General features: G+C 34.2%; 1 protein-coding gene across 9 annotated transcripts; it reads right to left on the bottom strand.

Moving 5' to 3' along the window:
- Nucleotides 1–2352: 2352 nt before the first annotated feature.
- On the bottom strand, nucleotides 2353–56507 carry LOC143230701 (uncharacterized). Of its 9 annotated transcripts, XM_076464710.1 has the most exons (7): nucleotides 56287–56507; nucleotides 36971–37120; nucleotides 22697–22800; nucleotides 21757–21838; nucleotides 20198–20382; nucleotides 11622–11737; nucleotides 2353–5312 (listed from the first exon to the last, which is right to left on the bottom strand). In XM_076464710.1, exon 7 carries the CDS (start codon nucleotides 4783–4785, stop codon nucleotides 3814–3816), a length of 972 nt encoding a protein of 323 aa, XP_076320825.1. In that variant the 5' UTR covers nucleotides 4786–5312; nucleotides 11622–11737; nucleotides 20198–20382; nucleotides 21757–21838; nucleotides 22697–22800; nucleotides 36971–37120; nucleotides 56287–56507; the 3' UTR covers nucleotides 2353–3813. The 9 variants fall into 9 exon arrangements, 7 of the variants coding, with proteins under 7 accessions (XP_076320825.1, XP_076320820.1, XP_076320821.1 ...); XM_076464705.1 differs by lacking the exon at nucleotides 21757–21838; XM_076464706.1 differs by lacking the exon at nucleotides 21757–21838 and having other exon boundaries at nucleotides 11622–11691.
- Nucleotides 56508–60948: the final 4441 nt, after the last annotated feature.

Here is a 60948-nt window from a genome sequence, read left to right as displayed (position 1 = left end):
AAATGGACAGGAACAAGTAAAATATCACACTCTGCTTTGCAGTGGAGGCATAATAAATATACATTCAAAATAAATTAAAATTATAACAAAGCAACATAGAGGTGTATTAAATGGAGAACAAATAAAATGTAGAACTACATGTATATAAATTTAAACACTTAATACAAATTTAAATTTGGATTGCTCCACATTATAAGAAAGAATTAAAACCACTGACAACACCAAACTTACAAATGGTAAAGTAATAATAACAGAATACAAATAAAGAGTATACTTGTAAGTGTATTATTTCCCAACTGACACTAAAGTTTTCCAGGTAAAATAAACAATGTTAGAATGCACTGTAAACATAAATGTATTGCATAATGTACTGTGTCAATAGCTTTACTCCTGACATTTCACTTATAGAATTACAAGTACATCTATAAAACAATATTTAGGGCCAAAGATAAAATCAAACAACCCAAACTTCATTCTAATTTGTTTCACACCTTACACTGTAAGACTAGGGATATTCACTTGTGATTTCTGGCATTAAATTGCATCAAAAGTCAACTGTATAATTTCATTTTGCATATTTTCATGCTGGTATAAAATCAATTTTATAATCAGCTAAACAGAAATATCTGAAGATGGCAAAATCTTGTTGAAAAGTTGTATAGTTATAATAAAGTTTATACATTACCCAGTTAAGCCACTTCAAAACTTTTAAATAGAAGTGTTATTAAAAAATTCCTTTACTTTCACAATGACATTGCCAGTATAAGCTCAAATATCCTAAACTAAAAATACAACAACAACAAAAAACGTGATGTTTTGGCAATTTGCCCTTACATATTCTATTCCTACACTATCTTATACCCATACATTTGTGTGTTAGTATTTTCAAATGAGCACCTTATATTAAGTTCATATACTCTTCAAAAAAAAGAAATGCAAAAGGGATATTTTTGTTATTTTAAAGAGAAATATATGTAATAATGTTACAAGCTCAGAGTATGTGATGTTACACGTGTTAAGGCACTGATTGTCAGACCAAAATAACAATAAAAGTTGTGCACTTTGAAAACGGAGGAAAACATCGAATTTTTCGCCAAAACGCATTTGTATCAAATAAATTTGTTTGAGAGATCTGCATGTTCTGCAAGTGCAACATGTGCAAAATACCTATAAAAGTGATGGGTTCTCGGTTTCCATAGCTCAGTATTAAGCCACCGACACGCAATACAGTTACGCCAAGACTGACTGAAGCACAACGCAACAATGCCATTGGTCGCTTGGAAGCAGGCGAATCTCGATCAGATGTTGCCAGAGCTGTGAATGTCCACCCAAGCACCATCACAAGGCTATGGAATCGTCACCAACAACATGGATCAACTTGTGACCGTCCACGATCTGGCAGACCTCATGTGACCACGCCCGCACAAGATCGCTACATCCGGTTACGTCACCTTCAGGATAGGACCACCACTGCGACGTCTACTGCCTCAACTATACCATGGCTGCGTAGGATTTCCGATCAGACCATACGCAACCGTCGACGAGATTCTTAGGCTCCATGTGCAACCCATCAATGTAAACGTCAACGACGTTTTTCAACATGACAACGCCCGTCCTCACACAGCCCGACTCACCACTGTCTTCTTGAGACACCACAACATCAACGTTCTTCCCTGGCCCTCCAGATCACCAGATTTAAACCCCATCGAACATCTTCGGGATGAGTTGGACTGATGTCTGTGACGGCGACAACCTCAACCGCAGACTCTACCTCAGCTTGCAGCAGCTTTGCAGGCTGAGTGGACAGCCATTCCACAGGATGTGATTTGTCATCTCATCGCTTCCATGGGCAGGAGATGCCAAGCAGTTATTGATGCTCATGGGGGCATACTTGTTATTGACGTTGAGTGACATTAAACTTCAACTAGTGAGTGTGGACTTCACCTTTGCAGACTTTGGATGTTCAGCAGTGAATGTGCAAAGTTTCACACGTCATATAGAACTACCCGGAATAAACATGTTAACAATTTGTCTCATATTTTGCCTTTTGCATTTCTTTTTTTGAAGAGTACATTATTAGCACTATTTTTTTTAAATTACTTAACTGATACTAATTTACACATAAATAAATCATCACCAGCAAATGTCTTTCTCCTGTTTGCACTAGTGGTGGTGTTTTCCATGGAGTTGTGTTGTTGGATTTTATTAGGTAATATATCACATTTATACTAGGTAAATGATCAGCTGTTAAACCAGTAGACTTAACCATGACCTATTTACATATATTCCTACTTAAGAGATATTATTCTCTAAATTTATTCTTAACATTCAATTCTTAAATGTACAGCAAGCTTTATTGATAATTACTTTTTATTTATTCACTGTTATTACATATCATACAATGAAAAAAAGCACAGATTAATTACAGGCTGTTGGATTGAAGCAGTACCCCATATCTTGAATGGTTAAGACATGGAAACAAGATTGAACTAGGTGACTACATTAATTCTGAGCTTAAGGAAAAATTGGGAATTTTAATGAATGCTAAGGTTCCTAGACAGGTAGTATTTACACAAAGGTTTTGAAGGAGTTTAAAGATTTGGATATGTGAGCTATTTGCTATTATTTTTTTCTCAGTCATTGAGTGGTGGGCAGGTAACATAGGGCTGGAAGTTAGCTGTTGGAAAGAGTTCAGAAAAGGGTTACTAGAATGGTGCTTGGGATGAAGGGATTGTCATCAGTGGAGAGGTTTAAATCTCCCAAATTGTTTCCTCTTGAAAAAAAAGAAAGTAAAAGGGGATCTGATTGAGGTGTTTAAAAATGTATAGGAAACTGACAGTGATAATGTATCATTTCTTTTTTTCACACTTAACAGTGAGAACAGTAGGACAAGGGAATAACAATTATAAATTTTGGCAGGTTGAGAGTCACTTTTAACTAAGACAGTTTTATTTAACAGGGTGGCTAGTCTTTGGATGTTGTGAAAGGAATAAATTTAAGAGAGTCTAAGAGAAAGCTTAATAATTATATAAATGATAAGACATGGTTTTAAGATTTAAAAAAAAAAATTTATTGATAGTTTTAGTTTAGAGGATGGGACAGCAGCTAAGATTGAGCAACAGATCCTATGTTGTCGTAAAACATTGTTACACTATACAGAATTCATAGGAGTTTAAATTTACTTTAAAAGACACTCAAAAAGCAAGAAGTCTGAGAAAAATTTAAGTACAGATGAAAAGAAAATAAACATTAAAAAAATAGGCACACTACATGAACTATAAAACCAAATGTCCACAAGATCATTGTTTTACCTTTTAATGGGTTACATTATAAAAAATAACAGCATCCTTCAGTCAGGTTATGACAATACTGAATTTAACTGTATGTAACAAGTGGAATGATATTGAAATAAATACACACTTTTCTGTATAAAGATAATAGTTTTCCCCATTCTCTTAATAATATTATAAGACATTATAGGCCAATAATAAAAACTAAATATATTAACTTTGTTAAAAGAAAAGTAATCATAATTTAACAAATAAAGCATTAACTGAATCTGATCAATAAATTACCTGTAAGGTTGTCTGTATAATTTCACTACACATTTTCTTACTAATATAAATTAATTTTTATAAATAGCTAAAACGTAAGTGTTCATAAATTGTTTCTCACAAATTATGAACTAATTTTTATGCTCAGTAGGTGTACTCTACATTTTTAGGTAACTGCTTCTTCCAAGCTTTTTACTACAAAAATCACAGCCACATGTGGTTTATGTTACTTAAAGAGCAAATTCATCCAGTTTCTGTCTTATATATCTTTAAGGTTACTATTTTTTTCAAACTCTTTTTCAAACAACAGACAACTGGATTGTTTCTCTCCTGTATGCGTCTTTTTATGTTTTTTCAGTAAAGTACTAGTTCTAAAATCTTTACCACAAATAAGGCAAATGTATGGTTTCTCTCCAGTGTGTATACGCTGATGAGTTTTCAGATGACTATTTCCTCCAAATTCTTTGCCACACACAATACAGGTGTATGGTTTCTCACCAGTATGTGTCCTTTCATGTTTTTTTAAGTTACTATTACTTACAAACTCTTTGCTACACACTACACACTTGTAAGGTTTCTCACCAGTATGTATTCTTAAATGTTCTTTCAAGCTACTATTTGTTCCAAAACCTTTACCACATACGATACAACTGTATGGTTTCTCTCCAGTGTGTATACGTTGATGTATTTTTAGATAACTACTACTACTAAATTCTTTATCACAAAAAACACAACTATACGGTTTTTCTCCAGTGTGTATCCTCTGATGCATTTTTAGATGAGTGTTTCCTCCAAATTCTTTGCCACACACTACACAAGTGTATGGTTTCTCTCCAGTGTGTGTCCTCAAATGTTTATCCAGCTGACTACTTGTTCCAAATTCTTTGCCACATACTACACAAGTGAATGGCTTCTCTCCAGTATGTATTTTTTCATGTGATTTTAAGTTGCTTGTACTTCTAAACTCTTTATCACATAATACACATCTGTAGGGCTTTTCTCCAGTGTGTATTCTCATATGTTTTTCTAGCTGACTATTTGTTGCAAATTCTTTGCCACATACAATACAACTGTACGGTTTATCTCCGGTGTGTATCTTCTCATGTGATTTTAGGTTACTACTACATCTAAATTTTTTTCCACACACTACACATTTGTATGGTTTCTCCCCAGTGTGTATCCTTACATGAATTTTTAAATGGCCATTTGTTCCAAATTCTTTTCCACACATTATACAGCTGTATGGTTTCTCCAGTGTGTGACACCTTTTATGTTTTTTTAGATCATTATTTCTTCTAAACTCTTTGCCACACACAATACAACTGTATGGTTTCACTCCAGTGTGTATCTTCTCATGTAATTTTAAGCTACTGTTACTTCCAAATCGCTTACCACACACAACACACTTGTATGGCTTCTCTCCTGTGTGTATCCTTTTATGTATTTTAAGTTGACTATTCCTTCCAAATGCTTTGCCACACACATCACAACTGTAGGGTTTCTCTCCAGTGTGTATTCTTTTATGTATCTCAATCTGACCTTTACTTTGATATTCTTTACCACAAAAATCACATCTGTATGGCTTTTCTCCAATGTAAGGAACCTGACATTTTTTTAGATTACTTTCTTTTGAAGGTATTTTCTCATGCACATCATCACTCCCTGGCTTCTGAGATTTGATGTTTTTTTTATTAGGAGCTTGTTGTATCAAATCTTCATAAGCAGTTCCATATTGGTTGCTGATGCATGTCTTTGGATCTACAATTAAAAGACATAGGTAAACAATTACAAGTATCAAATAGCATTATACATAATTTATTTCATCTTTCTTAATATATTTTTTGCTTTAATAAACGAGTTTTTTAAAACGTAATAATTCAAATATACAAGATTGACACTAGGCATCAAGGTTTTATATCATATCATTCCTGCAGCATGAAACTTGGAAAAGACCATACATTGATAGAAAAACATGATATTTAAAGAACAAGTAATTATGTGATACAGAACATGGGTTCTCAATTACTTTAACTAGAACACCCCTCCAAGACCTTATATATCATGGAAAAAAAAGCCCACCTAATGGTTTAACAAAAATGTTAAATAATAACTGCTCTTAAGTACCTTATTTTCATCACAACTGTTCTTTGAAGTAAAATATCAGGCAAAACAATTTAGTGCAGTCAAATTTATTGAAATACATTTCTCACCAAAAATACTGCTTTGTTAAGTCTTATTGAACTTTTAAGATTTCTACATGAGACTCATTCATTGACTACAGTTTGGGAACAACTAATACCAAACTTAAGACTCAATCAACCAACTACCATGAATATCTTGTCAGCTAAGCAATAAAATTTAAAGAATGGTAATCCAATACTAACACTGTAACAATACATGTAAAGAACAAAACAACACTTCTGACCAACATGATAAGGTAAGATTTAGATTGCCCTGAAAGTTTTTCATAATATCATAATAATGTTTAAACCCAATATTCAACAACATTTTGGTCCAGTTAAAAGAAACAAACAAAAAACAAAGAATTAATTTGTTTTATTTTTGAATTTTGCTCAAAGCTACATGAGGGCTATCTGCACAAGCCATCCCTAATTTAGCAGTGTAACAGTGTAAGACCAGAAGGAAGGCAGCTAGTCATCACCACCTACTGCCAACTCTTGGGCTACTCTTTTACTAATAAATAGTAGGATTGACTGTTACATTATAATGCCCCCATGGCAGAAAGGGCAAACATGTTTGGTGTGATGGGGATTCAAACCAGCGACCCTCAGATTACGAGTCGAACACCTTAACCTCATCAATAAATAATGATGTTCAATAATTCATTATTAATATTTAGTTTAATTTAAAATGATGAAAGCACAGATAGAGCTACTTAAAAACTATCTGTCTAATGAATTATTATTCAATGCAATGCATGTATGTTACACTAACTAGTTAAATGGAGGGTCTTAACCATCTCAGACAGAATTCTCTATAGGACAACTAATGAAGTTGGAATGTAACTGGAAAAACAAATGACTGATAACAGTTCATCATTGTTCACCAGAACAGCTATATCCATCTACTATTACCACAGTTAATACACCAACTTGTTGTTAAAATTGCTACATAGTGACCACTCAGTAAAAGAACTTAGCATCTCAGAAAAGGTCTATAAATATAGTAGATATACGATTCATGTTTTATTTATCCTGAATTACTTTGCAAAAAAATATTACCTCAGAAGAGAAAATCAAGCTGTAGCAACTTGCCAGTGTACATTTCTTAATTTTTTTAAATCAATTTATCTGTATTTAATTGAAGTCATTTAAAGATCTCATAATACCACTGTTATTCCTATTTTTCTTTGAATGCTAAAAACAGTTTAGCCCACAACCAAAACATAAGAAACAGATCAACCCAAAACATCACCAATATTTTACATAAATCCTCAAGGTTTTACCTCTATCATCAATAAGCTAACATTATTAACCCTGTCCGAGATGGCAGAGTGACAACATATCACCCATTTGTTTTGCTCTCACACTTAAGAACCTAACTGCATAATTTAGTACACAGTTTTCACACTTTATGTACTTCAAGGCTGAAGTAAATTATATAACTCAATTTACTGTTTCTATAAAATTTTAGTTATGAATTTTGAGAAATGTTATTGTAAAATATAATGTAAAAAAACAATTATCAATATTTTATCTTGCTTTCACTTTGTGTATTTTTGTATGCATTAAACTGTAAACTACAGGGAATTCTCATACTTTAAGTACAGAGCATATTTACCATTTGAATAGACACAAGTTTAATGTATGAAATGGCAAATATAGTTCTATGTATAGAAGTCATTAAATGTAAAATTATATAGGATATATCTAATAGAAATTAATAAAAACCTACAACCTGAGTACTTTTGAAAGGTCCACCTTTTAAAAGCCCTTGGGTTATTGGGTTTTTATTCATTTCTATTGAGACTTCTTGAACCTGTGTGTTTCTCTAACATTAGGAAACATCTACTTACTACAAAAATACATATTTGTACACAACATTTTTTCTATACATACACTATCTTTCAAGATTTACTTCGTTTTACTAACATCTTCACAAACTTACATATAAGTATAGTTGTTCCTAAATTTAGAGTTGAGATGTATCAATATTTGTTTAGTTTAACAGACATCCCATATCAAGTATTACCCACAAAGAAAGTGAAACATCAAATTTTGGAAAAATATTAACTGAAATGTTGGATCTTAAATTTTCTTTTGACACAAGTTTATTTTAACATTTGTTTTAAACAGCAACAAAACAAACAAACAAAGGATAATTTATTCATAATTGTCAATTTTTAGCCACCTCTTGGAAGTTCTTTTAAAATAGTGGAAATAAGACAATTTCTCACCAATGCAGTGAATTGTTAAAATCATGGTAGCAAAAAATACAAAAGCAATTGTCTCTCTTTCCATCTCTCTCTCTTTTGTAAGTTTCTGGTTTCTAAAGGTGTCTTAAATTGTACATGTAACATTTGAAAACTGAAACTATTTTTTTTGTATAATGTACAGTTTTTTCCTACCTTAAGTACAGAAAATTGGGAAATTTGTGAAGTTGTGACACTGGTAGAGACTACTAAGGCTAAGTTTATCTTTTAGTTTTCATTAGTTAATCATATAATTGTATTCTCTTTGTTACAAATAATAGAAACGTAATGAATTACCTTAATGCAATTTCTTACTTTATTTATTTTAAAGATAATGTTTTATATACAATATATTTAGTTTTGTAGTTTAATATATGCTAAACACTGTACCTTTATACTCATATAGAAATAACTTTGCCATCTCCATTATATTTTTCCACAAATGCTAGATATACTAATATGCACATCATCAATATACTTTACATACAAGATAATTTATATTAGTTTTAACATGTTAAAAAAGTTTTATACACTTTCATCATCTTTGTAAGATCTATGTACCAGCAACATGAAGTTAATTAAGTCTAATGTAAATTACAGTTTTTCCTTAGTACACATAAAGAATGGCAGAGAATGCTACTTTCATAATCTAGATATATCCCACAGTTGTTCTTACAATAAAAATATTTTTGATGAAACCTTGTAGAATAGATGGCAGTTGCCTGTTGTGGAGACACAAGTGTAGAGGACAACGTTTCAAAAGTCTTCCACTTTTCATTTTCAGGTCAGTGTGTGTGTGAGAGAGAGTAAAGTGTTGTTTGCCTTTTATTATATCCTGGTGGAATGTGGAGAGCATGTTATGATTAGTTGGATTATCACTGTTTCTGATTTGAGGAGAGATTTCCTGTAGATTCAACCAATGGTAGCAAAAGGTTACTCACTTCTAATCTGGAATCTTTGTTTAGTGATGGTTTAATAGTGTTAATATAAAATGATTCTTTGATTTTTCTTGTCTTCCAGAATTTGTTTGTGTCAATGATCCTAGTTCTCTCCCAGTTTATTCTGTGTCCAGTTGACATGGTTTGCTCTACAATGGCTGAATTTTATGTTTTCATGAGTCTTGTACTATTTTTATGTTATTTTATTCTATTCTTGTCACAAGTTTTCTTCCATTTCTCCAATGAATGTATTGTTGCAGGAACATGGAATTTCATAGATGTTGTTTTTGAGATTTTCTTTGGTAGGTCGCTGTTTTTTTGTGTGTTTTTTAACAGAATGGACCTTAAGGTACATTACAATTTCCACCAGACTTCTATGTTGAATTTCTTGGCTGTGCATTTGAGTTTTTCACTGAAATGTTGCAGGTGTGGTAGGTAAATGGTTGTGTAGTGGTGGTAGTGACTTTCTGATCTTTTCTTTCAGTCTTTGTCTTCAAGAAGTTTTTGGTGAAGGGAGAGGAAGTGTAACCATTCTGTTTAAAACTCTGTATGATCTTTTGATGTTCTGCTTTGATGGATGTCTTATTGCAAATGCTTTCTGCTCTCTTGTTTAGGCATTGGATTATACCATGTTTTATCAAGGTTGGATGACAGGACTGGAAGTGCAGGTATCTGTTCATGTAGGTGGGTTTTCTGTATACAGTTGTGGTGATTTGTCTTGCTTGTTTATTTGCTGATAAGTATGTCAAAAATGGTACTATTTTGTTCCTTTCTCTTTCTATAGTGAAGTGTATTCTTTTGTCTATGGATTTGAGATGTTCTAAGAAGGCTGGCAAGTTTTCATGACCATGGGGTCAAATAACAAAGGTTTGATTGATATAACGTCTGTAGAAACTTGGTTTTATAGATGTGGATGAAAGGACTCCTTTTTTCAAAGTCTTCTATGAAAATATCTGCTAGGATTGGAGAGAGTGGTGATTCCATGGCTAGACCATCTGTTTGTTCATAGAATTCCTCATTGTATTGGAAATAGGTTGATTGTAGGCAAATAGTTGTTAGTTCCATTATGGCATATATTTTCATATCTGTTCTGTATGGCAGGGAGTTGTCATTCAGCAGTCGTTGTCTGGTAATGTGAAGGATTTCGGAGGTTGGTAAATGTTCCAACATGACAGAAAGAAAAGATCAGAAAGTCACTACCATGACCACCATTTACCTTACTATACCTGCAACATTTCAGTGTAAAACTCAAATGCATAGCCAAGAAATTCAAAGAAGACCAGTGGAAATTCTACAATATTTTAAAGTCCATTCTAGTGAAAAAAAACAAACAGTGATCTACTAAAGAGAATCTCAAAAACATCATCTATGAAATTCCATGTTCCTCCAATGATACATACATTAGAGAAATGGGAAGAAAACTCATGACAAGAATAAAAGAACATAAAAATAGTACAAGACTCATGAAAATAGAAAATTCAGCTACTGCAGAGCATGTCATGTCAACTGGACACAGAATAAACTGGGAGAAAACTAGAATCATTGACACAGACAAATTCTGGAAGACAAGAAAATCAAAGAATCATTAAACAATTAAACCTTCACTAAACAGAGATACAGGATTAGAGGTGAGCAACCTGTGGCTGCCATTGGTTGAATTTACAGGAAATCTCTCCTCCAATCAGAAACAGTGACAATCCAACCAATCATAACATACTGTCCACAATCCATTAGAACCCTATAAAAGACAGACAACACCTTATACACACACACTGACCTGAAGAGGAAAGGCTTGTTCTGAAAACAGCACTCTTATTTTTCATCTACTCATACAAGCCCTTAAGTACAAAAAACATAACTATTAAAAGTACGAAAGAAAGAAAACTTAATTTTTTAAATGGTGTCAACTTTCTTACAATGGGCATGGTCAAATCAGCTGAGTTTGTGATCCCAAATTGGTCTTTATAGTTTACATACTATAATCTTTAATATGTTTTGAGCATCTCCAAGAAATTTTGAGAGCTTTCAATAATGCTTAATTAATTTGTTTTCAAAATATCAGAATTCTTAATGAAGAATTTTCACTAAAAATTTCTTCATGAACAGATGGTATCAGTGTTGCTTGCTCCGAGTACAAATTGATTTTCATGTTAAGATTAAAAATAATTTTCTTGGTCTGAGAAATCTCAAATTTCTTTTGCTTAATTTTTAAAACTTCCTAAAAAATATTTCAAACATTTTTTTTCAGCAAAACATTATATTTTATCTGTTATATTCTCTTTCCTACCTTTATGTGAGGTTGTTCAGTTTACTGTCCTCATAACCATAAAAAATTTAAATAAATCTAAATTACCATTTTCTTCTTTTTAGAACGACTTCATATTGTAACATGAAACTACATCTGTTTATCTTAAATAGCTTTAATCTGGTAACAGTATAAATTTGTTTATACCCGAGTTTTATTGCCCTTTGAAGTGTGTCTAACTGATACAAATTGTAATTTACTTGACAAATATGTAGCTCATGTTATCCTATAAAATTACATAATACACAGCCTATTTGCAAGCATAACTTTTGAAGATTTATTATTATTATTATTTATTTTATCTAATCTGACCTAAACAGTTTTTCAATTTAGTTACTTTTATAATATTAAGTAAAGAATACACATGAAAAACAAAAAAATAAAGTACTTACTTCAACATGGAAGCCCAGTGGAAATCCTACAATACTTTAAGGTCCATTCTGGTAAAAAACAAACAGCGACCTACCAAAGAGAATCTCAAAAACGTCATCTATGAAATTCCATGTTCCTGCAATGACACATACATTGGAGAAATGGGAAAAAAACTCGTGACAAGAATAAAAGTACATAAAGATAGTACAAGACTCACGAAAACACAAAATTCAGCCATTGCAGAGCATGCCACATCAACCAGACAGAGAATAAACTGGGAGAAAACTAGAATCATTGACACAGACGAATTCTGGAAGACAAGAAAAATCAAAGAATCATTTAACACTATTAAGCCTTCACTAAACAGAGATTCCAGTTTAGAGGTGAGCAACATGTGGCTGCCATTAGTTGAATCTACAGGAAATCTCTCCTCCAATCAGAAACAGTGATAATCCAACCAATCATAGCACTCTCTCTACAATCCACCAGGACACTATAAAAGACTAACAACACCTACACACACCTGACTTGAAGATGAAAGGCGGAAGACTTTCAAAATGTCGTCCTCTACACTTGTGTCTCCACAATATACAGGTGCCGTCCATTCTACAAAGTTTCATCATGAATACTCTGTTGTTCTTTTTATTTTACTGTCAACTGTTGATTACACTTAAGCCACAGGTGTAAAGGTAATGAAATAACTTGAATTGAGTACAGTATTTGAGTTCCTTTTTCATTATTCACCTTTTAAAAATATTTCTATTTTCAAATACTGTCACTCCAACTTAAGTAATTTTTAGGAGTATTAATTGTATTTTTATTCTACTACCTTTCATTTTATACATTTCATTACTATTTTCAAAACTCAAATTTGTGCAAGTGGTAAAAACACAGGGCATGCATGGGAATGTAAATAGCAACCAATCTCATGAATTATTTACATCACAGGGCTTGCAATCCCCCTAGTAGCTGGTCAAGTCCTAACCATCACTCTTTTCCTGGGGTAGCTCATGTGTGCAGGATGTCCAATCCAACATTACTGATTAAGAAATTTTTTATACAGTATAGTTGGTTGAATCCATATAGTTTTTTTTTTAAATTCCTTGTGTAGTTTATTCTGAAAAAATAAAATTTGTGCAGTATTCACTATTGGCATTACTGTTGTACCAAGTTTATACACAGTTGCCTGCATGTGTACTTGTGAATAACATAGTAATCAATTACATACAACAAACATGTTCTAGACAACTAAAAGAATAACAAATCTTACAGCACTGTTTGGCAAATCTTTCCCATGTAAGGATTTGTTTCTAGACTTCATAGCCTACAACACACATGTAGTTTGAGAGAACTGGAAGAATAAATTGCAAAAAGCAAATAACCCTATATCTATTGTAACTTTTTTGGCTTTCTCACTATGCAAGAAGAGCTGTTAAGAATTCATAAAAACTTTCTGATGTGTTTACTGATGGAATAAAGTTTGGTTGATTGTTAGTGTTTATTGGCACAAAGTAACCAGGTTATCTGCATGAAAGAGCCAATAAAAATATAAAAAGTAAAATCAATAAAATATGTAAAAAGGAATCATACTAAAACAGAACACAGTCCAATTTTCAAATTAAAATCTCAAAGTTAAAAAGACCAATGGCCCTTAAAAATTTGAAAACACAACTGAGTTGGACATTATCATCCTCACCAATATCAAGGGTGAACCCACTGTAAAAATATGTTTAAAATGGTGCCGTTGCTCTCAGTCGTAATGATGGCATGAAAGTAAGATGTGTGCTATTGTGACTTGAGTGTCACACAGACAACACTAGGTGCTTCAGTACCAAATAACATAAAGCAGTGAGTAAAAATATAGCCAAAGAGCAATAGAAGGTTTGATTTGGAAAAGCTTATTATCATGTTGCTCACTTCAAGTTGACTGCCAACTGGCATGAAGCTGAGCCATGAATACAGGACCATACATCATGTATGGAACAGGCATGGCAGTGATAATACCAGAGCAGACTGACATAGCTGCAATGTCAGCGAGCTCATTCTTGTGGATACTGTCGTGGCCTGGTATCCAGAAAAACTGAACAGAAGTCAAAGATAGAGAGAAATGGGCCAGTCAGTTTTGAATATCAATGAGAATAGGGTGAGGACTGATGTGAAGCAATTCCAGGACTAACAGAGAGCTAAGTGAATTGGTATAAATAGTGCAGTTTGTGTATTGCATAGCATCTATGTGATCCAGGGCAAGAGAAATGGTGTACAATTCAGAAGTGAACACGGAAACTGTAGAGGGGATTCTGTGTGCAATAACTAAATCATGGCAAACCATGGTAGAGCTCACAGAGTCACCTGATTCTGAACCATCCTTCCATTTTCATTTACATGGCAAATAGAAGGTGATACTTCCAATCAGGAGTATCTGCCTTCTTCAGAAGACTGAAAGAAATGTCACATTTGGGGATAATAATTAGCCATGGTGGGATGGGCTGACCAGTGGATACAGCAGTGTTATTCAAGGACAAACCCAATTCATCCAACTGCACCTGAATACAAAGGCTAAAAGGAGCAATGGCAGACCATCTATTATGAAAAAGTGTAGCCCACTGAGGAAGGAAAACACAACCCCATATGAGATGCTGTGGTAAAGATCTAAGTTTTGAAGCAAACATTAAAGATAGTTGCAAACAACAAAGGTATAGAGGGGGGTTCATGGAATTCAGTGTACAAACTCTGGACTAGAGAAGCGCTGAATATCCCTGTGCAGAACCAAAGCCACTGACAGTGAAGGCCTGGCAAAGCCATAATCAGAGACCAGTTTTGATTAAATAAGTGCATGATAGATTTTTAGAGTGGAACATTGAGCTGCCCCCCAAGAGGTGGAAGAGAAGACACAGAGGATGTTCAATGCCCTAGTACCACTTGACACATAGCTGCTTGATGTGTGGAATAAAGGTCAGCTTACAGTCAAAGATAAGCCCCAAGAACTTTGTCTCAGGGACCACAGGAAGCACAACTTCTCTGAGATGGAGCTTGGGATTGGAGTGAATACTCTATTGGTGGCAGAAGTGCATGCAAACAGTTTTAGAGCGAGAAAAGATAACACTGTTTGGTGTGGTCCACTTCAGTAAATGATTGAGGGCAGTCTGTATCTGCAACTCCATATACCTCATGTTTGATGACCAACTCAAGATGTGGAAATTTTCAACAAAGAGACCATTTGCAACTATAGGGGGTAGTTGTCCACTGAGGGTATTAATGTTTATACTTAAAAGTGTGACACTCAAGACACAGCCATGAGGGATTCCAAGTTCCCATGGGAAATAATGGGAAAGTGTTAAACTCACACAGACCTGGAACCACCAGTTCATTAAAAAATGTTTAATAAAAATCGGTAAATTGCCACACAACCCACATGAGTGGAGGATTCACAAGATGTCTTACTTCCACACTGTATCATAAACTTTTTCAAGGTAAAAAAAATACAGAAACAAAAAGAGAAAGGCTTCTCCAACTGATGAAGTCAAATCAGGTGGTCCATGGTGGAGTACTGTCTTTAGAACCCACACTGAGTGAGTAAGAAGAGGTTGTTTGATTTGAGGAACCAAACAAGATGAGCATTAACCATCCTCCCTAAGATCTTATACAGACAGCTCACCAATGCAATTGGATGGTAGTTCAAAGGAATCTTGAAATCCTTCCCAGGTTTAAGGAAAGTGAGTACAATAGCATGGTGCCAAGTATAGGGAAAAACATTCTCTAGTCAGATCCAGTTAAAAACAACCAGAAGAACAGCAAGAGAAGCAGGAAAGAGATGGCAAAACATCTCGTAATGAATATCATCAGGTCTCACTGATGCATTGCCAGACCGATGAAGAGAAAGTTTAAGTTCCACCAATGTAAGGGGGCAATTGTAGTAATAGAGAGGATCAACCCAAAAGGAAAGAGAAGATCATTCTGCCCATGTTTTGATGGCTAAGAAGATGGGGGATGAAGCAGAAGTGCTAGATGCATGAGAAAAGCTTTTGCTGAGAGTATTGGTGATACTCTGGGCATCAGCAACTTCCTGGCCATTAGAGAACAAGATTGAAAGGAATACAATACAGTCAATTATCGATGGCTTACACACAATGGCAGGATCAAGTTCTGTAAGAAGACCAGTTGAACTGTTCCAACTTCCATCGAGGATTGCGGGTTGGACATCATCAAGCACAGCCAGTCTCTCTTAAAATGACAGGAAGATGATTACTGCCTTGTGGATTACTGTCGACCCTCCAAGAAAAGTAAATGACAAGGGGAGCAGATAGAATAATCTGTTCCAGTAAATGACTGGCTAGGTGAATGAAAATAAGCATAAGAACCAGTATTGAAGAGAGACAGGTTGTGGTCCAAGAGCATATGCTCTATAGCATGACCCCTCCCATTAATACTAGCACCACCCCAGTGAGGATTATGTCCATTAAAATCTCCCAATAGTAAAAAGGGGGATGGTAACTGCTCAATGAGGGTATCAAGGTCTGACTGATTATAAATCTTTTCATGAGTCAGGTAGAGAGAACAAATAGTGATGGTACCACCCAAGGAAACACTGATGGCTACAGCTTCCAAGTGTGTATCAAGTGACAAAGACATGGTAGGCACATGCTGATCAACTAGCAATGCCACCCCACCATGCACTTGTCCATCACACAACCTGTTGTTTCTGTAGAAAGAAAACTGCCGAAATGTGACTGTATCTGCAAGTTTCAGAAACGTTTCCTGTAAGGAGAGACACATGGGATGGTAAGAATCAAATCCTTAATGTAATCTATATCTGATCGAAAACCTCAACAGTTCCACTGGATTAAAGTGGCCATTTTTATTTGTGTGAAGGATAATGTGGCAGGGAGACCTTCTGTTTGTGACCACATTTTTTTCTGTATTGGATGAAGATCTATCAACCTCCAATGATCCTGCCCTGGGTCAAGGAGGCAGGTCTCTGTGGACAAAGATTCCCATGACTGAAAGCATGAACAAATGGTCGATTTACTTCTTGAGGTTGCAGAAACACACAAACCCAAGGAAATACTTGAACCTGAAGGAAGTGGAACTGAACAGTCACTAAAAGGAGTGGTAGGAACAGAGATGAAAGTAGACATATATGCATCAACTTGTTTAATTATAGAGGGCACAAGATTCTTAAGATATTTTGCAAACAACTCTGCTGGATGCATAGAAAGATCTGTCTGCACTCCCACTGTGGCAGTAGAATGGAGTGTAGCAGCATATGTCCGAGGTGGGGTTGGAGAGAATAATTTCCGAGCCACTGATTAGGTGATATTATTAACAGTTTTCAAGCATTGCACCTCTTTCTCTTCTATCCATTTAGGGCAAGAAATAGAGTAAGAGGAGTGTGAGCCACTACAGTTAACACAGTGTGATTTCAGGTTGCACATGGAAGCATTGTGGTCTTTACTACCATAATGAACACATATCAAAGAACCATGACAGGATGTTTTTAAGTGACCAAACTGCTGACACTGGAAACATCTGAGAGGGTTAGGAATGTAAGGCCACACCTTGCAGTTCAGATAACCTGCTTTGACTGTGGCAGGAGGGCATGGTGATGTAAACATCAAAATCTGAACATTGGGAGGGGTAAAAATTCATAATGGCTGGAGAAACCAAGGATCTCAGGAATGTTCTTTAAATCCCTTTCAACTATAACTCCTCTGGAAGAAAGTAATCAATGGGTATATCCCCAATGGCTTTGATTTCAAAAGGAGTTTGGTATGTTGTGGTGAAAATGTTTTCACCAAAATGTCTCCAAAATGCAACTTCTTTACTGACTTTGGGAAGCTACCAAGTCCTTCTAATCCCTTTTGAATAAAAAATGAACACATCTTCCCTAAGAATTTCTCAGATAAGAAGTGGATAATCAGAAATGGTACAAAATCTTGCTGTAATATTGACTGCACAACAGTCGTCCATGTGTAGTCATTTTCCAATGATCTATGTTTTTCTTCAAATTTTGATTTTTATTTATTTTGTCAGAAAGAGAGGTATCCATAGTAAAGAAGCTACACTTCAGTGCCCACTTGTCCCACCCACCATACAGCCCTACGAGGGAACACACTATAGTACCAAACAAGGACAATGCAGCAATGCCAAGGTTTCGTGAGCACTATACCCAAATATTAGCATCAGGTACAATGTCCACAACACCCATTGAGAACATCCAACACTGGTACCTGGTTGACCCTAGCCCAAGTGAACCAGCTGATTGAACCTGGGGGACCACCTCAAGGCTGCTCTTCTACAGGAATTCAAGGCCAAAGTGGTGCATCATGGTTGAACCCCTCAACCACCAGGATCCTCTCCTCCCTTTCATGGGTTACCACACACAGCAAACATGTAGGTGGATGTTTAGATCCCAGAGGAGGTAAACTGAAAAAACAGAACATTCTCTGGGAGGTCCCTCACCATGTACAGGAAATCCACACCAAGGAGAATAAAGTTTAAATTGGAAGCAAAATAAATAATTCTCTGTACAGAAAACAACACATCATTTTATAGATTAAAATCTTGGATTTCTATTGGTTATAAATAATACAGTATTAAATGCTAGAAAGGGCTACTGGCAATTTCTTAAAGAGAAGATGATACAGGTGGGTATGTCAAAAAAGGTCTGATCTTCTGTTTTGTGACTTTGTAAACAAATAAGACTGAAAGATAATTAAGAACTTAACACTTTTATGTAATATTAAAACTTGATTTATTAACTATGTTCTTATGCTAAATTACTTGTATACCACAATAAGAAAGATCATTTAAATTTTGAATTTAACTCACTAAAACCTTGTAACATACACAGAAAAAGATGCCCGTAGTGAAAGTGTCAATTACAAAGTTCCCTTTCATATATCACATTAGGTCTGATTTTTATTTTTATCAATTATTTATACTTGTTAGTCATCTTTATGTGATAAAGCAGTTACATAGCCAAGAAAATACCATTAAACACCACTTAACAGGAAAAGTGTTGACTGATAAAAGCACAATTTCCATTCATATCCTACTTCTACATTGACATAGGGCATATTTTTTTCCATTATATTTAGTCAAGCTCAGCTTCTCTTCAATAATTACAGCTTGTTTTGAATAACTAGAGTTTTTGTATGCATTGTTTGAGTAATAATAAATTTACTAATACACAAATATAGTTTTTCTGGATAGTTTGCTTTCTCAGAACTCTTAGCTAATTATACTCACAAATCCTAAATTTATGTTTTCTCATTTAAGAAGTTATACTTTTCCTACATTGAAAATGTATTTCTAATAGGCACTTTCTCCACTTACCAGATTAGCTATTCCCATACATTTCTACCCTTTGTATGTAAATTTTTTTTATTAGTCATTCCACAAGCCTTCTGCATCCTCCCATCGAAATCAAATGATTCCAATGTATCTCTCATGCAAATTACTATGTGTCACTGCACCACCAACAGAGCATTGCATGCTCACATCATTCTCTCTACATGCTTCTACTGAACTTTCACTTCAAAGTCTGATGAAATATGTGAGAACTGGAAAAATGGGGAGAAAGGGTGAGAAGTGTGAGAGGAGGTAAGTATCTATTGGAAATATATTTTCAGTAGAGGAAAATTATAACTTCTTATAGAGCACTTACCTCTACTGAAAAGAATCCCACAATGAGAAAGAAGAGAAAACAGTGAAAGGGGATAATAGAAGCACCCCTACAATCATACAAAGGATACCCTTGACCATGAGAGAAAGAGATCCAGAGATCAGAAGAGGAGGAACTACACCATATTTGAGCCAGGTATACTACTTAGTTGTTTACTTTACACTAACAAAGGCATACAAGAAACTTTTCTTTCCAATGACTTTAGAGGGTAAGACTTTTTTTTTAAATTAAACTAAATCCATTTACTGTAGCATCACAAAATCTTGTTGATACAGGATTCATAAAATATTCATCAAGAGAAAATGAAAAACACATGAGAAAAAAAAACCCTTTGATAAGTATTTTTAAATGATATCAGGATTTGTATATTTTATGATGGACAGAAAAACTGAAACTATATGTTTTCTTTACAGGCAATATGTGTTGGAACTGTGCAGAGATCAAAGTTCCAACATATTTTCTTTGTAATGTTATAAAGGAGATATATACTATTTATATTAGTTTTAATACCAGAAAAAGTGCAACCCTGAAGATAATGTGTATTTTTCAGAACAAGTGAGCATTTCATGTGTGTTTTGAACAAATTAACACAATTCAACTCTATGGTTTTCACCATTTTATTTTTGAAATTTTAAAATTCAGTGAGGTTTTTATTTCACTTCAAAAGTCTAGTTCTAACTTAATCAGATCTTCCTATGTCTCTTGTAGGGTCTATCCTTCAACAAAAGAGTTGTAACTGCAGTGGATCTTCCTATTTCACTTTAGGGTCTTTACTTCATTTGAAAATATAAAGTAATAATTTTAAACATTTTCTCAGAAAACATAAACTGCTATTTAAAACACAATGGAAACTATGGCTTTTCAAACAGTTTTCAATGAATATACAATTCCTTAGGAGATAACTTTACTTACCAGATGTATTTTCTAATCCACAATCCAGTTGTAGATACTCTTCTTGAAATTTATTTTCTTTTTTCACATTCCCAAGATTATCTTTTGAATTAGTTAAATCATTATTACCACTCTCACAGAACTCAGAAATAATTTCTTGTTGTAAATCACCTGGTTTGCTCAGTTGTTACTCTACAAAATGTGTTCTAAAATGAAAACATATTCAAATAATCAGTAAGAAACAACTTGTGCAGACACTAAAATATACATATACACAAGTCTTGTCAGATTATTAAATGTAAAATATGATGAACCACAACTGAAATTGCTGTTGTGAATTCATATCTAATAGGTTTAATCTTGGCAGAAAAAGTAAATAATATGAAAAACAGAGGTAGTGTCCATAGGATTGTATATTGTATAATATACTTCACAATTGTACTAGTGATTAAAGTATTTTAATTAATATTAATTACAATAATGTTTTTGTTTGTTTTTGAATTTTGCATAAAGCTACTCGAGGGCTATCTGTGCTAGCCATCCCTAATTTAGCAGTGTAAGACCAGAGGGAAGGCAGCCAGTCATCACCACCCACCGCCAACTCTTGGGCTACTCTTTTACCAATGAATAGTGGGATTGACCATCACATTATAATGCCCCCACAGCTGAAAGGGCTAGCATGTTTGGCGCGACGGGGATGTGAACCTGTGACCCTCAGATTACGAGTCATGCGCCTTAACACATTTGACCATGCAAGGCCAATTACAATATCTGACAAAACTATTTAAATGATAATACTGCAATTTCCACAATTAGTAAACATATTCTGAGATAAAACCAGTCACAAATACATTTTTGTTTACCCTGGAAATCATCATTCACCTACCAAATAAGGAATATATGATACTGATATCATACTTTGGATAAAGAAAAATAATAAACAAGAAATTGATGTTTTATCCATTTAAGAAAACAGGCTTACTTTTGGTAAACTGGTATCAAACTTTTAAGGAAAAGCAAATGTTTCCCTTTAATTCTCTAAGGATTATATTTTTCTGCAACAACTTTACCGAGAAAAAACATAGAAAACTTTAAAAAAAGTTATTCTTCTACTGTTGGTACTCACAGCAACCTGTAACGTTCCCCAGACAAATCTCTCTACCAGTAACATTTCATTTGTTTGCAGAAATGATTCAAAAACAATACCACATAGCCTTAGGTAATTGGGATGAAATGCATAGTAAGACTTCAGTAATTTTAGAGTTTACTTGCTGCCAATAACAACAGTAAAGAAGCTTAAGGGAATATGTTTTCATCAAGGAAATCTCTGATATACTCGAGATAATAAAAGGGTAATAACATTGCTATTTAAATACTTATTCAGTTTTATGGCTTTCATTTTATTTTCAATACTTCATAAAATAAAACAAAACAGATATGGTGAAGTTAAAACATCATTTCTTGATTCTAATACGAGGCAAAATAGACATTCAACAATTTTTTTCCCTTTCACTATTTATTATAATGTGTCCTTTGAAACCAACAGTAAATAAAATAAATAATGACTTAAAATATCTTACAGAAAAAAACTGAAATTAATCATCATTGGTACTGCAAGGATTTTCTTAAGTTTCAGTTCCTGGTTCATGCACAAACACAAAACTGCAAGCAATAAGAACTCAATAATGAAAAAGTTAAAATGTTAAAAAAAATATTTAAGAAACTTTTAAAAATAACCTGGATTAATCTATTTGTTACTTAATTGAAATGTACAAGTAAACATTAGTTAACTATTTTTGCACCTCACTATATAAAATAAATAAAATACTACATCACTCAGTATCCTTCAGTTTAAGTACCATACTGTACTGTATCAAACTACCTAGGTATATATGTAGGTGTGAACAAAGAGGCAAACCTTTCTAAAGTATATTTAGAAACCTTAGCTTAAAGGGGAAAAAAAGTTGGATTTGTCCTGGCCAGAATGTGAACTTACAATATGGCATTTTTCCAGTATAGAACATTATGGAACTTCCTATTTGTGCTGTAGCAAGAAACAAGTCACAAGTTCTTCAGTACATTTCCATATATTATGGTTAGTTGTACCAAGGATATTAATTTCACAATTATCTTGCAAATATTTATGTAAATTCATAGAATTATTGTTTATTTGTGGTCCCCAAATTACCTTATTCACATATTGTTCATTTAGTTTAAGTGTAAAGTTTCAAAATGGGCTATATGCACTGCACTAAATGCAAGAATTAAACTCTAAAATATGAGCATTACAAGTTTTCAAGATTACCCCTGAGCTATCATTAACATAACATTCAACATAAAGGCAACCAAAGAATGTATCTTATGGTTTACGTTTTATTTCTACTGGATGTACTAACCATTTTAAAATTGTAACAACACTGTTCACATTGATTAGAAATGAAGCAAATTAAGTTCATTAAAATATAATTACAATATTTCAAGGTTTTTTAGCAATGAATTAATAAATCTTATAAAAGTTACCTGAGAATTCTCTATTACTTCAATATAGTTCTCTTCTCGTTCCTTTTTTGGTACTTTAAAATCAAAGATAGAATGTGAGGATCCTTTTCCTAGAGCAGCAGCTTCTGTTTGTTACATGTATAGAAAATGTATTTTTTAAATAAATTTTACTGTGGTTTAATGTACTAGTATATTATAATAGAATATTTGGGCTATTATCAGACATTTTTAAACCAAGTATATTTATTCAAAACAAGCACTTAAAAATAAAAGTTTAGAAATTCCCTCTCTTTCTATTATTATTTTGTTTAACCAAAATGTATACATCTTCTTTCATCCCTCTGTACAGATTCTTTCTGGCACACTGCCTGCTAGACTTCAATGCTAAACACTACACAATTCAGTGTCTCTTGGCTATCTGCTTCAATCAACCTATAGCTCTCTGGATTTTCTGTGACAATCTTTCTGTCAACTTTACTTATTACATTTAGATCAAATACTCTCCTTAATGAGATTATTTTATAGAATGTGCTCACAACACATTAACAGTGTGTTTAATCAGGTTTATAAATTTATTTCCATGCTAAGAAGTGCATTCTCACTTTTGCTCTCTTTCTCATACTTTAAAAGACTTGACATAAATGAGGCTCCAATATGTCACTCAATTTCTTTTGCCTAGACTTGTCCATTCACAGGAAGGAACTCAAACATTTATTAAGGCTATAGGTGTTTCATATTTGCAATGTTATGCACTTTTCAGAGAGATACATTCCTGTGAATTACCATAAAATTCTATATTTATATTTATAAAAAAAGTATTATTTTACACCTAAATATAATCAAAATGCTTTTAACTTTACTTTCTTAGGCCAGATATTCTAGACAGAAAACAAAAAATGTTCCAAGAATGGTACTTTAACACATTCACTTTATCCAAATGTCTGCCCAAGGGTGTGTCAGGCAGTATCACTGATGCATATATATGCATCAACCAAAACACTGATCAAAATGCATTTCACTGAAGTCAGCATGCATTAGAAGCCAGTTCTGCTGTGACAGCACTCACTTAAGAGCCTCTTCTCCCAGAAGTTTTGTTTGGTTGTAAAGCTTGTTTGTTTAAAAAAAATATTTTCTGTTGCTGAGAAAGAAGTCAAAACCACACAGAAATTTTGAAAATGAAGAATTATCAGATTTATTAGACAATTTGAAGTCTTTGTCTTTCTCCAAAAATGAGAACAAGTATTTTTCACCTAAAGAAAGTGGCACTGATAATAAGGTATCAAATTCCATTCAGGTATTGAATACAGCATCAGCTGAAAATGAAGACACCGAGCCTATTAATATTTCTAGACTTGATGACAGCACAGGCATGCTGATACTAATATAGCCATGTGAAATAATGATTAATCAGTCATGAAAAATTACAATTTATTGGAACTCTAGGGTTAAATTCAACATTCCATTCAGACTTTTCTCTGTTTCCAAATGAGGAGTTTTACAACCTTTTAGTTATTGAAACAAATGTATATGCTGAGGAATTTTTTTCATTGTAAACTTTAGGAAAACTTATGCTTTACACAATAGAAGGATATTACTGTTGATGAGCCAAGTTTTTGGGAGGTCTTGCTTCACATAGGGCATATTCAAATACAATATTTTCATGACTATAACTAACCATTCTTGTATAATCAAACATACCCAATAATCCTGATAAAATATACAAAATAAGCGAGACACATGTACATCATGCAGCAGATTTTAGTTGAATATGCAAAGAGACCTATAAATAAGACATGTTTTGCATTTTTAAAATGTCCCTAATAATTTAAAAAAAAAGGCACTTATTATGGATAATGTTTTCAAAGATGGTAATGAATGTATTGATCATTTATAACACAGATCCTCATATCAACTACAAAACACAACTACTACATGCACTCTAATTTTTCAAGCAGTAAAAAAGAAACAAGTCTACACAATTAACAGATGAGAAAACAAAGCTGCAAATGGAAGAGTGAAAAAAACATTTAAAGAAGCTGAACAGAATCAACACTAAGAAATATAAAAGACATTCTTTCAACTAAAACTAATGCAGAAACAAATGTTTCAACTCACTAAAATTGGCAATATTATGACATTATAACCTTGATAAACAGACTACCCTACTCTTTGGCACAGAATCTCAATTTTGTAATTTTTTTAAACTCATCTTTGCAATATATTTAAAAGCTTTTGTTTCTCAAATTTATTTTCTGGGATTTTTAAGGTAAGTTAAATATCATTGGAACTAACTGATCCAAACAAATCTAATACTAGCAAATTATCCACTGCAACTAAAATGGACACTAACAACAATATACTCCAGCACAAAAATGTTCAGTATATGATATCCAAAGTTCACATTAAATGTTTGACAAATAAAGTTAGACAAAATAAAAATATCTTTATAAGAAAAACTTTTAGTCTACTAAAACTGGACTTGTTAAAACTCCATACAGGTGCTAGTACTAAGCTGGCTTATTTGATACAATTCACAAAACCAACACATCTTAAGTAGGATAATACTACCATTTAAAACAAATCCAAATGTGCAATACTTATGAACATAAATGGATTTCTTGTATGTAATTGAGTGAGTTCTCTAATTTTAAACAGTACTTCTTTTAATTTACATTTGAGTCTGGAGTAATAATATTCTGATTAGATACAAGGAGATACTTCACTTGGATGTTCAAAACATGAGAGAGTGGTCACACTGTTCCTTTGTTCTGATAATAAATTCTCTTTTTCTGTTTCTCCTTTGCCAAAATTTTCAATTATCATATGAAATTCATGAATTAGACAAAATAAAACAATACTTCACCAACATTAACAAGTTTCCTCCACAAACCATGGAAAATGTCATACTTACACACCAAGATAAAAAGCAAAATCAACTAACGAAAGTAAATATACCCCTCGATTTAAAAAAATCACTAAACCAAATACTGCTGCCTACCATATATTCCCTACATCAGCAAGAAAATAACCAACATTTGGGAAAAACTAGTAACAAAATATGACATTCCAGTTAATACCCAATTTATTCAAAAACCAGGCACAAAACTAAGGTCTATACTATGTAAAAACTACACTGGCAAACACAACACCAACATTATTTATAAAATACAATATCATAACTGCCACAATTTCTATATTGGAGAAACAAGTAGAAAAATGGAAACCAGATTCAAAGAACACAATTGTCACCTTCACACATTTACGAACACTGCAAATCAAATAAAGACAACATAACCACAAAAAACATGTAAATACTAAATAAAGAAACAAACATAAACAAATGCAAAATTAAAGAAGCCTTACTTATACAACTCAAGCCCAAAATAATCCAATACAAAGGAACACCTTTTATACCTATATTAATAAATATATCCAACATCTAAGCATGCCCACCTACATTCCTACACTCAATTACACAACTGCCTTCAAACATGTGGTCAACTATTGGTCAGTTACCTCTTTCTTTCTTTGTGAACTTGACAATGACCAAAGAAGGTCTAAATGTTGTTTGCTCCTTTACATAGTGCTTTCTCTACTCATACTAGCCGTTTTTGCATATATAATTTTCTCTATAAGTGGGTTTTCTTGTCATCATGGATAATAACTTATCATCAATACTGAAGTTCAAATATTTTATAGTTTTGTACCACACTTTTATAATACAATAAACAGTAAAACAAAATCACATTATCTCTAGGACAGTTCAATCCACAAATACTGGTGAATAACAATTTAATTTCTTCATTATAAAGAAGGATTTTTATAATATCTAATTTCTGAGATTGATCTTGAGATGAGTCTCAAGGTTTACAAATACCAGAATGAGTAAACTTCTTGAAAATTACAGTTTTAAACTTTCTTCCAGGCTTATGGATTAGCACATCTGAAAGTGCTAATAAATTTTCTATTTTAGCTGAATAAAAGTTAAAGTTGTTCTTACTTTGATTGGAAAGATTGGATTACACTTTCTTTAAATCAAAAGTTTTAAAGTTGAGATCTATGTATCATGCATGTTGTGGACATATTCAATGACACAAACATCTAGATAAATATATACCCAGAAGAAACACTTCTGTATTCCTACGTAAAATGTATTTTTTCATTTGAATATAACCAAAATAAAAGCTTTACTTATTTAAGACAGTTATTTTAGATAACAAAAAGATCCAAGCATGGCATCATAACACAGACACTCATATTAACTACATTATCAACTACAACTGGCAAAGGTATTCAATATGAGAAATTCTGGTAATCTCCATTTGTAGTTGTCTTGATGAATATAACAGTCTCATAGTAACTGAAAGTTCAACTATCATTAAAAATACTGAAAACCATTTTTTCTTCACGTAAGATGTTTGAGCAGTACCACTCTTAAACCCTCTTGTTACAGCTAGGTTAAAATGCACATCACAACTTTTCACAGTTACATTCAAAATTTAACTCTCAAGTACAGGCTCAAATGATTTCACCTAATTCCAGACCCCAAATTGATCTTTAATGTTTCCATATTATAACTTTTATCATCTTTGTGAATCTTCACAAATTATTGCAAGCATTACAAGTATTTTTAGACAAAAAATATCAGAATTTTTATTATTATAGTTTAATAAGCACATCACTTTGAACATAAGGAGTCAAAGTGTTGATTACTCCAAGTGCAAAATAATTTTTTATACTGAGATGAAAAAATACTTTTCTTCATCTGAAAATGTTCAAGTTTCATTTGCATGACCTCTAAATCTTCCTAAATAAATTACAAATTTTCTTCTGTAAAACTTTATATCTTATTTTTTATTTCCTCTACCCTAACCATATACAGCATTAGTTAAATTGACTGACTTTGTAACCACCATAAAAAGATTAAGAGATAAATATAAATTACTTTTTTCTTCTTTCTAGAAAAATGTCAATTTATAACAAGAAACTAACACTCTTTATTCTAAACAGTTTAAAAACAAGTAGCAGTATATATCTGTTTTTACAAAATTTTACTGTTTTATTGTCCTTTGCACCCTGTCTAATTAATATTCCTTCCACACAACTTCTAACTCACTCATAAAAATGCAACTCATGTTACCCTATCAAATTATACAATGCATGAGCTACAGGCAAGCTGTTCACAAGCATAACCCTTGAAAAAAATTTTTTTCTTCATCTTTCCCAATAAGTTTCTAATATCTAAATTTTATTTATAATAATAAAGAAAATACATAAAAAAACAAGAAATGTAACACCCGAGTTTTTTTTGTTATTGCTGTTGATCATTAACAAAACTTAACCCTATTTTTTTTTCAACTAATGGTACTACTACATTAAATAATTTTGTATTTAATTATATAATGCACTGGGAATATGGAATATTAACATATAAAGGACAGACATTATCTTATAACTATCACAATTTTTCTGGCTTTCTAACTATGTGGTAAGAGCCATTAACCCATTTTGCAATGGGTTCAGTATAAAATACACAGGTTTATATATACATTTGCACACAGTAAGTATTTATACTATAGCTTTTAATGCAGTAGGTGCATCTTCACAAAATTTGGTAAACTTTTGGTAATTATTTCATATCTTTTGTATACAAAATTTCAGATTTTTTAATTAATTTGTTTGTAAAAATATCAAGTATGTTTTATTACAAGTCCAAGTGAAGTGATTTTCATGTCATGCTTGAAAAAAACTATACTTTGTCCCCAAAATCTTAAATGTGTATTTGTGTAACCTCTAAAATCTCCTAAACATATTTCAAATGTTTGTTTTCAGTAAATCTTTATATTTTATCTGTTACTTTCTCTACACTAACTGTAGGGGATCTGTCAATTTAACAAAACCTTGTAACCACCTTAAAAATTGGGATATAAATATAACTTATGCTTTTTTTGTTCTAGGGTGACTACAGATTATAACATGAAAAAACACAAATGTTTAGCTCTCATAACATTATACATATATGTGTGTGTGTTACCGTATCCAATAATATGTAACTGACTTTTAGTCTTTACAAAGTAGCCTGTCTTTGTTGTGGTTCGTAAAGAATAATCACATTTCAATTAATAAGCATTATATATGTCTAGATTATTAGTATTTACAAGCAAGTTATTAAATCAAAAAGTAAAGCAAACAATATTTTGTTGACTTTCAAAATTTGTGGTGCACATGGGAGGGATTTACACATTTTGATAAAAGTTAAGAAAAAACGACCTTTCACTACAGATAAATATGAAAGAATATATTTTTATTTAAATCAATGTTTTTCCTTTGCAGCTTCTTCAGCTTGTTATGTATGCTAACCCCAAAAAAACCAAAAAGGTGAAACATAGGTTTGAAAACAATTTATTCTTTTATATTTATTTGGAGTTTAAAGTTCATTTTTTCACACCTTTTATCAAAAAGCACACACTTATCTCTTCTTGTTATGATCTTTGTATTTGATTGGTGTTTCTCAAAGCTTGCCATGCCTTAAATTTCACAAATGGAGGATGTGAAAATTCTTGTTAGGTTATATATATATATATATATATATATATATACATTTGAATAACAAAAACAAATTACTATATCAAAACCACAGAATTCCATTATAACTTACCAAGCTTAGTAACTAAACTGTATTTCAGTCTTAAAATATGATATATTGAGCAGACTAAAAACACAACCTACCTCTTTAAAATCATTTAAAAAAAAACAAAATCAGATGATATAGTAATACATGAAAATGGCTGAGAAGATATTACTAGAGCATTAGTTTTATCACCTACAACCTTCTTTGTGTACAGATACATAAACTAGAGGGTCAGAACAACTTGTAACATCCATCTTCCACATCCTCTCTTTCACACACTGTCAAATATCTCCCTCTGAGGTTCTTTATTATAACATTTATACATCCAACAGAAATACAATTATTCTTTATAAACTATACAACTAATTATTCTTAACTTTTCAAATTATGTATCATGTCACATTGTTCCCAGAGTACTATCTGGTTCATCAGGTGAAAAAAATTTCATAATACATACTGAAAACACAGTAATACCAAAAAGCATTTTTAATTACAATTAATTTTTTTTTCAAATTCCATCATCATCAACATTAAAACCTCAAGAAGTTAGTTCACAATATTCTAACAACAAAAAACAACAAACCATTGAGCAAGTATTTTTTTGTATTGAATCACACATGTAGAAAAAAAAAAGACTTAAATGGCAACAAGGTAATGGAATGTACAATAAAATATGTGGCATACACATTTAACTCTCACTACAGACTCAGCTGATTCTTGGCCTCAAACTGACCTTTAAAATTTCCATATCATAAATTTTAATATGTTTTGTGTGTCTTCAAAAAAATTTTCAAAGATTTCTTTAAACATTATAAGGCTTTTATATTAAAAAATCAAATTTTCTAATAAAGTATTTTTACTAAACTATCTCCATCAATATACACTGCTGGCCAATGAACAAAGAAAAAATATGCATCTTGCATTGTTAGACTCAACCACTTATTTGAGTAGAGCTTCGAAATATGAAAATAAGAAAAGTGGAAAAAATTTTTTTTTTAGCATTTAATAGGGAAAATGTGAACACTATGAAATTAGCCTAAATACTAGCTGGTCAAAAGTTTAAGACCATACTGAAACGAAGTATTAATCAGTAAACAGATAACGAAATTTAGTCATTTGTGTTCAAGCATTAGCATTGTCAACATTTCCCACTGACATCTCCTGTATTACATCAGGTAAAAACATGGCAAAGGCTAAAAAGTTGACAGAGTTTGAACGTGGCAGAATTGTTGAGCTGCAAAAGCAAGGTCTTTCTTAATGTGCCATTACTGGTGAGATTGGGCATAGTAAAACTTCTGTTTTAAATTTCTTTAAAGACACTGAGAGATACAAAATGAGAATTTCAAATGGTCAGCCCAAGAAAATTTTGCCGTCATTGAGCAGGATGAATCGATGGGTTGTCCAGCAAGACACCAGCCAATTGTCGGACAAGTTTAAGGCCCTTAAGGATGCAGAATGCAGCTCAAGAGCAATAAGACGGCATATACGAAAAAAGGCTTTAAAAAACATAAACGTTCCAAAGGCCAAGGTTCCTTCCACACCACGAAACAGCTCGGTTAAACTTTGCTGAGAAGCACCAAACATGGGACGTAGAAAATTAGATGAAGGTTTTGTTCTCTGATGAGAAAAAATTTAATCTGGATGGTCCAGATGGCTTCCAATGTTACTGGCATGATAAAGATATCCCACTGGAGATATTTTCTACACAACACAGTGGAGGAGGTTCCATCATGATCTGGGGTGCTTTCTCCTTTCATGGAACAATGGAGCTTCAGGTTATATAAGGGTGTCAAACAGCAGCCGGCTACATTGGCATGTTGGAGAGAGCATCCTTACTGACTGAAGACCCTTGCTTGTGTGGAAATGACTGGATCTTTCAGCAGGACAACACTGCAATTCACAATGCCCGCAGGACAAAGAACTTTTTCATGGCAAATAACGTGATTCTTTTGGACCATCCAGCATGTTTGCCCAAACTGAACCCCATTGAAAATGTTTGGGGGTGGATGGCAAGGGAAGTCTATAGAAATGGATGTCATTTCCAAACAGTGCATGATCTTTGTGAAACCATCTTCACCACTTGGAATAACATTCCAGCCAGCCTTCTGCGAACTCTTATATTGACCATGCCAAAGTGACTGTTTGCAGTTATTCACAATGATGGCCATGCAACTCACTACTGAGACCTCTTGTTGGGCATTTCCCACCCTTTTCTGAACTTCTTTTTGGTATGGTCTTAAACTTCTGACCAGCTAGTATTTAGGCTAATTTCATATTGTTCACATTTTCCCTTTTACATGATAAATATTGTTTTTTATTTTTATTTTCCCTTTTCTTATTTTCATCTTTCGAAGCTCTACTCAAATAAGTGGTTGAGTCTAACAGTGCAAAATACATACTTTTTCTTTATGTTCATTGGCCTTAAGATTTTGGCCAGCAGTGTATGTAGTCAGTGTTGACTGCTCTGAGTCCAAAGTGATTTCCATGTTGAAATCAAAAGTACTTTTCTTCATCTGAAAACTCTAAAATTTCACTTGCATACACACAATAAAACCTCTTACATAAATATCTGTATTTTTTTTCAGTTAAAACTTGTGCATTATCTGTTATTTTCTCTATGACAACTCTGTAAGATTCAGTCAATTTAATCTACCTGATAACTACTATTTGAAAGAAAAAAGAAATCTAAATCACCTTTTCTTCTTACTACAGGGTGACCCGTAAGTCCCTACCCATCCATATATCTTATGTATCCAGTGTATCTGTGTGCTGTACCTCATTCTCGCTGCATAAGATTATGCAATGCCATATTCTGTGAGACATTTTCCTCAACATAGCAGGGGTTATTGTTCCAAATACTGCAGTAACAGCTGCCTTCAATTCATCTTTAGTATTATAACGTTGTTTAGATACAATATCCTTAACATATGGATGAGTAGGGAGTTATGGGCCACCCTGTAGAATAACTGCAAATTCTAGCAAGAAATTAGACTTGTTTATCCTATATAGTTCAAAACTAGAAATAGTAAACATCTTTATCTACTTAAGTTCTCTTGCCCTTTGAGCCTTGTCTAACTAATAATCCCACTATATAAGTTGCAAATCACTTTGCAAACATGTAGGTTCATGTTACCCTATTGAATTTTATAACACATGAACTACTCCTAAACATATATCTGAAGAATATCTTTATCTTACCTAAACTAATAACATTCTAATTTTTATATTTTAGTTACTTTTATTATAATAAATATAGAAATCAAAAACAAGAAATATAACACCTGAGTCTATCCTTTTTTATGTTGACTCTTGATGAAACTTTGGCCTACTTTTTTATACTACTGATACTATTACACTAAATTTTTTTTATTTAATCAAATAATGCACCTAAGAATACAGAATAACAAAACATGAAAAACAATGTCCTATAACTATGACACAATTTTTGACTTTGTGATTGGAGCCTTCAAAAATTCAACTAAGCTCAGCAATGTGATTCTTGTGAGAATACATTTGAAAGTGGGAGAAGAAATATACAATATGTTGTACAGAAATCAACATAATTTAATACATCATTTAATATATTAAAACCTTGTATCCCTACTGGCCATAAATAATATAGTATAAAACATCAGAACTATTGGCAGTTTGTGAAAGAGAGGTTGTAACAGGTGTCTGACTTTCTATTTTATGGCTTTGGAACCATATACTTGTGATTTGCCTGAGTAATAACAAAATTATAATGAATAATTTAAATTAAATTCCATACTTTTGAGAGGGGGTGGTAAATAAATTAGAGGAGAGGGAATATCTAGAGTTCAAATACCACAATTCTTATACTAGGTTAAGAATGAGAATTAAAACAAAATATTTCCTTACACTATTAAGAAGTTCTATAATTTTAAAAACTGATTTATTAACTATGCTTTTATGCCAAGTTTATTCATGTAGTATGATAATAAAGTAGTTTAATTAAATTTTGAATGTAATTCTCTAAATACTTGTGATACACTATGACTTGTCCATGTTGAGAATGTTATTAACACTGCTAAGAGGAAACATTATAAAGATAGGTTTAAATAAAAGTATAAACACTGTATCTTTAATATACTAATAAATATAATAACAATCAGACAAAAAGCAGAAAAAAAACCCTGAGAATGTGGAAATTATTAAATTAATGGAGGAGTTGATGTTATTTAATACTGGGTGATCATCAAAAATGGTGAGGCTTTCTTTGATAGAGGTTGTAATCTGTGGTTCTGGAGTTGAGAATTTTAAGGTTTTCTAAAAGCGTGGGGTTGTTGTTATTCCCATAGCTGCTATAGCTGACATGACCATGTTCTAATGTACACAAACTTGTGACATGTAGCTTTACCAATGAAAGTAGTTTTACAACCAACACAAATGTATTTATGTACATGACCCATGATGCACTGGTATGGATAGTCTTTTACTTTAAACAAGTTTTTGGTTCTAAATGTTGACTTAGATACTACACATAGCTTAATTTGTGGATAATATGTCTTCATCATTATTTGAATTTAAAATGTTTGCCCATGAAAGCAGTGATAAGAACTAATGGATATTTCAAAAGTTGAAAGTGAAAGTGTGTGTGCAGCTTTTAGGTAATTTCTATTTTATCTGTTTTTTGTGTTTTCTTTTATAGTAAAGACACATTGGGCTATCTGCTGAGCCCACCAAGGGTAATTGAACCCCTGATTTTAGCATTATAAATCTGTAGACTTACCACTGTACTAGTGGGGAGGGGGCATCTATTTTATTTGTTAAAAATGTTCATGTGATAGAGTGTGAGGAATAAAGGGAATAACCGTTACTTTGTAACATGTTATTAATTTTTAAATAAAGGTAAAACAACTCAGAACAGATACTACATGCTCTGTTTAGAAGATTCAGAACAAAGTTATGTCTGAAGGAGTAAAGTTTGTACATGGATGTTGTGAAAGAGTTGAAAAGTATCATCTTGAGTACCTTCTATATGATTCTGGCTTCTAATAAAGAGAACAATTATACAGCCATTAATGTTTGTAATAACAGAGAAAAATATATTTGCAAGAGTTGGACCTAGAGGTGTTCACATTGCCACTCAGTCTGTCTGATCTTAAAAGTTACAATTAAAAAATGAAGTGACTGTCCTAGAGAAACAATTTAAGAAGCCATTCAAATAATTTTTATTGATTAAAGTTTAAATGCAAAGAACTTTTCAGTTGAAAAAAACTGTTTAATAACAACTTCAACTGTTTCTCAAGTCAGATATTAGTGAGAAGAGACTAAATATCAAAGCTGGCCATAAAGAATAACGTTTTTTTTCATTTTCAAAGTTTTTTCAGTGGTGTTCAGACTGAGTAGCTTATAAAATTATTTTAAGGCTCTTATACTTTGGTTAGAAAGCCAGTTAATTATAATAGTTATAGGACATTGTTCACTTTATGCATGCTATTACTCTGTATTCTTAGATGCATTCTTTAGATAAATAAAAATTTAGTGTACTAATACCATCATTACAAAAAAGTAAGTTTAATATATTTCTTGTTTTATGTGCCTATTTTAAATTTATCATCATAACAGTAACTAAAATGTAAAAATTAGAAGCTTATTAGGTTTTATAAGGTTAGATTATGCAAGATAATGCAAAGATAGTAATAATTCTTCCCAATGAATGCTTGTGCATTGCATCATTCAATATGGTATAATGAGTTATGCATTCATCAAGAAATTTACAACCTTTTTTTTTGGCAGGATTATTAATTACACATTTGAAAGGTTTATTTGTTTGTTTTGAATTTTGCACAAAGCTACTCGAGGGCTATCTGTGCTAGCCGTCCCTAATTTAATAGAGTAAGATTAGAGGGAAGGCAGCTAGTCATCACCATCCACTGCCAACTCTTAGGCTACTCTTTTACCAACGAATAGTGGGATTGACTGTCACATTATAATGCTCCTATGGCTGAAAGGGTGAGCATGTTTGCTGAGACGGGGATGCGAACCCTCAACCCTCAGATTACGAGTCGCACGCCTTAACACGCTTGGCCATGCCGGGCCCCATTTGAAAGGACAATCAAATTTAGTAGAAACATATGTAAACTGTTGCAAGCCTTGAGCTACTTATGATAAATAAATGTATTTTCCCATCATAATTTGTAGTCATTCTAGAAAAAAAAATGGTAATTTAGACTTACTTTCTATTTTTGTACAATGGTCAAACTGATGAGTCCACACAGATTTAGAGGCAATATCAGATAAAATTTAAATGAAAAAAAAAGTTTTATATTTATTTAGGTTTTAGAAGCTATGCAAGGGAAACTTGCAAACTTTTAAGAAAAAAAGTATTTTTAATTTTAAAATGAAAATCCATTTGCACTTAGAGCAGTCAATACTCTACTCCATATTTACAAATAAACCTTTAGTAAAAACAGTTCATTAACAAGTAACCACTTACTTTTCTAAAGAATTTAACTAAGAACATAGAACAATAATAAGAACAAAAAATGTCCTACAACTATTGCAATGTAACTGGCCTTCTCACTAAGGTAATGCTTAGAAAAAGCTTGCCAAATTTCATGAAAATTTACATAAGATTAAAAGTTATAGCATGGAAACTCTTATGATTACATTGTGGATACAAGGTCAGAAAAAGGTAATGGAGAGAACTTTCTAAAAGTGTTCAGAACCTTCAAACTAAAGAAGCTGGTCAGTCTCAATAACATATCAAAGCACATTCTGCTGTTCCAGAAACTCACATATTGTTAAAAAAAAAAAAGTACTTCTTGTTAAGTAACAGGTCTCAAACCCAATGCTGCACTGAAAATGGATCATTTTTCAACTGAGGATCTTCTAGAAGAATATTATTGAATAACTTGCAAAAATTGTCTTCATTAAAAATAGTGTATCTTATTGCTTTTTGTAAAAGTGCAGGCCCTGTACAATTTAGTTTTAAGTTGGTTGTGCCAAAGCTTCTCAGAACATCCATCAAACATCTCATTAATATTATTTTCTTTTAAATTATTGCTGAAGTTGCATTTAAAGATAATATGTCTGAATCAGTTGTGTCTATAATTAGTATATAGTATGATAGCATGATTACCATTATGTTGTGATGTCACAAACATTTACTTAAAGAAATTTTAAATTCTGTTTAAAATTTTGGTGTATTAGAACTTCTTCACTGATTACTATAATATTCACACCTTTTCTGCTGATTACTTTTGGAATTCCTACAAATTTGGCAAAAATCTAGAATAATATTGGACCATTTCAAGAAAAGATCGAACTTATGTTACTTATGTTAGTTGTCGAGCTCAGATAATGACTTTCACTTTACCACTGGTTAGATTTAGATTTTCAGCATCATTCATGCCCTAGATATTCAACACTAGATTATATAATTTAACATTTTCCAGGCTTAAGGCAAATAATGTAGTGCTGCAGGCATTTAAAAACAGACTTGGAAATTGTAAGGTTCCGATATTATTGTTGCATGTCCAAAAATAAAGAGAACTGGTTTTATTTTGTAATACATATTTGTAATCAAATGAAAATTTTGGAATATTGCTAGATTAAGTGAATAATTCGGTCAATAACAAAAATGAAAAGCATTTTAGCAAGAAAATGATAAAGTTAAATTTTTAAAAGTCAGAGCCTACGTTCTGGTGATGTGTTAACAGTTTCTTCACTTTTCACCAGTTTGAGATCCAACAAGTCACTCTGTTCCTCCTCTGGCAAGGGTTCAACTTTGGTGTTTAATACTTCCATGATTACAACAGCAAGTCACATGTTTATCTGAAGGTTGCAATCTAAAAAAAGAGAAAATACAGAGTATTACAATTTCCAACCTCTTAAACTTTAACTAGTGCACATTTTTTCTAAACAACGAAAACCTTAGAATTAATACCAAGAATCCCAATTTTTTTATCCTTCTTAGGTTGTTAAAATTGTAATGAGCATGACACACCAACAGTGATGTTTTACTATGGGTCCCAATACAGAATATCCAATGTATAAAGACAGAGGTCTGTCAACCAAGTGCCCCCTTGCCTAGTGATGTGCAAGACTACTGTAAAACTGATGGATTTTACCATCAGCAACTGGCCCTGAAAAGCCTGCAGAAAGTGAAGTAAAGCCCAACAAACAGCAAGAATTTCCAAGGGATTAGTATGGAATGACGACTCAGAAAGAGTATCTCCTTGAAAGAGCCTGAACAGCCAAATATAAAAAACAAAATGTAAAAATATGTCATTCTGGATGAAGAGGGGGAAGAATAACACCACTAACAGTACTGTCCCAATTCAATCACCAGCTGAATTTGATGTGTAAGGGAGAGGGAAGGGAAATTCTGCAGAATCCCAGAAAAGGATCCACTAGTCAATTAAAACCCACTGAAAATGACACATTAGTGCAAACAAGTTGATAAAAACTTCTAGAGACACTCACATACCCAAAAAAGAGAGAACCTCTCATGCAGGAGAAGATAAAATGCTACAAAAAAGACATTCCACAAGCTTCAACCAAGCTGGAAAAGGCTGAGCCCAACTGAGGAGTGAGTTGAAAAACATCTCAAAATGTGAGTGTGAGGAAAGACTTCTTTTCCACTCTGTCAAGCAAACCCACACTGCCAGTCATCCATATAAGGGTGGAAATGAAGGTTCCTGGAATGAAACAGGTGAACCACTTGATAAAACACATAGAAAGCTGAAACTAGTGTGAACAAAAGTGTCCAAAACTGAAACACACACCTGTGATGAACAAAAAAAGATACTGTATGAATGCATCGGATGTGGAGATATGCATCCAACATACTGACCTTCATCATCCATAAGCCTGGAGTGAAAACCCAATGAAGAGCTAAGTATGACTCTATGGTGAACTTGGGAATGTCTTTGAAGTGATAAATAAATAATGAAGTGCCACCCCAACCCCTCACTCATGTAGGCTAACCCATTTTCTCCTACCATCCTACATCAAACTGCATGCAGGAATATTATTTTTTCATATCCAACCATGATCTATACTCGCACACTCTCCTTTTTAAACCCATTCATTGTCAGGCTTCTACCACATCTGAAGAAATATTTCGCTGTAAACGGACTTTTCTAAAATCTACAGTTTGGTTTCTCTACTCCTACTGCCTGCAATTTTTTTTTTATCTTCTTGATTTATGGATTTGCAATGTCAATAACTTCAAAAAACCTCTATCATGTCCCCCACTTCCAAGACCATTCTCTCCTCCAGTGAAAACATGTCGGTTCTAAAAATACCATCATAGGGATCCAAAGTAATATTGCTTTCTATCAGTATTATTCCCCACAATTTTTCTCATCATATCAATTTTTAGGGGTTATACTCAAATAAAATCTCCATAGGGGTGAACAATTACATGTAATTTTGACATAAACTAGTTTTTTGTTTATTTTCCTGGACACCATCTCACACTTAATAAAATCTCTACTTGTACAGAGTAACTTTGTTAATTATACTGATGAATTATGAATTTAACCATAGGTGAAAAATGTAGAGATTTACCAACAGAACAAGACTTGATTGCAGCTGTTGAGGAACTCTATTATGGTTATCATTTTGTTTTCCCAAACAAAATGTATGCCCTTTAAAAATCACTAGTAGAAGATTCACAATCAGGAATGTGATGTGGTATTTGAACACACCATGTGTTTATATCTTTTTGTTTAAATAAAATTACAGTATTTATTCTGCATTTATTCACCCTTTAGTATCTGAGTAGGTTTTACATAGAATGTGATTGAATAAGCTGTTGATTTCATTCTAAAGCTACCTTTGTTCTCTTTTTTGTTCTCAGAAATAGGTTCCTGGAGAGGATATTTCTCAGAACAGCTGAACACAAAGAATTCAGTAAAGGTGAATGCTCCATGTAAGCAACAGAAAGCACAAACAGTGTTTAACTTTTCTAATAAAGATTGTTCATTTTACCTGACAATTAGCATCATGTCTCATTACTTCCTTTTGTATCAACTTAGACAGAAATTATTTAATACTACTCTAGTCAACATTTTGATGAACATCCTTTTATCTAACAGACCTGTCTGATTTGTCCTAACATTAATACACTTCACCTTTTGCATTGAACAATGTCCTATTCTGGCAGTAAAAGATATTTGGAAACAACAAGGGAACAAAAACTGCTTTAAAATGATATCAACTTAATAGATTTTTCAAATAAGTTTTATGTGAAATTTGCACATATGCAGAACAAAAATGAGATTGGAATAGATACAATAATATTACAAGATAAATATGCATGGTACTTTCAAAGATAACAGTGGTATTAAACCAACTTTGAGATAAGTTAGCAAGACTTCCATCTTCCTGTCTTTTTAATGAACTATTTTAGTTTTAGATGAGCTGAAAATAATTTGATTACCAATTAAGATAATCTACAATTGATTCTTTGGATTATATGTAATAGATATAACTTTCTTTGTTGCATGACACATTATAACAGTTCCTATTAATAATCTCCTGAAAGACATAAAGAGTGGAGTTAAAGTTTAAATTTGACTTGACTCGATGGTAGAGGTAGGAGACTAAACCAATTAATCAACATCAATGTATTACTTATGAGCATCAATTAGTGTCATGTAAAATAATTGATTAATCTAAATGACAATTAAATTGTTCATTCATAAAAATAATATGATCAAAATTACTGTTTCTAATTATTACTATCTCAACTTATTCCAAACATTTAAGTCTCATGTGAGAGTAACTGATTATCTGAATGTAACTAATTAAAATGTCTGATAATTAATCATTTATCAAATTCCACTCTATGAGTTGGCAAGGACAACCTTAAAGGACCAATTAGTTGCTTGATGTGTATTAGTGCAAAGCAGCTAGGCTGTCTGTGCCAAACATCTGGTAAAAAAACGTTGCAACTAAAATATGATAAAATGTAAAATGAAAGCAAGTTAAAAGCTAAACAATGTCCAAAAAGCTGATAAAAATGTGAAAGATACATAAAAAGGCCAATGGCCCATAAAAAGCTAAAAATGTAATCAAGATGGACAGTGTCACTATCATCTAAGACACCATACAACATCAAGGGTAAACCTGCATAAAAACACATTTCTAAAATGGTGATGCTACTGAGTTTGTAAAGGTTGCATGAAAGTTAAAGGTGAGCAATTGTGATCTGAATATCACAAAGGCCTCACATACTAGCAGATCAGTCCTACATAAAAGAAAAATAGGTTAAACTCTGACCAATGCATAGCCTTGTCAGGACCATAGATGGGGCAGGCATGGCAATGGTAGCATCAGAGCAGGCAGATTTAGCTACAGTTTCAGTGAGCTCATTTCTGCAAATAACACAGAAACAGAAGATAAAGGAAAATGGGACTGTTGGTTTTGAATATCAACAAGAAGAGGGTAAGAATGAAAAATAAGATAATTCCAGAGTCAGTAGAGAGCTAAGAGAGTTGGTATAAATAATACAACTGGTATACAATATAGATTCTATGAGATCCAGGGCAAGAGAAATGGCATACAACTTGGCAGTAAACACACAAACTGTAAAGGGGATTCTGTGTGCAACTATCTAACCACAACAAACCATGGCAGAGCCAACAGAGTCACATGATTTCAAAACATCTGTATAAATGGGAATGGAAGGATAGTTCAAATTATGTTTGGTGAACAGAATACAGTACTTCTAATCAGGAGTATCCACCTTCCTCAAATAACTCAAAGTAAGGTCACAGGTAGGGATAATAATAAGCAATGGTGGGATAAGCTGACCACTGGAGACAGCAACATCATCCCAGGACAGAGCCAATTCAGCCAGTCCAGACTGTCTATTCTGAAAAAGTATAACTCACTGAGAAGAGAAAACAAACACCAGGTGGGATGTTGGAGTGGGGGTCAGAGTTTTGAAGCATACAGTAAAGAAAATTGCAAGGGGCCTAGTTGAAGAGGAAATTCATGAGACTCAGTATATAAATTCTGGATTGGAGAAGTGTGGAAAGCCCTCCACAGAGCCAAAGCCCCAGATGGTGAAGGGAGTCCAACATCTTCAAGGCTGAAGTACTGGCAGAATTATATACCACAGACCTATATTCCAGTTTGGATCAAATTAGGGCACAATAAATCTTTAGCACAGAACATCTTTCAGCTCTCCAAAAGATGGAAAAGAGAACATGGAGGATGTTCAGTGCCCTGTATACTTGATGCTTAGCTACTTGTGTGTAATGAAGGTCAGTTTATGGTGAAAGACAAGCCCAAAGGACTTTGCTTCAGGGAGCACAGGAAAAACATTCGAGATGGAGCTCAGGATCAGGGTTAATAAACCACTGGTGGCAAAAGTGCATGAAAATGGTTTTACAGAAAGAAAAGGTAAAACTGTTTGCTGTGGTTTATTTCAATAAATGACTGAAAGCAGCCTAAAACTGCAACTCAATAAACCTCATGCTTGATGAATGAAATGAGATGTGGAAGTTGACATAAACCCTGTTTGCATCAGCAGGAGGAAACTGTGAAGTGATAGCATTAACCTTCACACTGAAAAATGTAACATTCAAGACATAGCCCTAAGAGATAACAAGTTCCTGTGAAAAAGAATGGGAAAGCATTGAGCCCACATGGACTTGTAATCACCAGTCCATTAAAAGGTTTTGAATAAAAGTGGGTGAATGGCCATGCAACCCCTATAAGTGATGGTATTGCAAAATGTCATACCTCTATGTAGTGTCCTAAACCTTCTCAAAGTCTAATAATATGGAAACAAGATGTTGTCACTTGATAAAAGCTTTTCTGATGAATGTTTCAAGCTGAATCAGGTGGCCAGATGCACAAGAAAAGCATTTGACAATTCTCTGGGCATTAGCAACTTCCTGGCTATCGAATAGCGCAGATTAAAAGAGGGGAGGAAATATACTGCCCACTCACATTCCAAATCTTGTCCCATATGATTTTGGAACTAGTGGTAGAAGAGATGCTAACTGTAAACTTCATTCAAGATTTTTTCTGGCTTTGACATCTTACCTACTAAGTAAGGGCACAAGCCCACTGAATAACTATGTAGTTTGAAAGGGTGCAATAACTATGAAAGGTATCCCAGGTCCGATTTTGAGTGTTTCATGCCACTGACAGGCAGAACTCCACCATGGATGAGGATACTGTAAAAAACGTGTTGAGGTTTTAGGAATACACTAAACACTGCAGTCAATCACTGCTGCTACTCAGTCATCTCTTGATGCCATAGAGAAGATAGCAGGATCAAATTCCGACAGAACAATGAAAGAGAGCCAACTGGCCTTGTCCAGCTTCCAGTGATGAATGAGGTCGGGTAGCATTGACCACAGTCAGTCTTCCTTAAAATGATAGGAAAATGATCATTGCCCTGTGAGTCACTGTCTACCCTCCAAGAAAAGTGGAAGTTGATTGGTTGGTTTAGGTAAAAAAAGTAAAACATTAAAATATGTAAAAAGTAATCATACTACAACAAAACATTGTCCAATTTTCAAATTAATATCTTAAATACAATTAAAATGATCAATGGCCCTTAAAAATTTAAAAACATAACTGAGGTGGACATTGTCACCATTGCCAATGTCAAGGATGATCCCATGGTAAAAATATGTTTAAAATGGTGCCTTCGCTCTCGATTGTAATGATGGCATGACAGTAAAATGTGGGCTACTGTGATTTGAATGTCACACAGACCACACATTGGTGCATTAGTACCAGATAAAAGAAAGTGATCAGTTGAAAACTGTGACCAATGCTGAGCCTAGCCAAAACAACTTCCTCCTTTCAATCTTTATAGAAGCAAGACGGCCGAAGAGCAATAGAAGGCTTAATCTGGAAAAGCTTGTTATCACGTTGCTCTCTCCAAGTCAAATGCCAATTGGCATGGAGCCTAGACTTGAATACAGGACCGTAGTCCATGTATGGGACAGACATAGTAGTGAGAGTACCAGAGCAGACAGACTAAGCTGCAATGCTAGCAAACTTGTTCCCAAAAACACCAACATAGCCTGGTATCCAGAAAAACTGGATAGAAGTAGATGATAGAAAGAAATGGGTCAGTCATTTTTGAATACCAATGAGAACAGGGTGAGAACTAACGTGAAGTGATTCTAGGGCCAACAGAGAGCTAGGTGAGTCAGTATAAACAATACAATTATTTGAACTGCATAGCTTCTCTGTGATCCAGGATAAAAGAAATGGTGTACAATTCAGCAGTGAACACAGAAACTACAGAAAAGATATTCTGTGTGCAACAACTGAGTCACAACATATCATAGCAGAGCCCACATAGTCACATGATTTTAATCCATCCATATAAATGGAAATGAAAAGATGGTTCGAAAGACGTTTGGCAAATAGAAGGCGATACTTCCAACTGGGAGTAAACACCTTTTTCAGATGACTCAAAGAAAGGTCAAACTTGGGGATGGTAATTAACCATGGTGGAATAGGCTGATCAGTGGATATAGCTATGTTATCCAAGGGCAGACCCAATTCATCCAACTGTGCCTGGATATGAAGGCCAAAAGAAACAATGGCAGACCATCTATTCTGAAAAAGCATGGCCCACTAAGGAAGGAAAACATGACCACAGGTGGGATGCTGTGGTTCTGATAGAAGTTTTGAAGCATAATATAAAGACAGTTGCAAACAGCAAAGGAATAGGGGAGGTTCATGAGACTCAGTGTACGAACTCTGAACTGGAAAAGTGTAGAATGCCCTTGTGCAGAGCCGAAGCCCCTGATGATGAACAGGGTCCAACATCTCAAGGCTGAGGTCCTGGCAGAGCCATAGAGACCAGAGATCTATAATTCAATTTTCATTGAATAAGGGTACAATAGAATTTCAGGATAGAACATTGATCTTCTTCCCAAGAGGTGGAAGAGAAGACATGGAGGGTGTCCAGTGCCCTTGTATACTTGACACATGGCTGCTTGATGTGTGGAATAAAGATCAGCTTATGGTCAAAGATAAACCCCAAGAACTTTACCTCAGAGACAACAGGAAGTACAACTTTTCTGAAACAGAGCTCGGGATCTTGATGAATACCCTGTTGGTGGCAGAAGTAATTGCAAATGGTTTTGGAGTGGTTGGTTGGTTTGGTGTTTTATGGCACAAAGCAACTGAGCTATCTGCACCAAACATCTGGTAAAAATTTAAAATTAAAGTAAAATAATTAAAATTTGTGAAAGGAAATTAAGGTAAAACAAAAAGTTGGATTTTTGAATTAAAATCATAAAAAGCATTAAATCCAATTTTACATCTTGTCTACAGCAGTAAGAAAAAACTACAGTAATACAAGTTGTAAAGGACTTTCTGTAGCATAATTGTAATTATCATAACTCACCAGGATAACTAGCAGGTAAGTTCAAAAATCAGCATTAGTCACCTGAAGTTGGCCTTTTCAGTTTTGGTTTCAAGTTATTTGACATTTTGGCCATTTTAAGAAAGTAAAGTAACACAAGTTTCAAAAGACTTGTAGCAAAATTTTAATTATTATAACTTACCAGGATGACTAACAAGTAGTTTAAACAGCAGCGTTAGTCACATGAAGTTAGCCTTTACAGTACTGGTTTTGAGTTATTTGACATTATGGCCATTTTCTAATTTCAAATCAAACGTGATATACTTTGATTCTTAAAAGGGAATCACATTAAAAAGGTCTAATGTATTAATTAAAAAACTTAAATAGCATTAAAAAGATTAACGACCTTTATAAAACTAAAAACATTTCTTAGGTGGACAGTAACACTGTCTAACGTTATGGATAAACCTTGGGACAAAACTTGTTTAAAATGGTGTCATAGTTGAGAATCATAATGACTGCAAGAGAGTAAAATGTGGCTTATTGTGATCTGAGTGTTACACAGACAACACATTGGTGAATCAATTACAGATAAAAGAAAATGATGAGTCAAAAACTGTGACCAATGCATAGTCTAATTAGAACAACTTCCTCTTTCCAATCCTTACGGAACCAAGACAGCCAAACTCCAATAGAGGGTTTTATTTGGAAAAGCTTGTTTTCATGTTGGTCACTCTAAGTCGACTGCCAACTGCTATGGAGCAAAGTCTTTAATACAGGACCACAGTCCATGTTTGGAACAGGCAGAGCAATGATAGTGCCATAGCAGATTCAGCTGAGGTGTCAGTGAAATTGTTCCTGCAAATACCAATGTGGTCTAGTATCCAGAAAAACTGGATAGTGGTAGATGTTAAAGAGAAATGGGCCAGTTGGTTCTGAATATTGGTGAGAATTAATGTTGAGTGATTCCAGGGACAGTAGAAAACTAAGCAAATCAGTATAAATAGTGCAATTCAAGTATTGCTCAGCTTCTATGTGATCTAGGACAAGAGAAATGGCATACAATTCAGCAGTGAACACAGAAACTGCAGAGGGGATTCTCTGCACAACCATCAAACCAAAACAAACCATGCAGAGCCCACAGAGTAACCTGATTTTAAACCATCCATATAAATAGGAATGGAAGGATAATTTAAAAGATGTTCAGCAAATAAAAAGTGGCACTTCCAGTCAGGAGTATCCCCTTTTCTCAGGTGACTTAAAAAAAGATCACATTTGGGGCTTGTAATAAGCCATGGTGGATGGGCTAACCAGTGGATACAGCAATATTATCCAAAAACAGACCTAATTCATCCAACTGAGCCTGGATGAAAGCCTGAATGAAACTGAGCATGAATGAAAGCCAAAAGAAACAATGGCAGATCATCTGTTCTGAAAAAGTATGACCCATTGAGGAAGGAAAACATAACTCCAGGTGAGATGCTGTGGTAAGAATCAAAGTTTTGAAGCATATAATAAAGACAGTTACAAACAGCAGAGGTGTAGAGAAGGTTCATGAGACTTTTGTTCAAGCTTTGTACTGGGGAAGTGTGGAAAGCCTAGGTGCAGAGCCAAAGTCCTTGATGATGAATGGGGTCCAGCATCTTCAAAGCCAAGGTCCTGGCAGAGCCATAGACCAGTGACTCTAAGTCTAATTTTGATCGAATAATAGCACAATATATCTTTAGCATAGAACATCAATCCACTCCCCAAGAGGTGGAAGAGAGGACTCAGAGGATGTTCAGTGCCCTTGTACACTGGACTCATAGCTGGTTGATGCATGGTATAAAGGTCAACTTACAATTAAAGGTAAGCCCCAAGAACTTTATTTCAGGGACCACAGGTGGCACAACTCACCAACACACAGGAGGCACAATTCACCAACACAGTGTTCAGGAATGAGGTGAATACCCCATTGATGACAAAAGTGCATGCAAATGGTTTTGGAGAAAGAGTAGTTGAAACTTTGTTGTGGTGCACTTCAGTAAATGACTGAGGTCAGTCTGTAGCTACCGCTCAATATACCTTGTATTCGACGACTGATATGTTGAAAGTCGTTGACATAGAGCCCGTTTGCAACAGTAAGAGGAAGTTGTTCAGTGATGGCATTAGACTTTATACTGAAAAGTGTCGAATCTACACGAACTTGGAATCACCTGTCCATTAAAAAATTAATAAAAATGGGAAAATGAGCATGTAATCCCTATAAGTGGAGGTCTTGCAAAATGCCATACCTCCATGTAGTATCATAAGCTTTCTCAAGGTCAATGAATGTTCATACAAGATGTTGTTTGAAAACGGCTTCTCTGATTCATGTTTCAAGTCAAATCAGGTGGTCCATGGTGGTGGACTGTCGTTGGAACCCACACTAGGTGAGCAAGAGGAGGTTGTCTGATTTGAGAAACCAAACAAGATGAGCATTAACAATCCTCTCTAAGGTCTTACACAGATAGCTCATCAAAGCAACTGAATGGTAGTTTGAAAGAATCTTGGGATCCTTCCCAGGCTTAGAGAATTGTAGAACAACAGCCAAGCATCAGGAAAGACATTCTCCTCTCAGATCCATTAGATACCTGGCAAATGCTGTCACCGAGGTATAGGTATGGCACCATGTATCAGCTACTTCCTGGTCATCAGAGAGCAAGATTCAAAGGGAGACAGAATTATACTGCCCACTGACCTTTTGAATCATATTCCATATGACTTTGGAACTGGTGGTAAAAGTTATGCGATGTGGTTTGAGTGTGTGGTATACCTACAAAAAGTGTCCCAAGCCCATTTTTGAGCCTGCCATGGAAAAGTTGTTATGGTTATAGGAATATATTGAGCAGCTGCCTGTATAATATAGTTGGTCACAACTACCACACAGTTGTCTACTGATGGCTTACATATGACGGCAGAATCAAGTTCTGAGAGATCAGTGACAGAGAGCCAGTTGACTTGATCCACCTTCCATCAGGATACACAGGATGAGTGGCATTGACCACAGCCAGTCTCTCGCAAAATTATAGGAAAATTATCACTGCTTTGTGGGTTACTGTCAACCCTCCATGAAAAATGGAAGAATAGTGAAGGGGAGCAAATTGAGAGATCAATAGCAGTAATGACAGACTAGGTGCATGAAAATAGGTGTAGGAACTAGTACTATAAAAAGAAAGCTTGTGATCTGAGAGCATAGGCTCTACAGATTTACCTCTCACATCAATATCAACACTTCCCCAGAGGGGATGATGTCCATTAGAGTCCTCCAGGATTAAAAAGGGAGACAGTAACTGTTCAATAAGAGCATCAAGGTCTAATTGATCATAGATCTCTTCAGGAGACAGGTAAAGAGAAAATACAGTAATGGTATGACCCAAGGAAACACTGACTGCTACAGCCTCCAAGGGTGTGTTGAGTGACAAAGACACGGTGGGCACATGCTGATCAATCAACAGTGCCACCCCTCCATGCACTCATCCATCACACAGTCTGTCATTTCTGTACAAAAACTGCCAAAAGGTGACTAGATTGGCAGGTTTCAGAAATGCTTCCTGAATGGAGAAACAAACTAGATGGTTAGAATCAATCAAATCCTTAGTGCCTTCTATATTTGTACGAAAACCTCGACAGTTCCAATGTATCGAAATAGCCATTTTTATTTATGTGTCGGTGAATTGGGTGGAGATCCCTTCTGTTTATGACCACATCTTTTTTTTATTGTTTTTATTTGAGGGAGGTCTGTTGACCTCCGTGGATCCTGCCCTGGACCGATTGGGCAGGTCTTTGTTGTTGGAAGAGGATTCAAGCGACTGAGGACATGAACAAATGATCATTTTGCATTTTGGGGTGGTAGAAAAAGATGTAACCAAGAAAATGCCCATACCCATAACCAAAGGAAGTGGATCTTGTGGTTTGCTGAAATGTATGTTAGGGACAAAGATGGGTGTTGAAGTTGATTCATCAACTTTTTTAACCATGGAGGTCAAAAGACTTTTCATTTGGTTTGAGACACCGAAAAATCCATCTGCACTCCCACTGTAGTAGTGGAACAAAGTGCAGCAGCATACATCTGAGATGAAGTGGTGGACAGCAACTTTGAGCCTCAGAGTAAGTAATGTTTTGAATTGTTTTCAAATGCTGCACCTCTTTTTCTTCCAACCATTTAGGGCAAGAACGAAAGAAGGACAGGTGATAGCCATTGCAATTGATGTGATGAGAGTCTGTTTCACACTCATAGACATCTTTGTCCTCACCACCGTAATAAGCACACATTAAGGAATCATGACATGATGTCTTAGAATGACCAAAATGTTGACACTGGAAACATCCGAGAAGGTTTAGAATGTATAGCCAGGCTTGCAATTGAAATAACCTGCCTTGATAGTGGCAAGTGGACTTGGTGATGTAAATGTGAAAATGAGGACATTGGTCAGCATCATAATTTCATTTCTGCAAGTGGAGATATGCCTCACTACAGAAACTCCTTGTGAGGAGAAACCAGCAAAAATTTCTACCTTGGGGGTGTTCTTAAAATCCCTCTCAACAATAACTCCTTGTGATAAGTTCAAAGTAGCATGTGGCATAACCTCAATAGGTATATCCCAAATCACCTTTGAATGCAAGAAGAGTTCACTGTGTTAAGATGTGGATATTTCCACCAACATGCCAACAGAGCTTCTTTACTGACTTTGGAGAGCCAGCAAGTCCCTACAGTCTCTTCTGAATGAAAAGAGAGACAACTGCCATAAAGGTTTGTCTGAAAGAGTATGCAGTATAAAAAAAAAAATGATGTATAGGTATTACAGACGTTGAAGATTGCTGCTCAAAATCTTTAAAACATGATCATTTACCTATGGACTGTTTTTTCACTATTTTATTTAAGTTTTTATTTGGAGGATCTATAATAATAAAAAAAATATTTTGATGCCCATTGACCACACCCACCATGGAACCATATGAGGGGACGCACTACAATACCAAACAATAACATTGCAGCAATGCCAGGTTTTTGTGAGCACTATACCCAAACACCAACATCAGAGACAATGTCCACAACAGCTGTTGAGAATATCCAACACTGGTACTTGGTTGACTCTAGCCCAAGTGAACCAGCCAACTAACCCTAGGGGGGCCCACACCAAGGCTGCCCATCTACAGGAATTCAAGGCCAAAATGATGTGTTAGAGTTGGACCCCTCAATCACCAGGATTCTCTCCTTCTCTTCATGGGTCACCACACATGGCAAATACGTGGGCAGATGTTTAGATCCCAGAGAAGGTGAACTGAAAAAATAGAACCTTCCCTGGGAGACCATAAAGACCATTTGCAACTGTAGGGGAAGGTATCCACTGATGGCATTAATCTTTATAATGAAAAGTGTAACACTCAAGACAGCCCTGAGGGAATCCAAGTTCCTGTGGGAAAGAACAGGAAAGTATCAAGCCCACATGGACTTGGAATTGCCAGTTCATTAAAAAATGTTTAATAAAAATGGGTAAATGGCCACTCAACCTGTATGAGTGGAGGTCTTGCGAGATGCCATACCTCCGCGTTGTATCATAAGTTTTTCAAGGTAAAAAAAATACAAAAACAAGATATTGTCACTTCAGAAAGATTTCCTTGACTGATGTTTCAAGTCAAATCAGGTAGTCCATGGTAGAGCTCTGTTGTCAAAACCCATACTGAGTGGGTGAAAGGAAGTTGTTTGATTCAAGGAACCAAACAAGATGAGCATTAACCATCTTTTCCAAGATCTTACAGAGACAGCTTATCAAAGAAAATGGACAGTAATTTGAAGAAATCTAAGGATCATTCCCAGACTTTGCAAAGGGATTACAATATCACAGCTCCAAGCATCAAGAAAAACATTCTCTTGCCAGATCCAGTTAAAACAACCAAAATAGCAAGAGAGGTAGGAGAGAAATGGAGCAGCATCTCGTAATGAATATCATTGGATCTGACTGATGTACTGCTACACTGATGAAGAGCAAGCTTGAGTTCCACCAGCATAAAGGGTGATTACAGTCATAGAGATGATCAGTCTGCCTGTTGTCTTGATGGCTAAGAAGTGGGGATGAAGCAGAGATGTAAGATGCATGAGAAGAGCTCTTTTGCCAAGAGAACAGGTGATGCTCTGAGCATCAGCAACTTCCTGTTCATCATAGAGCAAGATAAAAAGCAGACAGAAATATAATGTCCACTAACTTTTTGAATCTTGTTGCATATGGCTTTGGAACTGGTGGTAGAAGAGATATTAGAGATGTATTTAATCCAAGATTCCTTCAGACTTTGATGACTGACTTGCTGAGCATATGAAAGGTATCTCAAGCACATTTTTTAGATTTCCTTGCCATGTGGTTGGCAGGATTCCACCAAAAATGAGGATGCTGTGGGAAACATACTGAGGTTTTAGGAATACACTGAGCAGTTGCCTGGAAAATAGTCAGTCCCTGCTGTAATGCAGTCATCTATTGACTTGCAGACAATGGCAGGACCAGGTTCTGAGAGAGCAGTGAAAGAGGGCCACTTGGCCTGATCCAACTTCCATCCAGGCACATGAGTTGGGTGGCACAGACCATGGCCAGTTTCTCTCAAAATTACAGGAAGATGACCACTGCCCCATGAATTACTGTTGAATCTGTGAAGGGGGAGCAGATAGAAAGATCAACAGTAGCAAAAGACTGACTAAATGCATGAAAATAAGTATAAGAATCACTACTGAAGAGAGATAGGTTGTGATCCAAGACCATATATTCTATAAAACAACCCCTCTCATCAACATTAGCACCACTCCAGAGGGGATTATGTCCATTAAAATCCCCCATAATCAAAAAGGGGAAAGGTAACTATTCAATGATGGCATCAAGTTCTGATTGACCATAAATCTCCTCAGGAGCCAGATAGAGAGAACAAATAGTGATGGTACCACCCAAAGAAGAATGAATGGCTACAGCCTACAATGGTGTATCAAGTGGCAAAGACAGGGTAGGCACATGCTGATCAACCAGCAGTGCCACCCCACCAGGCACTTATCCATCACACAACCTATCATTTCTGTACAAATAAAACTGTCAAAGGGTGACTGTACTGGCAGGTTTCAGAAATGTTTATTGTATGGAGAAACACACGGGATGGTAAGAACCAATCAAATTCTTAATACCATCTATATTTGAATGAAAACCCCAAAGTTCCACTGGATCAGAGTGGTCATTTTAATTTATGTGGAGTAGAACTTGGCAGGGAACCTTGTTTCTGACCCTATTGTTTTAATTTATTGGATGAGTAGGCAGAACTCTGTCTGTGGATAAAGATTCCAGCAAATGAGGGCATGAACAAATGATCATTTTACTTCTCAAAGCTGCAGAAGAAGATGGACCCAAAGAAACTTCTGAAACTGAGCCAAAGAAAGTGACTCCGGGCAGTAACTGGAAAGTGTAGCAGGGGACAGAGATGGAAGTAGACACAGATTTATCAACTCTTTTAATCATAAGGGAAAAAGATTCTTCAGATGTTTTACAAACAACACCGCTGAAGACACAAAGATATGTCTGTACTACCACTGTAGCAGTGGAATAAAGTGCAGCAGCTTATGTCCAAGATGAAGTTGGGGACAATAATTGGTTTGTTTTGAATTTTATGCAAAGTTACACCAGGGATATGTGAGCTAGCCATCCCTAATTTAGCAGTGTAAGACTAGACGAAAGGCCACCCACCACCAATTCTTGAGCTACTCTTTTAGCAAAAATTAGTAGGATTGACTATTACATTATAATGCCCACAAGGCTGAAAGGGCAAGCATGTTTAGTATGACAGGGATTCCAACCTGCAAGTATCAGGGACAATGGTTTCTGAGCCTCTGGATAAAAGATATTATTTATTGTCTTCATTCATTGCACCTGTTTCTCCTATTCTCATTTAGGGCAAGAAATAAAGTAAGGAGGGTGTGGACTATTACAGTTAACACAGCATTGTTCTAATTTGCACTCGTTTCATGGTGTTTGCTAACATGAGGAACACGTTAAAAACCACAACAATGTTTTTGAGTGACTGAATCATTGAGAACATCTGAGAGGGTTGGGAATGTATGGATATACCTTACAGTTCAGATAACCTGCTTTTATTGTGGCACAAGAGGGCGTGGTAATGTAAACATAAATATTGTGACATTAGTTGGCACCAATATTCCATCTTTGCAAGTGGAGATTTGAAAAACCACAAAAATGCTTTGGCTGAAGAAATCAGCAAGGATCTCTGACTCAGGACTATTCTTTAAATCCTTCTCAACTATAACCCCTGTGCGAAAGAATTCAAAATTGCATGCAGAGTAACCTCAATGGCCTTTGATTTCAAGAGGTGTTTGGTATGTTGTAGTGAAGATGTTTCCATCAAAATGTCTCCAAAATGCAACTTTTATATTGACTTAAGGGAGCCAGCAAGCCCCTCTCATCCCTTTTGAATAAAAAGAGGAACATGTGCCCTAAAAATTTATTGGATAAAGAATGGATCATTAGAAATTGAGCTACTGAAACTGACTGTGATGTTAACTGTACAACAGTCATCCATGCATGGTTGTTTTCTGATAATTTTTTTTTTTCTTTTTATTCATATTTTCATAAATGTGAGTATCAATAATAGATGCTACATTTCAATGCCACTGACTACCCATTATGGAGCACTATGAGGGAATGCACTACAATGCCAAACAAAGCCACTGCAGTAATGCCAGGATTTTGTCAGCACTATACCCAAACACCAGTATCACACAATGTCCACAACACCCATTGAGAATGTTCAACACTTTTATTCAGTTAACCCTAACCCAAATGGACCAGCCAATTGACCCTGAAGAACCACCCCAAGGCCCCATATACAGGAATTCAAGGCCAAAACAGTATGTTGGAATTGGACCCCTCAACCACCAGGATCCTCTCCTCCCCTTCCTGGGTCACCAAGCAGGACAAACACGTGGGTGGATGTTCACATTCCAGAGGAGGTAAACTGAAAGTTCAGAATCTTCTCTGGGAGATCCCTTCACCACATACAGAAATTCACCTTCAGGACATTTTTTTTTATCAGAAAAACTATATTTCATGTGTTAATTTCTCTACCTTAACTGTATACAGGATTAAACAACATTAAAGAATAACTAGAAAATAGCTTTAAATTGCACTTTTTCATTCTAGAATGACTGTAAATTGTAAAAGGAAGTCACAAATGTTTTATTCTAAATAGCTTAAACCTCATAACAGCATACATCTATTTATCTTCATTAATTTTTTGTTTTATTACCTTCTTAACCATGTCTGACTCATACCACCACCACACAAATTGCAAAGCTTAAACAGCAAAAATTTTGTCCTTACAAAGTACAAACGTATTACTCTTCTTAGCCTTAATACTAATGCATTAATATTTTGTACAATTTCAGTTGTCACACATATGCATATATATATATACATTTTACTGCTATTTATTCTTAAATTTCAGTTATTTTTATTTAAACATATAACAGTAAATAAATATATTGAAAATAATGATCCCTACTACATGTAATATTATGAAATGTTTGTACTCCAATGCTATACTTCCCAAGCCTCATCAAATTTTACATATGGTGGATATAAAAAGTAATTTCTGTAAATGTCATATATATGCATTTTGAAATAATAAAATGTATAAGTTACTGTATCATTACCATAAAATGTCAGTGTCACTTATCAGACTTCTTAACTAGGCTGTATTTAGTCCAAACTGCACCCTTGTTATTTTTATTTATATAATATTTGGAAGATGAGTTTGCTGATGAAATGAAACTGCAATATTTCTAACTGTAAAAAGGATGTAGAGGTGAAGCAGAATGAGTTATGTAAACTGATAAGTTAGAAACATTTTGGCTAATGACATTTAACTAGAATAAGTGTAAGATTATTCTAGCTTTAATAAAGGTAAAAACCCAGTAATGTAGCTGAAGAAAAAGATATTTGCATAGTGACAGTTAAGTCACTCAAACAATCAAAGCAGTGTTCTGTTGCTAGTAGTGAAGTTTACAGAATTTTCAGGTGTATTTATAAATATAATGATAAGTAAAATTAGATAATTACTTCTCTACACAAAGCATTAGTTATGCTTCACTTTGAATAGCATGTACAACTGTTGGTCTTCTTATCTAATTACTATTAACTTCTTATCAAAGCAAGCTACCTAACTACTCACACAAAATATCAACCTAATAACAAGTATAGTTTTATGACATTCATACTTAAAAAGATTACCATGCATTGTTTTATCAGTTCAGTGTCCTCAATAACATGTCTGGCCATAAATCCAAGGATAATGAATTCTGAAATGGGTTCAAGGCTGGGATGTGGTCTTAATGAGATAAATTAATACCTCTTATTTTCTATTCAGCAAAGAAGGACAAGTGATCTTACTGAAATTTATAAGATTACCAAGAAAATCAATACAATGAAGACCTTTGATTTATTTATACTGTAATATCAAGACAACCAGTTTTGAAAATTTTATTTCTTTTACCATGTGGTTGGTTGATTTTAGGATCAAATTACCGTCAACAGTAGAGGAAATAATTTAAATGGGAAAATTGATTACTTTGTTAAAAATAAATAATGGGTTTAAATTTTTATTTTTCTCACAGGTGGGCTTGAAGATACCATGAAGAATATAACTGCTCTTTATTACTTATACATTAGAGTCACAGTAGTTGTAATCATACAAGTCTAACGTCTCGGACTGAGTCCTATTCAAAGGATATGTAAAAGTTGTATAACAAAAAATTTGTACCTAGCTATTACTGTTAATAATAGAATGTTCCACAATCCTGAAATAAAGACAAAGGATAGATCTTGTTTCTGAGAGATGAAGAATGAGGTATTTGCAACTAGTAAAGCATATATCTATCTCAGTGGTACTTTGTGGCATAACTTTACAATTTTAATACTTTAGGAACATAAATTATTCAGTGTAAAGGAAATCAATCTATTGTGCTAAGTCTTGTATATAAAATACATGCATTTACACAGAGAAACTAATAAGTAATATAATAAATAAGTTTCAAAAATTCAGGTATTTTGTGGAACTATAACTAAACAAAAAACACTGTCACTATTATTAGTGATAGTAATACTCGAAATAAGGTTTCATTTACTTACATTGTCAATGATGACTAAATGATAAATGTCATTAGCAATAAATTATTGAATACATTAAACGAAAAACTTTTATCGACAGAGAAATCGGTCGAAAAGTCTGTAATCTTTCATCCTTATGAATGCTACTACTATTTTCTAAGTAAGGGTTTTGTTTTTGAGTATTTCACGATGCTACCTTTAAGCCTCTATTATTATTATTATTAGTCCATATCATTACTATCAGCACGTGTGTTGGGACCTGTCGTTCGATCTATATATATAATAAAATATATGCTTTATGTAGCACTGTCAAATTTTTCAGTCTTCTCTTCCAGTGAAATATATTATCATGTTTTAATGCATAATGTTACTGCAACTCACAAATAACGCCTTTAAAAGTTATTCGTCAATAAAAATTAATACACGAAAAAAAAGAATGAAACTGCATTTCTACATTCTAACGCAAATCGAAAGATCAAATACCTACCACATCAATGGTAACATAAACACTTCGCACTGCCAAGGCGTCCCAGAGTTGAAACTTCCCAAAACAGATGGCGCCAGATACACAATGAAATGTCGCTAGATATCGCTTTTAGCATTCTGAAGGCGTCAAATATGTCACAAAGAAAAATCTGTATAGAATTCAATAGCGAACAACAACAAAAATCCACGTAAGAAAGACAAAAAACTAAATCCAATGATGGAAAAAGTTTATCTATCAATTTACATTATTTTGTAGACTTTAAAAAGGTTTATTGTGTTGTACTTTTGATTTCATTCAAAGCTAAAGTCCTGAGCTACTTGCTAAACAACAACAAAAATGAAGAAAAACGGCCCGGTATGGCCAGGTGGATTAAGGCGTTCGACTCGTAATCTGAGGGTCACTGGTTCAAATCTCCATCGCACCAAACATATTTGCCCTTTTAGCCGTGGTGGCGTTATAAAGTGACGGTCAATCCCACTATTCGTTGGTAAAATATAAAATGTCATTCTTTTGTTACATTTTGAAAGGTGATTAGTTATTAGCCATTTAGTGTAAAATATTCAGCTTACAAAATAAAATTTGGCATAAATATTATTCATCTCTATTTTATTGCAATTTACAGCTTTTACAGTAAGATTTTTTTTTTTTTATAACAGGTACGACATTTCGATTATTGATGCAATGATTCTTGTGAACATCGGAAACGTTGTGCCTGTTCTAAAAATAAATCTCTGACTATAAATTGTAATCACATATATTTAATCAGGAAGTAAACTCAAAACAAAACTATTATTTGTGCATGTTATTCTTTTACTTCTCAATAGTGTGTGTTTTCTTATAACAAAGCCACATCGGGCTAGCTACTGAGCCCACCGAGGGAATCGAACCCCAGCATTTCGTAAAGAAATGTTGAGCTTTGTGAGCATGCGCAACTTTTTAAACGAGAAACAAAAGAATATTGGGATAAACACCATGAATTGCAATAAAGTTGTGCCAGGCATAGCCAAGCGTGTTAAGGCGTGCGACTCGTAATCGGAGAGTCGCGGGTTTGAATTCCGGTCGCACCAAACATGCTCACCCTTTCAACCGTGGGAGTGTTATAATGTTACGGTTAATTCTACTATTTGCTGGTAAAAGAGTAGCCCAAGAGTTGGTGGTGGGTGGTGATGACTACCCTCTCCTCTTACACTACTAAATTAGGGATGGCTAGCGCAGATAGCCCTCCCGTAGCCTTGCGCAAAATTCTAAAAGGAAAGAAGTAAAAACTTTGTTACATAATGAAATAAACGACAAATAAAATTCTAAAAGGAAAGAAGTAAAAACTTTGTTACATAGTGAAATAAACGACAAATAATATTGGTTACGGACAAAAATATTTTCAAGTGTTATTCATACAATTAAAAAAAACAATAGTTTAATAAACACATGAAAGGAACTATATAATTATTTTTACAAATAATTATGTTAACAAAAACAAACACAATAGATAATAACCACATTGTTTATCATCAATAAAGTTTGCACAACAAACAGAACTAAATGCTAACAAATTTAAAACCAATAATAAACACTGAGTCATACTTAAATATCTCTTGTACTTTTGATTTAGTATATGACACTTTATGCCTCAGATGGCTAAGTTCGAGGGCTTATAACATTACAAATAGGGATCCGATACCAGCGATACACACACTACCCGTAAACAATTACTTTGCGTTTGAAAAAAAAAAAAAGGAGAAAAAGAACAGCTTTAAAATAAAAATTTTGTAAACCCACCTGTTGACAAATTCGTTTCAAAGAGAAATTTGTTTATCTATTTCGCAAAAAGCTACACCCTAGACGTCTCAAATTTAGCAGTGTAAGAGGAAAGGGAAGGCAGCTAGTCATCACCACCCACCACCAACTCTTGGGCTACTAATTACCAAATGATTGACTGTCACATCATAATGCTCTCACGGCTGAGAGGGCAAGCATGTTTTGTGTGAGTGGGATTTGAATACGTCACCCTCAGATTACGATTCGAATGCCTTAACCACCTGGTTGTGCCGGGCCGAGTGGAAGTATAAATGTATTTATGATGATAGTTTTCCCTGGAATTATAAATACATTTTATATTTTGTTAATTATTACGATTTATATCGGACGAGTCTCCGATTTAATAAGTTACGTATTACTATTGGCCTGGCGTGGCCAAGCGCGTAAGGCGTGCGACTCGTAATCCTAGGGTCGCGGGTTCGCGCCCGCGTCGCGCTAAACATGCTCGCCCACCCAGCCGTGGGGCGTATAATGTGACGGTCAATCCCACTATTCGTTGGTAAAAAAAGTAGCCCAAGAGTTGGCGGTTGGTGATGACTAGCTGCCTTATTAGTCTACACTGCTAAATTAGGAACGGCTAGCACAGATAGCCCTCGAGTAGCTTTGTGCGAAATTTCCAAACAAAAAATGTATCTGGTCTCAACTTACTCTTTTATGGACGTTCACGAGAAGCAGACAAAAAAAAAAAGAGGTAGATTTCACACACACAAACAGGGTGAATATTCGATTGAAAACAGTGTTCTTCCCTTTTCCTTAGTTTGTTCGTATTTTAGAAACACAATAATAAAACATGTTTATTGTGATAGCGTAAACGAAATAATGACTTAATCTTAGCAAGTTTTCCCCCAAGTTGTACAAAATACTCACGCGATAGAAAAATATTATTTTAGACATCCCAGTAACTTGATTGTGGAAAATTCGTCATTAAAACTATTTTTTATTAAGCTTAAATTCGCAGACCTACGTAACACAAGAATAACGTTTGTCTTCACCTACCACTTCTAGAAGTAGCAAGATTCGAAATATATGGCGGCTAAGTGGTAAAAAAAAAGCCATTTGTTTTTTAATTTCATGCCAAGTTACACGAGAGATATTTGCGCTAACCCTTCCTTGTTTCGAAGAGATAGACTAGAAGGAAGATAATTAGTCATCACCAAAGCAGAAGTAGTGCAGTTCAAATACATGGAAAGAATATAGTTGTCCATCCCTGCAGGGATGGACAGTTTAAGGGAATCTGGGGGCATGCCTAAAAGAATAAAAATTGAAAATAGATGCAATCTGACTCATTTTTCAACAAGAAAAAAAATTCAGTGTTATTTCTTTGTAAGCAGCATAAATATATTTATTTTTCATAGATCTTCGCAAATTTGTTTTTGGAGGTGTATTAACATAACATGATGTTTAAGGGCAACAAGGGGCCATTATTATGGAGTTAGGAATGCTGATTATAGGAAGCAAATGCACAATTAAAGTGGAGCATTTTGAACCACAAAACGTTGATACGTGAAGAGGAAATATTACTGTTTAAAATAAATTGCAAATGAAACAATGTCAGTCAGAGAACAACACAACTTTTTAAACCAAGACAATACGTTCCATTGTTTTGAATTATTTCTATGCTATTCTAAGGGGCAGGCTTCTAATTATATATATAATTCTTTTTACACCAGCAGGAGATAATTATTCTTCTTGAACTTGAGTTAACTTCCATCCATGATACATATGCCACTTAAAATAATGAAATTTGGACAGTGTTGTTTCTTTAGATTCCATTTTTATGCTTTCGTAAAAAGTTTTACACATGAAATTTCAAATAACTAGTTACTGAACTAATAAAAACATGAAAATGATTTTCTAACTTATTTGTCTATTCTTTGGGATTACATATATTTAAAAGCTTTCCAGAAGCAACAACATTGCTATCACTAATGTATATAAATTGCTTGTGATCATTTTAACATCTTTTTTATTTTGTGTACATGAAGTACCATGAGGTTGTCAAGATTGATCTATATCATGGTTGTTCTTAAATATGATTTGACAATACAAAGTACTGTAAAGCATAGTTCACTAGTAGTATTGGTTAACAGGCATGACCACAATGAGTTCCATTAAAAAACTTGATTTTCATTTGTCTTATCAGATTTTGAAGAAATGTTGAAGAAAAACACCTGTTCCTTCTGTTTTGATAAATTGTCCTAGTGTTTTAAGTTGAACTTCTACAAACTACTTTTGTGTCAAATCTACCACATATACAACCAGTAACAACTTTCAATGCTTTAAAGTAATTATGTCAATACTTTTTGTTACAAGTGGTCTCAAACTATTGTGGCTTTTTTACATTTTCTTGAAATACTAGGCTTATTGACATCAAAATGAGATGCAATTAGTTACCTGCCAGAAACTATCGAAGGGATCCTCTACTACATTCTTTTAAAAAGTGTTCAATGCCATTTGTTATCCTTTGACCTTCTGCACCAGACATATCATTCTGTTGTAGGATTCTACTTCAATTACTAGCATGACATAAAATCAGCTGTGTAACTAATATCCCCAATAGAAAAACAAAAGTTTTCATAATCATTATTATTTACTTCATTTCAGAATTTTTTTCTACTGAATGGTATTCAGGCATAATCTCTTTCAACATGGTACAATTGTTTACAACACTGCAGATTGTTAATATGGACTGTTCAATGGTAAAAACTAAACGTTCTCAATCTCCAGGAATCTGGTGCCATCTCTTTTAGGGGACAAGCTCAACAGTTCTGAAATTTAAAAAAGTAGCATCCACTGCATCTTGTAAGACTACAGATTGTTTGATGCAATCTGCAACAGCTACATTCA

The sequence above is a fragment of the Tachypleus tridentatus genome, chromosome 10, assembly GCF_004210375.1.
Source record: "Tachypleus tridentatus isolate NWPU-2018 chromosome 10, ASM421037v1, whole genome shotgun sequence".
Classification (NCBI taxonomy): Eukaryota; Metazoa; Arthropoda; class Merostomata; order Xiphosura; family Limulidae; genus Tachypleus; species Tachypleus tridentatus.
This window is presented reverse-complemented; position numbering and strand designations above follow the sequence as displayed.

Excerpts from the sequence above, each read along its gene's own strand:
- LOC143230701 (XM_076464710.1), bottom strand. The coding sequence starts at position 4,785 with ATGTGTGGAAAAGAATTTGGAACAAATGGCCATTTAAAAATTCATGTA.